The sequence below is a fragment of the Sycon ciliatum genome, chromosome 2, assembly GCF_964019385.1.
Source record: "Sycon ciliatum chromosome 2, ocSycCili1.1, whole genome shotgun sequence".
NCBI classification, from domain to species: Eukaryota; Metazoa; Porifera; class Calcarea; order Leucosolenida; family Sycettidae; genus Sycon; species Sycon ciliatum.
Window position 1 is genome coordinate 9,597,484 of NC_088644.1, and position 71,038 is coordinate 9,668,521.

The window sequence follows — 71,038 nt, forward strand, 5'->3', positions numbered from 1 at the left end:
TACTTGCAGTTAGGTCACTGTTTCCGAACACGGTGTCCTCCACCTTGTTTCATGCTGTCAAACCAACAACAAGTTATGTACATGACGTACTCCGTGTATTCTAAGTAGAATTCTTCAGTCATTGTCTTGCCACTTCAAACGACGTGCTGGTATTTGTTCTAATCAATTCCCTGCTTGCAATCAAATCGAATCTGTGACTGTAGCAGACTGCATGCACATCGCGCTCTGTCCAAGACAAAAGACGAGAAAGGTTCATTTGGAACGAACGCTAGTACCAGTAGTGGGTTGTGAACAGCATGCACATCTTCTGCAGAAGGTTGTTCATATCTTTTTTATTTTTTTTTATTTATTTTTTTATTGGGAACACAGCCCTACAAAGAGACATGTGGAGACAAACACAAGACAAGACACAGGGGATGTAGGGACGACGTGCCGATGTACAGGGAGCAACTCGGCCGACCAGGGGTCTCGGCGTTAGCGTTGCAACCTGGCATCGAAAAAAGGGGGGGTTGCATGGTCAGGTAGCAAAAATAATAATTTGGTGCGAGAAAGGGGCGCTAGTATTGCACCAAATAATATAAATACGTGTAATGACTAAACCAGAAGGGAAAATGAAGAAAGAGAACAATAATCATAACAAGCAAGTAGTAGTAGAGAGGTGAATACTAAATGGGTCTCAAATCTCAATATCATCGTCACAGGTACTGTGTGGACCACAGCCATCTCTTTCGGATTAGATCCTTACATACGTTGACCTTGAAGGTTTGGAGGCGTCTTGAATGAGGCTCGTGAAGCAGGAGGTCCGCAGGCAGGTTGTTCCAGGGTGTGATGGCGAAGAAGGGGAAGGATCGCAGGAGGTAGTCAGGGGCTGTGCGAGGGGGTGTCCACTTCAGCTGAAAGGCATGGTGCGTCTGACGTTTTTGCCGTGTGCACATGCTAGCTACGGCAGGGGGCTTGGTTGGTGGCAGCATGGCCTTTACCTGGGGAGGCCCTGGAATGTAGTGCAGCTTGAACAAGTATGACAGGGCTGCCACCATCCGACGAAGCTGAAGACTTTGGAGGATGGTTCCAGGTCCCAGGAAATGCAGGGCACGTTGCTGAACCTTGTCCAGCTGGGCCATGTTAGTTGCGGCTGCGCTCGACCAGGCCAGTGGGGCATATTCAAGTAGGGGTCGCACGAATCCCTTGTAGACCGTCACTCGACCATGGTCGTCCAGGATGGGTGCTGCCTTTCGTAGGAAACCCAGCCTTTGGGAGGCGCGCAGTGCAACACTGCGAGTGTGCGCTCTGTAGGAGAGAGTAGGGTCGAGCATGACTCCCAGCAGCTTCAGGGTATCTGTCTCCTGGAGTGCTTCACCTCCAAAGGTGACTGGTGGAGTGCAGGGGGGAACGTGCTTGCGATGTAGAGTCATGCGCTGTGTCTTGGCTGGCTCAAAACAGATACGCCACCAGTGGCGTGTCCAGGATTTGGCTGAGGGGGGGTTGCGGCTGGGATCAAGGCGGGATGGGGTGGGGGTAGATGACATCATGCTACTGTCCCAGATCAGCCATTTTGAAAACCAATGTCAAGAAGCTCCTCCTGTAGCCCCTTCTTCGACAGTTATTCACCCGAACGGCCCCAGAGACTGTTCCGGAGGATCAGCGCACCACACGGGGACAAGTGTCGAACTTGCTTCAAGTTCCCTTTCTCCGTGGGACTGCCGCGTACGATCGAGCATGATGTTTTGGGGAAGCATTCTCTGGAACGCTCTCCCCTCTGATTTTAGGGTGATACGTGTCCCTGGTCCCTTCCGAAAAGCTCTTTCTGCCATTGATATACTTACTTTGTCCTCGTTAAACTTTTATTATCTGCCATAAATTCCAACCTTCTCATCTATCAATCATTTGTGCATGCATGTCTATAAAATCAACCACGTGTTCTTGACTCCATGAGATTGTCCTTCAATTCTTTGACTCCATGAAATTATTGTCTTTCTATTTCTGACTCCATGAAATTGTTCTTGATATAAATTTTTCCCTTTCTTCTTTTGGTCCTTTCTGTCTTATAAGTTATATTATTATTATTATCATTTCTTGTTTTCCCTTGCATATCATCCCTTCATCATTCTGTGAGAACCTGTCCTATGGGCAGGTGAGAAGGCATCTCTGCCTGTTCCGGCATTTGGTGAAGTAAAATAAACAACAACAACAACAACAACAACAACAACAACAACAACAACAACAACAACAACAACAACAACAACAACAACAACAACAACAACAACAACAACAACAACAACAACAACAACAACAACAACAACAACAACAACAACAACAACAACAACAACAACAACAACAACAACAACAACAACAACAACAACAACAACAACAACAACAACAACAACAACAACAACAACAACAACAACAACAACAACAACAACAACAACAACAACAACAACAACAACAACAACAACAACAACAACAACAACAACAACAACAACAACAACAACAACAACAACAACAACAACAACAACAACAACAACAACAACAACAACAACAACAACAACAACAACAACAAGCCGTAAATCTCACACACCACGAGCAGTATTTCTGTACACGCAGCAACAAAATGTACATTGTAAACTTCAAATTTGCGAGTCCAACAATTTCTCACCGCTCTCAAAGTATCCTTTACATAGGCAGCGGTACTTGTCACTGTGCGCTGTTCTTTATGTTCTGGCTGCTCGCTGACAACAGGTTCTTCCACGTCTGGCGGAGTTTGACTGTCAGTCCGCTCCGAAAGTTCAACTGGATTGTCTGGAATAACAGCGACTTCATCACTCCCACTGTTTTTCCTGTTGGAGCGGCAGCAGGAGTTGCGCCGCCACAGGAACGCTTTACAAAAATTCCAGGCTCTGCTGGCTAGAGCTTGGCCTTTTGGGATGTCCCTGAGACATCGAAGAAAAGCCTTCGAGTCAACCAAAACACGATTCGAACGAGGATGATCGCCTGAGCCCTCGGCATTCGAATCGTGTTTTGGTTGACTCGATCGAAGACTTTTCTTCGATGTTTGTACCGTTGAAGACGCGTCGAGCGCGTCCCAGCAGGGATCACACTGTACAACAGTACACAGTCAGGTCACCGTGTTTCTGTAGCCGTGCATGCTCACTGTACGTAGACTCTACTCTAGCTCTGTAGACTGTACAGTGTACTGTAGTCTGTAGTGTGTACAATCAACACCAGCTCGAGCACCGCACCGTGCAACCGCTTTTGGACAATCGTTTCAGGCCGCGCGCGCCCCGAGCCTAGTCTAGCTCGACCTGGCGCGCGCCCTGTATTATTTTTCGAAACCTAGGTCGAAATTTTTGAGGGGGGGGCGCGCGCCCCCCGCGCCCCCCCCTAAACCCGCCACTGGCCACTTGCGGCCCCACTCCTCAAGACTGTTGAGGGACCCTTGGAGGGAGGCGGTGGACTGTTGGAGATCGTCCGTTGGCTGTACTAAGCTGTAGAGTGTGGTGTCGTCTGCAAAGCTGCTCAGCTGCGTTCCTGGAGTTAAACATTGTTCAATGTCACAGGTGTATAGAAGGAAGAGGCTGGGTCCTAGGATGCTGCCTTGGGGGACACCAGCCTGGATGGGTTGAGCATCTGACGTCTGGCCTCCAACCACAACGCGGATGTTTCGGTTGGTGAGGTAGTCCTGTAGCCATACAAGCAGGCGTCCGTCGACGCCGGCCTGCTTTGCTTTGTACAGCACTCCTGTGTGCGATACCCGGTCAAACGCACCGGCAATATCCACGGCGAGGACCTGGACACAACCGCCAGTACTTATGGTGTGGACCCATTCATGTTGGAGAGCCGTTAAGATATCTGCGGTTCCTCTACCACGTCGGAATCCAAACTGGCTGTTTGGCAACACCTCATGCTTCTCTAGGTAGTTAACCAGTTGCGTGTTTACAATGCCCTCCATGACTTTCGACATGATCGTTAGCAGTGATATTGGTCGGTAGTTAGATGCCAAAGATCTGGAGGACCGTTTATGAACTGGGACTACATGGGCAAGTTTCCATGCCCCAGGTTGCACACCGGCTAAGAAGCAGAGGGCGAAGAGCTTTGCCAGTGGGTCTGCAAGTTCAGATGAGCACATCTTGAGCACACGAGCAGAGATGCCATCCTCTTCCAAGTGCAGGTACACGAGTGTACTTGTCACATGCACAAGTAGTTCTACCATTTGACATAACATTACATAACAGAACAAGCAGTACTGTTCCAACTTTCCAATGACAGAGACAAGTGGCATACGGGACGCATTTTCGCATTTTCACACTTACTGTGCATAGTATGTACACAATATAGGAAAAACGAATAGCCAGCTAGCAATTGACCTATGCTGCCAATACTTTTTACAATAATTTCACCTTGATGTCCACACTTGGAAGAGTGCCAAAGAGATGACTGTAGTACCGCGCTGATTCATGGGAAACATGAAATGGCACCCTGTGAGCGAATCATGGAGAAGGCAACAGCATTGAAAGGGTGGCATCTGCAAATGCGCCCCAGGTCTCCCCTGAGGGGAGATGATGCAGTCGCCTGTTCTCTGTCTGAGACGGTCATGCCTGCACTAGTAATGTTGCCTGCGCTACGAATTGGGAGCTGATTTAGTATCTCGATTTGTATGTACTTGTACAATCATGAAGGTTGTTTTCATCGGTGATACCCTGACTCAGACGTACTCTTTTATGAACCATTGTCCTCGCTGATTTACTTAATGTTGAATTGAAATACCATGTCGTGTGATGAGGATGGTACGTGTATGCACGTAGGCCTGGAGAAAATACACTCAGACTTCATACCATACAATGTGATTAACAGCATTGTACATAATTCGTACGGACAGGTTGGCACAAAGATCCAACAGTAAAGCATTATTTGCATCCGGTGATGTGAAGCGACATCACCCCTAGGCCCTATGCCTACTAGTACTACTACCAGCGGCACGTGAACTCTTTCATTGATTATGATGTTAAAATAATTAAAAGAACTCGAAACAATAGGCTGGCACCATCACTGGCACTGGAATGCGGCCGGATACATGATTGTGTATATGAGCGACAAAGAGATCGAAATGCCGCAGCCGGATTACTAGTATCGCAGTAGGGCTTGTGGCGTGGAGCGTGTATGATTGTCATGCCGGGAGTTCATCAGTAACAACATCAGAACATAGCACATGTATTATGCACTCAGGACGTATTTTGTTGGGTCCAGGTTGCACGCGATGGCTAAGACACGCAAAGGACACCGAGCTCTTCACGTCTGTTGGCCACGGAGGCCCGGACACCATCAACCATCACCAACCAAAGACCATCGGCAAACGGTTCGGTCGGCTTTATATTCAACTGTTCGTAATCTTCGCGCTAAGTGAATCTCCGAAAGCGGAGCCATGCGCTTTGAGCAAGAGAGCTGGTGATAGATGTTTCCATATACACCGTTAGTGCCGTCTTCGCCAAATTTTCAGCCATGAGGTTGGCTTTGACATTAACTGCAATACTGGTGGCTGTCTGTGTTCTGGAAGCTGCTCGTGCTCATCCGGGGCCAAAATCTCCAGGCGGTGGACCAGGCCGCGGACCAGGTCGTGACCCTAAACCGACTCGTCGTCCGGTACGTATTTTGCTTGGCGTAAAGTTAAGAGTCTGTAGTATACACATTAGAAATGTTAGTATGTTATGTCCTCTTTTTCAATTATTATTGAACGTCAGTGCAAAGCCGTGGACATTATGCTCAGGACAATTAGAAGAACTCTTATGGGACATACAATGTACATGTACATGTATTCCCATTACCTGGTCTTGGGTGCCAGGAAAGTGTACTTAGCATCCGAGATACTTCTTATCCGAGCATACTTGTGCTTCAGTATACATGTACATGTACATGTAGATAAATACACCCGTGCTCGAGGTAATGCCTGTAGATCTACTAAAGCTTGAATACTAGTAACGCCTGCTCAGCGTCATTCGGATCAACTGCATGTTCTCATTGAGATTATACAACGTATCCTATCCAACCTGTGTTTCACACAAACACGGTAGTACACGATAGTGTGATGCAATATGACAGGTACATGTACATGTAAGTCATGGGAATAGAAACAGCTAGCGGGTAGGTAGAATAGGCACTACATGTATGTGGTGTGTGCACTATGCAGCCATAATGCTGTTACCACCAATAGAATAAAATCAACAAAAACATGGCAGTCGTGAGTCAGTCAAGTGAGAATTAAGTCGGCAGGAAAACCGCGACGTCCCATGTAGGGAGCAACACACTCTTCCCCTACTATCGCCGAAGTCGCACCAACCTCTTCTTCAACAAAAACAGTTCGCGATAAAGTAATTACTTATCTCCCTGGGAGTTTACTTTCTCTTGTCACTCGTCTGCTACAGTCTTAAAACTGCAAACTAACTTTAAGCTCCGAGCCACTAGTTTTAGTACTCAAGAATTCCGCAAAGCAGGTTTCGAGCTTTTACCTCAAGTGACGTAAGCTAGAACCAATGCAACCTGCTACTTATAAGTACTTGAATTACTAAACTGCCACATCATATACGTCATGTACATGTACAAACGCTATGGTGATAAGAAGAAACAGAATCAACTCAAGCCTCCAGAGGCAAGCCGTTTTTAATGCCGGTAATTAATTTGAGGTCAATGAGCCACTTCCGCGTTGTAATGCTTCACAGTTGCGGACTCAGCGGAGCCCAGCCGCGGTAGCGCAGGTGGATGATTGGGCTCTTGATGTGGAACGTGTGTTCCAACTAAAGTATTGATGATCCCAGTAGTCATTCATTTTTGTCTTCAGCAAGACGAGTGCCGCACACAAAGACAACTAAGTTACATGAATTGAAAATACTGAAGTACATTGTACTATTTTTGAAGGCAGTACACATTGATCTGGGGTCACAGGGCACCAGCCAACTGTAATTCAAAAGTGTTTACAACTTTACATGGTACATCAGGAGTGGAATTCGCAATGGATGGGACAGAAGCGGAACGCATTGTTGTGCTCACATACATGTAATTGTATCACAACGCGTGCTGTGGTATTATGATCAGTAGCAGTTAGTAGTAGTAGAGCAGTAGAGTATATAATGTTTTTAAATAAAAAAAATGTAGAGCATATCACAATTTCTCCGTCATTCGACCACAAACCAGTATTTTGTGGAACGGTTAGAAACCTTTTTCATAAGCTCTCATCGTCTACATGTGATCGGACTGGACCTTGGCTCAGAATCTGAGCTCATTCTAATATGCTTTTTAAAACGTTTAACTGTTTTTTTTTGCTCAACACTCACACTTTCGCACGGAAGATTTGCAATTGACCTATTGCATTTTTGACTGCTCTCGTTGTGCAGGGATTCGGGCCGCTCAGAAGAGTCAAGAGAGCCAAAAAGTACTTCGGCAAGCTGTGTCAGTCTGAGAACGACTGCAGGCGTCGCCATTGCTGTGTGCGAGACGTGAACGTGGCTAGGGATGGCAGTGTGGCTTTCAGCAAGAAAGGTGAATGCGTGCCCGTACGCCTGCTGACAAACAGGAGGAGGTTCAGACTGAAAGTACTGGATCTCGGGGCCAGGTTCAAACCTGACTTCGCCCTGGAAAGAGCTGTATCCAGGCCGCCCGGGGCCGACCTCCTATTTATCTGTCCAGCATTTTCACTAGAAGAATTCCGATGGCGACCGCGCCCTCCTCCAAAGAAAAGGGGCCTGAAGTATGGCAGGAGAGGCGTCAGTGCTTATTCTTTGCTTCCTGATGTGCTGGGACCGGATGTAGCCATTGCCCGAATTCGGAGACGCCGTCGACCTTGTTTCAGCCCTGGACCAAGAGCAGGCCCAGGTTCTGGCGACCAACCGGACTCTGGCTTAGGATCTGGCGGCTCTGGCTTCGGTTCTGGTTCTGGCTTCGGATCTGGCTTCGGCAATGGACCGTTTCCTGGGTCAGGACCTGGACCTTGTCGCAGCCCTGGGCGTGGACCTGGAGGTGGACCCGGGCCAGGACGTGGGCCAGGACGTGGACCTGGCGGTGGACCTGGACGTGGTCCCGGATTCGGCCCTGGGCCTGGATTCGGCCCTGGATTTGGATCTGGGTTAGGATCCGGATCTGGTGAGGGGCCTGGACCTGGACGTGGACCAGGATATGGACCAGGACGTGGACGTGGCCCTGGACCTGGATTCGACCATGGACCTGGATTCGGCCATGGACCTGGATTCGGCCCTGGCGCTGGGTTGGGATCTGGATCTGGTGCAGGACCTGGACCTGGTGCAGGATATGGGCCGGGACCAGGTCGTGGGCCGGGTCGAGGACCGGGAGGTGGACAGGGAGGCGGACCAGGACGTGGACCGGGAAGTGGACCTGGAGGTGGACAGGGAGGTGGACAGGGAGGTGGACCGGGACGTGGACCTGGAGGTGGACCTGGCCCTGGCCCTGGAGCTGGACCTGGGTCTGGAGCTGCTGGATCTGGGTCTGGCCCCGGACCAGGCCTTGGAGCGGGTTCCGGCTCAGGTGCTGGTCAAACACCATCCGGTTAATTAAACGTATGGCCCAAAATTGTGATTGTCGCTTCCAGTAGGACTTTGATGAATCAGGCGGATAAGACTGATGAACTATAGTGAATAGTGATGGTGTCCTGGCATTGTGAACTATTGTGATCACGTTTTGTATCTATTGAGAACATACACATACATGTAATTTTAAACTCTTCAAGTAAGTTCCTTGCAAGTCCGGCCACAAGATTGCACATGGAGCTGTGCTTGCTGGAGTTCTTTGAAAGCATAATTTTTTATGCTCGTGGCCTTTACACATCCCTGCTGCCGGACTCATTAGGTGCATGCACGCAGAGAAGCACTGCACAAAGCCCAACCATGTTTCCTACCAACTTATATAATGTACTTGTAATAATGTAATGCAGATTGAGTAATAATGCAATTACTATTCTATTATGGTGTAATAGACTCCAGTGCCCTGTTTCCAAGACCCCCAATTCTCATACCCCACCCGTTTTACGCCAGGGACGTCAATGTACGCGACATGTATTTCAACTATACTAGTTAGATGTACAATGTACATTGTAAATCGCGTACAGTGTATCTACATGTACCTTCACCCTTTACACTGCTCGCTTCTCGCCTACTTGAAAGCGTGATATCATGTTAGACCACACGACTGGTCTAAGATAGTCATGTTCTGTCACGAGTTTTTCTTTGTTTGGTTGTAGCTGGAGAATGACGGTGAGAAGGCCAGTGCTCTGAGTGAATTCAAGAAAGGATTACAGCATAATGCCAGTAACATTCTGTTAGTATCGCATTGGATTTACTTGGGCCTTCCCAGGAGACCCTAAGGTCTTCTCACATGGTACCTAAAGTACATGTATGCGCTGGGTCAATGGGAATTGGTGGTATGCAATATTTTTTTGTAGAGGGATGCCGAGAGATTTGGGAAGTTGTTGAGTAGAATTGAAAACAAATAACATGTACTTTTAACGGCTCGCTTGGGACTCGGACTGAGTTTTCAGCATCCGTAGGAACCCCACCACCATGCAAAGATCTAAGGCGCAGATGCAGTTACTAAAGCGGTGGGAGGTGAGTAGATCAGCCTACCAGCAAAGTGGGCAAAGACAGAAAACCTCAGTCGCTACGTCCATGCTTCCCTCGTGCCAGGCCACAAGTTAATTGTGGGTCGCAGCACAGTTGGAAAAAATCCTTCCGCTTCCAAGCAGAACTTGAGCCTGGCGCCGTCTGTTTCTCAATCGTGGCCTTAGACCATCCCACTATGCCTGCCTGCATGAGTATAACGTATGTCAGGAAGAGCAGGGAACCTAAAATGGAGCCCCAGGGCTCCATTTTAGGTCCCCTGCTCTTCCTCACATACGTTAATGGCCTCCCCTATGCAATACCCAATATTTCTTTGTTTGCAGATGATACCACTGTCCTTGCTTCCTCCCCATCTCACGCCACCCTGTACCCCAAAGTTCAGACCTGTATCAACGACATTGTTCACTGGATGAGCACTTGGTACCATAAGCCAAATGTGACCAAAACCGAGCTCCTCCTTTTTCCCCTTCCCACAGATCCAGTACCCATCGTCCACTTCCCCGATGATCCCGGTCACCCTATCTCTGTAGCGCCCCACCATAAACACCTTGGCATTGTCATAGATTCCGCCCTCTCCTGGTCTCACCATGCTGATCATGTGTCGTCCAAAGTGTGCCGATCTGTCGGCATAATGTCAAGTCACTTGTCCCATTTGCCCAAAAATTGCCGGCTAAATTTTTATAAATCATACATTCTCCCCCCCCCCCCTTCACGTACGGCTTCCCTGCCTGGTCCACCATTAACAAAACCCACATAGGTAAATTAGAAGTTCTCCATCGCCGTATACTGCGCATCATATTTCGTACTGATCGTTATATCTCAAATCTAGACTTGTATGCTGCTGCATCCACTACCACTCTGCAACACTACCTTGATGCTTCCAAGTGCACCCTGCTCATTTACAGTCCCTTAATTGGTTTTATCCAGGTGGCACCACCCGAAGCTGCGTTCGTCTCCCCTAGCTAGGTCTACCCAATTCGTAAATTCCCCTTTCTTTTCCTCCTACTCCACGTGGCTCCAATTGCCTCCCAGTGTTAGACAAGCTCCAGATATGCCCAAATTCCGTACCCTTGTCAGACAGCACTTCAGTATCTCCCAGTAAACAAAATCACAGTCACCGCTTCCGCTGCATAGCTCGCTGAGCATCCCATTGCTTTGTAAGTTGCTAATCCCTTCCCCCTTTGTGTACGTGCTCCTCGAAATTCTTTTTTCTCTTCTTAAGTGGTTGGTCTCACCCTCTCCTCAATTCAATTGGCTGTCTTGACATGCCACGAGGTGCAGAAATAAATAAATAAATAAAAAACATATGTCGTGCTCGAATTTACATTATTAAATGCTCTGTTACCTTTGGGCAGCAACTGACCTCTAACGTGCTCTAAAAGACAATAGAGAGGTCACGCTTAACGTTTTTTCAATTTCGGACGTGAGAAAAAACGTGGGTTGAAAACTTGAATAGCCTTTTTCAAATTGAGTTGTCCGTCTGTCGCGTTGAAATCTCACGCGTTGCAACGTGAGGAGCGCTATTTTGGCCGTGAGATCTCACGTTCTAATTTTTTTAACTGAAGCGTAAACTCTCAAATGTGCAAGCAACTAGTTACATGTACATGTACATGTAGGATTGGTACCGCAATCTGCATTCATAGCAAGGTTTCTCCTTCCACGTCCGAAGGCGCCTTTTCTTTTTTGATATAATGAAGCAACTCAGAAAAGATACTTTGAAAATATTATTATATTCAAAAAACGAGTGGATACGAAGGCAGTGAAGAACATGGAAGAAAGAAAAAATGTGATATGGAAGAAATGATGAACAAAAAATTGTAATGAAATGTCGGTTCAGCTCGTTCTGAAAATATTATGTTCACAAAGTATCTTCTCTGAGTTGCTTCACTAGTAGGGATAAGCGGATTATACCGGCATAATTTTTGGCATAATCAGATCCTTTTTTTAGAGGGAGCATAAAATTGCATCCGAAAAACAAGGGCAGATGCTCAATGAGGCTGTTGTAATCTTCTATTGAAGGACCATACATAGCGCTTCTTGGCGATTTGGAATAATATTATTTTAGCAGCCACTACAGGACATCTCCCAAAAGTTCAGCGTTTGCTTGTGAATTTGGTATTCCTCTTGCATATTATTGTCTTGTAACTTCCACGAAGCTCCCAGTTCATATAATGAGAATGGTCTGAGTCCTTTTTTCATTGCGATTATCTGTTCTTTGGTCTTTTTGGTGAAGCTTAATAGGCTATTTTCTCGAGCATCCGCTAGAGCATCCGCTAGAGCTTAATCTGGTCATTTCCCGAGCATAATCCGCTTACCCCTATTCACGAGGGCACTGAAGCGTACCGTTGGGCCCAGGGGTCTTTTGTACTAGAAACCGCATACCCATCAAATTCAGATTTACTTCGAAGTATATTATGTACTTCAGTTGCATGATGGTTGATTACGCTGCAGCGTGGTGACGAGGCAGAAGTGAATCCACCGACATTGAGGTCTTGGTTTCTTTGCCAATTCCGCTTTTGAACATCTGTTGTAAATGGCGGGGAGCAATTATGTACGTGTAAAGCTTTTAGTGGTTATTTATCCCGCTTTTGAACATCTGTTGTAAATGGCGGGGAGCAATTATGTACGTGTAAAGCTTTTAGTGGTTATTTATCTTGCCATTCAATTCTAATCTAGAGCCCACATGCGTACAGATCACGGGAACATTTCAAGTTGGCTTTCGGATGCGTGACGGGTTCAGGGATTCGTAATCAGACCACTCCCTGGTTCCGGTACATACAAAAGAAGTACATCTACCTGGCATGTGTACCTGGTACACTTCCAGAAATGCTTGCGAGCATGCAGATAACACGGTAGTGACATTACTATAACTGAAGTATAAGACAGTAACATTAGAACACAGTGGTACAATTCAAGCCATGCTGTCAGCTAGTTCGTGAATGACATTATCCGGAGGACCACTAAAATGCATTGGCAGGAGCAAACTGCTGCGGATCATAACCTGATATGGTAAACTCTGTGCGAGTGGGATGCGTGATCACCTCCGCCTTTTCAGTGCTCTACTTGACAGGCCAATGAAATATGCTGGTCTATGCTACTCAATGGGACAATGGAACTGGCAGATGGACCTAGCCCATGACAACTCTACTCCGAACTCGATCTTGGCTGACCCTTGTGCTGGAGTTCTAGACTAGAGACAGGATAACACGGATCCTTGGTCTAGACCTGAGTAGCCTACACGGCGAGGGCAACATGTTTGTTCTCGCCTTGTAGCCAGCTACAGAGTACCTCACAGGCGCGGTTTCGGGATGGCTGGTAAGTCACATGAGGTGAACACGGGACAAGCACGTTCGGACTATGCATAATATCATAGCGGGACAGCTGTCAAGCAGATAGCCACCTTATAATCAGCCGAGAATTTTTCTTCCATGATAGAGACCAAGAAGCTTCTTCCAGCGTCATTGAACGATTTGTGTGGAAGGCGCAGGAAGAGATATTCCTTTGTCAGCATAGCTCGCAGTATTCTGAACGTACAGAGAACGTACCTTGCGAGTTGAGTCTCCCGCAGTTGACCACCATGAAGGTTTCTCTGATATTTGCAGTTTTGTCCTTGGCACTCTGTGTCATCGATGCTGGAGCAAGGCCAATGAACCCGGTAAGCAGAAGGAACATTAGTCGTTTTGACCCCACGATCAATGCAGATACCTCGGTACATTCTCATTGTTAGGAATGTTACATTCACGGTTAGCTCAGCTAGCCCAGTGTTCATCGGAATGCCATTGCAGCGGTCAAATTATTCTTGCAGTTCACACATGTTTCGAATGACATCACCGTGACCGGACTGCATGCCTGACTGCTACTAATATATACTCCCCATAGTGTTGTGTGAATACTCCACACATTTTTTGCCACCGGCTTTGGCTTGCGACCCTGCCACCTAGAAATGCTAGTCCCTCGTGGACACCAGTATGCAAAGTGTTGTCCACACCACTACTTTTCGCCATTAGTAACCGCAGCTGAACACTTACATGTACATGATTGTAGTACCTGCGTTCACACTTCACAGCCCAGTCAGCAGTGTGATAACCCCCCCCCCCCCCCCTTGCCTTGCCACTTGAGTAGGTGCCCGCAATCCTCTGTGTGTTTTCCTCTTGCGCTTGCTGCAGTTCTGGGTATATTTTGCAGTGATCTGCATGCCCATGTCTCAGTCATTACATGTATGTTGCCTGACGACTGACTTAGACGGTCGTGAAACTCGGAGTGGCAACAGAGATTGTGTAATAATTGATGTGAGCCCTACTGGACTGTGTGTACATGTACATGATCGTTACGTTACATTGTACATCTGTATATCCCGGTACTCTACATACATGTACAATCTAGGGCACACAACCTGCCGGCCTGATCAGAGGGGATTTTTTCCCCGGGGCACAGCCGGGCGGGCATCAAGTGAAATACTGAGGCGGCAGTCAGAAAATAATTATCTTGATTGAATTTGTGCTATACATGTTCTTTGCTTTCTCATGGACTGATTCGCAGAAGCTAGCGCGCCTGCTCAACAGGGTGAACAAGGTTCGGTCATCGACCTGCAAGACGGAGAACGACTGCAATCCTCGCCAGTGCTGCGTCAGGCAAGTGACTGTTGGCGACGAGGGCGAGGTGACATTCAGCAAGAAGGGTAAATGCAAGCCCATCAAGCAGTTGACCGACACGACCAAGTTCACGCTCAGCATCCTGAAGCTTGCAGGCGAGGCCGAGCCCAGTGACGCTCTGACAAATGCTGCAGCGGGACCACCACCCGGAGATAAGCTTCTCATCTGCCCAGCCAACACACTGGAGCAGAGCCGTGAGCGTCGCGCTGCCAAGAAGGGAAAGAAAGGGAAGAAGGCGGCCAAGAAGGCGGCGAGGATGGCAGCCAGGAGGGGTATGGGTAGTGTTGATGCGATGGCAGTGCTCACCGATGTGCTCGCTCCAGATGTTGCCATTGCCACTACCGTAGCTGAGGAACTGACCACCGCTCCGACCGACTCTACTGACACAGACGCAACAGCTCAAGTGCCCGATTTCGGTGGTGCTGTTTCACAGTAGAGTTTTGTGCTGGCTCTTCATCTAATCTAGGTCCTAGGCTATAGTGACTTACATACTTTACCTTTCTGTGATATTGCTCATCATATCCATAAATTCCTACTCTTCTTTAACGTTCTTTCCAAGTACCACATCTTCTTCATAATCTCGCCTTTTTTTCGTGGCTCACACGGAAGCACATCTCATCAATGCCTTACCTAGACATGTCGTTTGCTGTCTACAGCACTAAGCATGTACATGTACATGTATAATTCTTCTCAGGTCTATTAAGTCTGGGTTCAGAGGGTCAAAAAACAAAGTTTCGATTTTCTGTATTTTTTCACTGGCAGCGTCTTGTGTATGGTCCAAAGGGTTTATCCTGAAAATTTGAGCGTAATCGGGTGCTTCCTTCCGGAGATATAGCCGCGCAAAGTCTGCACAATTGTTTTTGAAATACTGAAATATCAGCAAATTTCTACAAAATTTAGGTTTGCACACTATTCCGATTTTTACCGTCAATCTTTGAGCGATTTCATTAAAATTTTCTGGAGCGACTCCTGGTACTCCTCTGCGCTGCAGACTGACAGCCGCGCACGATCTTTGTCACCATGGCAACCAAGATAACTTTTGCGCATGCGCAAATTCAAAAAAATTCAAATTTCGACTCTCATGATCTCAGCTGATCGCTCTGCTGTTGAAACTAGTTACTTTTGGAGTAATTGTTTTGGAGTAATTGTTTCTTGGAGCTAACCCCTTCGTTGGCTACTATGGGGAAGTCTAGAGCCAAGGGAAAGCCCGGACGATCTAAGAAAAGGAAAAGAACGTTCTATTGAGTGTCTCAGGCGCCGAAGGCTCCCTCTGGTGAAATTTCGCCTGCAAAACAAATTCCTGACTTGCCACTGTCTGATGACGACCTTGAAGTGTCAGCTGAAGCCACGTCTTCAAACAGCGATAGTGATGGAAGTGGCGGTGAAGTCGACAGCAGTTCCTCCGACAGTGACTTGGATGAAGAGTGTGAGGAAGGGGCGCATGGATTTCGCCTGATTGATCTCGAGTGCCTTCAGCAGCTTTTGTCAGCTGCAGTTTGTTGCAGTGGCTGTAATGGCGCAGTCACGATCAGCGAATCGCAATGGGGAGGCCTTGCATCATGCCTGGAGCTTTCCTGTGTTAACTGCGGCGACATAGCAAGCGAATTTATGTCCAAGAAGTTCAATCGGGTCTGGGAGGTGAACAGACGAGCAGTATTCGGAATGCGACTGATTGGCCGTGGACGTCAATCAATGGTAAAGCTGGCGGGTGCACTGAATATGCCATCACCTATGAGTCGGTCGACATTTTACAGCCATGCTAAAGGCCTGCATTCCGCGTCCAAGAGCGTCGCTGAGCGTAGCATGACTGAGGCAGCTGAGAAAGCAGTGTCCGCAGCAGATGGGGGTAGCGATATCGCTGCTTCCTATGACGGTACCTGGATGCGCCGAGGATTCGCATCGCTCTTCGGAGCCTTCACTATAATTGCATATGATGTCGGCAAAGTGGTGGACTGCGAAGTGCTTTCAAAGTTTTGCCACAAGTGCACGCACTTGGCGTCTAGAAAAGAGAAGGGAGAGCTAACCAAAGATGACTATGATCGACAGATTGCCGAACACGATTGCTCAGTCAACACCACTGTATCAGCTCCTGCCATGGAGAGTGCAGCCGCCAAGACTCTGTGGGCCAGGTCCTTTGAGAGCCGCAAGCTGAGGTACACCACCTACATTGGTGATGGAGATACCAAGAGTTTTAAGGCTGTGCGTGACGCTTGTCCGTATGGGCCCGAGGTGCCTGTAGTCAAGGAGGAATGTGTCGGCCACGTTCAAAAACGCATCGGTACCAGCCTAAGAAAGCTGAAGAAAAACCTTGCGGGCAAGAAGCTTGCTGATGGGCGCACTATAGGCGGACGTGGTCGCCTCACGGATGCCATGATCGACAAGCTGCAAGCCTACTATGGCATGGCTGTGCGGAACAACAGCGGAGACTTGCAAGCCATGGCCAGGGCCATATGGGCATCCCTCATGCATCGTGCATCCAGCGACAGTAAACCTCAGCACCAGTATTGTCCGCCTGGAATTAACAGCTGGTGTAGATGGCAGCAGCAACAGGCAGGTGGTGATGTCTACGCCCACCACAATATCCTGCCAGAGGCAGTATGGAAGGAACTGAAGCCGGTCTACATTCGGTTGTCCGACCGGAGTTTGCTCGAGCGCTGCCAGAAGGGTGCTACGCAGAATCGCAACGAAGCGTTCAATGGACTCGTGTGGCAGTTGTGTCCAAAGACAGGCTTTGCATCCGCTCCCACTGTCCAGATGTGCGTCTACCTGGCCGTGGCCTGGTTCAATGATGGAGGTGTGGCAGTGAAACGCGTTCTGGACGAGATGGGCCTCCCTACTGGACACCATACGACACGTCTCATCAAGCTGCTAGACCGTGAGAGACAGGCACATGCTGCCAGAAAGAAGTCAGAAGAAGGGAAGAGGTCACGAAAGAAGCGAAGGAGGATCAGGAAAGGCATCCAGGATGAGCAGCAAGAGGAAGAAGGTTTGACATATGAAGCTGGTGGCTTCGACTAAGTTCTAGTAAGTTCTAGTTGGACAGACATACCTCCATCTGTACTTGCACAGAGCACTTTTTTTCTCCATTTTCCACTGAGTCCCGTACCTCTTAGACAGCGTAGCGAAGAACCTGTAAGTCACAGACCCCATAAACCATACATTTTTGGAAACTGTGAGCATTTATCAAGGTGCTAAGTGTCATGGATTTTTATATTTGTCTAGTAGCTTTGAGTAAAGTGCTACTGATCGAGGACCTAAATTTTGCGCGATTGCATGATTTTTGTTTGACAGCTTGAGTACTTTGTTCTGAATATGATTTCAAAATTCCGCTCCACTTAGCACCTAGGTATATGTGAAGGAAATCCTGTGGAGCACTCAGTTTCTACCCAGCTTCTTTCTGCGTTTGCATATTGCGTCTAAGGTATTGGTGGTACGGCATAATCGCAGATTTGACTATTGTGTCTGCGGATTCCCATGTGTGAGCTTGATTTATACTTCATTGGACTTAGTGAAATACACTGGGTATGTGGTCAAGATTTGAGCAAAATTCATCAATTATTATGGAAGTTACGGCTGTGTTCATGCGGTCGGGCCGCGAACCCAGACTGCCACCTTAAGTGAGTTGGATTAAAAGGCGCTATCTTCTCACTTCGAGCTGTCGTCAGTGTCGAGTACTTCTGTTCTTCAAACATGCGACCTCAACCTCGTGTACTGAAGTAGAGAAGTCGAGAACTGGCTGAATGTGTGCTTTTCCATACTGTGTGTAGGAAAATACCCTTGGGGGTTCATGCCGGTAGACAACACCTGTAGCATATTGTACTTTTCGATTTCACCATTTCAGGCATGTCTGTTATATCGACAAAGAAGGAGAGAAGAATTCGCAGTGTTGCCTACCATCAGCGTCGTGTGGTTCTGCCAATTATGTCACTTTTTTCGCGCAGAATTTGTCAATTTTCGAGCATTATCCTTCAAACCTGGTAAGTAACACACGGCCAGGACAGGTGAACATTTGCTTGAACAGTATACTTTCAGTATACAGCACATTGGATACAACATACTTTTGACTTTACTTCGGATAATCAGTAAGTCTTGATTCGAAGACCTAGCACATCCTTTCCCAGTCACCTTGGATATACGAGAACATTGTCCATGTAGAGCCTAAAGGAGCTTGGCTTCGAGGCACTGATTTTTACGTCCCTAGAATGTTAGAATGTGCAGTACACTGACGTTTTACTTTAGGCGTAGTGGGCAGTAATACAAGACTCCACTGCTAATCGTGCTTTTTATGTTTATGACTACAAATACACCCCCCCCCCCCCACCCCACCCCACCCCCCCCCCCCCCCCCACACACACACACATGCACACAAGGTCCAGTGGAATTCGTCTCTACACGCAGTTTCTTGCTCTAGCCAATCATCAGGACTCGGGAGACAATGAGAACTCTGACCGACCTTCAAGGATCATCCTGTAACTGTGACATTATTTTCATTTTAATGAAAAATTCACTGCAGGAGGCGAAAAGTAGTACGGTCAATACCGAAATGAACGTAGCCTTCCCAACGTCCATGTCAGAGAACACTGACCGTCTGCGTGCAGGCTTCTACCGCTGTACCAACTACTACAGTTTATGACTGTAATATACGTACTGTGCACCAGGGTATTTTAGTACTCCCTCGTTACAACTCATGTACATGTAGTATAAAAAATCAATTAGTAGTCATCTATCTGTCTACTATGCCATGCATAATGGGCTACGGTATACGGCCTGCCTCTCCTACCGTCTCAAGCTGCCATATGCCATGTAGATTCTACAATGAACGTGCACATTCAAAATTAAATTATTTGTGGGCGTGCTCCTTACCTGCACGTGCACGGAGTCCGTGTGCAGCAGCCCCTGACTCGGACTTGGAATGGCAAAGACTTCAGACGTCTACTAGCTGGCAGAATGCATACCGTGTCGCTCCAACAGGCATCTCAGCTTGGCGACGTCAGTACGGAATGGGTGGTCTTGAAGGTCGTATCTGGCACATGTAAGGTCTACAACTGTCGGGATCTCATGCCAAGGGTTGTGGAGCGCTCTTCCTCTGAATGAAACTATTTTTTGAAACGCTCCGTGTAGCGATGTTGGTTCTAGGTGTATTGCCAATTATAAATTTCAATGCTTCTGAAGAGATCAGTAGAAGCTGCCTGGAAATAGTCACAACTGGGCTATATCTACTAAGTATGACTCGATCTTCGACAGTAGAACAAGGATTAGCAATGTTGTGAAAAGCCAACGTGAGCTCAAACCAAGAAAACATAGTGGTCTCCTCAAATCGAGCAAACATGGAGAGGCTGATGGTTCTTGCAGCAGCAGCAGCGCTAGTGGTTGCGTGCAGCATAGCGGACGGTCAGTTAGCTTGCTCTGCCCCAGTCCTAACGGAGTGCACGTGTGAAAGCTCTTACAATCGCAGTCGGGTCTACAGTTCAGCCCAGCCGGCAGTGATCTGCAACGGTTCGACGACAAATACTTTGCAAGACGTCCTGGGTGCACTGAGCAAGACAAGTGGTCAGCCTGCGACGATATTCACACTGTAAGTATAACTGAGGAGAGTGGTGTGTGCTGTATTCGTGTGGTGGTAAAATATACACTGACTGTACATGTCACACTGCGTATCACACTGCACACCATTGCATGATCTCAGCTCATGGACATAATAATGGATGCTCACCATGCTCCATAATTACTACAAGGATCAGGTGGTAAGGTGCAAACTTGAGGAGGAAAAATACTAGGTCTAAGGTGAAAGTCACCACCTTTTCCAGAGGTGATACAGTGGTCCGTGACGTCAACTACAGAGTACATACACGCAATCGTACAGAATGCCCAAAGCTAGCTCTTGAGGGGTGGTACGGCTTCACGTTGGCTACAGGGCCAATCACTGCCCATTGCCCAATTTCAGTATCATAATGAATGCAAGTCAATAATTATAGTGAATATGAGCCTCTAACGTTAGCTCTGTGCATGATGCCGGGACATTTTTGCTACACCTGTCATATAACTGGCACGCTCATTCCCACAGAATAAGAAGAACAATTTGAGACGGGTATACTCTGTATCTGTGCACATTCACATGTCTGAAGGTTGGTGGTTTTCAATAAAAGAAATATAGAAATTAAATAACTCTAGTGAGGAAAGTATGTTGATAATCCTCTGTTCTTAGTACTTACACACATTGTTGGCTACACACGCTGGGACATTCCATGATCATTGAGATCTTAAAACCTTCAAGCATGGCCATGTCCATAATCACCATACCAGTGGCGCCGGTCGTCGCAGATGGCAGTAATGATGTTCATTTGATTCAGATTCATTGTCCTTCCGCCTCCATACCAGGGAGTGTAGCATTACTTCTAAAAGATATCATACACAGAGCAAGATCGTGTCCAAATTCCTCTGGAAACTGCTCTTGACGTTCCCTGAAATATCAGGTTTCCCGCCTGTTAACAGGGATATTAATTTTGTCTCCGGTCACGCATAAGCTTATGGCATGTCAGCTTCGTAGAATTTCCATGCGGAAGGCTATGAGAATATGTGATTAACGTAGACTAGGGTGCCAGGATTATACCGTAGTGACGCGCATATAAGCACATGTGCCTATACCAGGGCATAAGCACACCCTCACAAAAAAGCGCATGGGCTTATAGGTGAACCTAAATGCGGTCCATCCCGCGACAAACAGACACCACAAAAACACCGTATTCACATAGTTCAATGTGCAGTGCGGCATTGCACTATGTGCGTAATTATGCAAGGTACCGGTACACTAACAACTCAAGCGCATGCGCCTATGTGTGAGGCAAAACGACCGGCAAGAAAGAGCAAATAACTCAAAAACTCACTCATAAGCGCACGTACCTTTATGTCCGTCACTATGGTAGTAAAATTCCTGCCGATGTCGAGCCTGGTATCTTTGGTAATTCATTTCAGCTTGCTCATGTACATGTACCTGTTATAGTGTTTGTACTAATGACAGCTTTTTTACCTTCCCGTCACTGTAGAATTATCACCAAATACACGATGACCACTGAGATCCAGGAGAAGGCCTTCGATGAATACGCTCAGCTTCGCGAGCTGTAAGTAGAATCTGATTTAGCTAAGTTCAGGCATATGTATTATGTATGTTATGACAATGCTGAAAAGAGTATATTTTTCTTAGCAGCCCAGCTGGCATCATAACGACTACCCATGTCAGCCATAATTATGGTTATTTTCACATGACTGTTATTGCCTTTTAAAACTGTACACCTTGGGCCTCTGTCACGTAAACAATCAAATCTTAGTATTGAAATAAGTACAGCATAACTCCCTCTGTACATCCCTGAAAGCACCTTGCCCATAAAGGTAACCAACCATAAATGCTCATTGGACGTAAGCACAAGGATATGATAAAAACACATGCGGTATTTGTTTCTTTCTTCCATGTAGGGTCTTGTCAGACATGCGTGTGGCGACCATCCATCCGTCCGCGTTTAGTCAGCTCTCCAGACTGGTTTCAATGTAAGAATGCTGCTAGGCTGTTGTCATTAGTAGTTGGTGTGCACTGTACAAGTTCTCTGCTTGTGTCTTTTTTTTGTTTTTGTTTTTTTCTGTTCCTGTGGACTTACTGTGATCCCAAGTGCATGTGCACTGTACACAAAAAACAAAAAAACAAAAAAACTTCTATCCCAAGTATATGTACACTGATGTGGTTTAGGTTAGTATCTCTATTAAGTATTAACTGACTTCAAAGTAGGCTGTTATCTTGTTAACCCGACTGCTGCATGGACGATAAGTGCTGCGAATAGTGATCATGCGCCCTGGCCTGAGTAGCTCGCTTGGCTAATTGAAAGTCTGCCGACCTGGGCCACATTATGTCGCTAAGGCATGCACAACCCCAGTCACAGCGCGCAAGTTGGTTGAGTTTGGCCGTCAGGAGGCCAGAGCAAGGTATCCGGGGCGCGGGTCTGATTCCAGCGAGGGGCAATGTGGTACCCCGCAGCGCAAGGGTAGCGTGATACCCTAAGCCAGCGTGCGTGCTGCATGAGTAGCGTGATACTCGCTGAGCGCTTTTGCTGTTGCCTAGCAACGCGTTTCTGTCTTTCCTGGGCCCCCAACGCATGTTGGGTGGCCCTGCGCATGACTGCACGTTGTCATAGCAACCTTGGAAACCTCAAGCCGGTTACCAACAAGCTAGGAATCAGACCAAGCCGCCGAATGCCCCCGCCGGCCCCCGGCGCTTCATTGCAATTGAATTAATATTTGTCCAGAATAGTGAGCTAGGACACATCAAGAGGCGTGGGTGGGAGGGAGAAATTGCAAAACAGTTGGATGCACGCAGCAGCACAGCTAGCAAGAGAAAGAGCCGTGGATGGGTTTGTTCCTGTTTTTGATGGCCGTGGCCATCCGTTGGCCCAGCGGTCTCGTGTGAGTACGGTGTTTGTTCGTGCTGCCAGCTCGCGCCCGGCATTTGTTTGCGCTGGCAGCTCGGGCCCGGTGCGCGAGTGAAACCGAACCGTGACAAAGGCTTTCGCTCTTTAGTGCTATTGACTGGCTTTTCATACGATGCCTATTGATGTCTAGAGACATGCTGTCTAGCCTTCCCCTAGTACGCATTCACGGGGCTTTGTTGAAGTTCGTGCCGTGAACTGCCAAAGGGAACTGTTTGAATGGTGCTGGGGCGAGTGCGACATTACGGCGTCCCTGCAGCCGGCCTAATCGCGTTTGTCGCCACAACCGATTTTAACCCGACTGCTGCATGGACGATAAGTGCTGCGAATAGTGATCATGCGCCCTGGCCTGAGTAGCTCGCTTGGCTAATTGAAAGTCTGCCGACCTGGGCCACATTATGTCGCTAAGGCATGCACAACCCCAGTCACAGCGCGCAAGTTGGTTGAGTTTGGCCGTCAGGAGGCCAGCGCAAGGTATCCGGGGCGCGGGTCTGATTCCAGCGAGGGGCAATGTGGTACCCCGCAGCGCAAGGGTAGCGTGATACCCTAAGCCAGCGTGCGTGCTGCATGAGTAGCGTGATACTCGCTGAGCGCTTTTGCTGTTGCCTAGCAACGCGTTTCTGTCTTTCCTGGGCCCCCAACGCATGTTGGGTGGCCCTGCGCATGACTGCACGTTGTCATAGCAACCTTGGAAACCTCAAGCCGGTTACCAACAAGCTAGGAATCAGACCAAGCCGCCGAATGCCCCCAAATTCCGCGTTGGTCAGCCGAATGACCTTAGTGTGGTATTCAAGCGCTTCAGCTACATGTACGTAGTTCAAATGCGTGCCCTTCGCATGTTTGTTTTCCCTTAGTGACACCGAGAAGGGTTTGAATCGCATGTAGTCGGAGCGTGCGTGCACACATGGGGTGTCCCACACCGCCATGGCATGGGGTGTCCCACACCGCCATGGCATGGGGTGTCCCACACCGCCATGGCATGGGGTGTCCCACACCGCCATGGTCTGGGGTGTCCCACACCGCCATAGCATGGGGTGTCCCACACCGCTAGGTGGGAGCTATAGCACAGCAACAGAGTGGTGCAGATAACTTATCATAAGTATCAGAGGCGTGCGTGCACAGTCAGTGCTAGAACGTGAGTGCATACGTCCGCGAATGGGCGTACCAGCGTGTGCGTAGCGTGTGTACCTGCATGCATGCTTGTGCGGTGTCAGACTGTGGGTGCGTGTACGCGTGCATGCATGTGTGTGTGCATGCGTGGGTGTGTGTGCGTGCGTGTGTATGTGTCTGCGGGTGCGTGTATGTGGGTGTGGCTGTGCGCGCTTGCGCGCCTGCGGACGGCGAACAGTTACTTTCCACAGCGTACATAGTTCTTGTAGCAGGCACTTCGCCATCTGCCGAGTTTCATGATCTCGGATTCGGTGAAGCCGCTCATTGCTCCTGTGGTTGCGGCTCCGGCTCTGAGGCCGTGCAGTGAATACTGGATAGGTGGGTACCCTGCGCTGCTCAGGAGCTGACGGATTAGACGGGTGAGTCTTGGTGCAGTTAGGAACTTGCCACAGCTGTCAACGAACAGTGGTCTATTGGGCAGGTTGGGGCGTCTTGATAGATAGGTATGCATGGCTTTGACCGGGCAAACCGTTGAGTTGGTGGTTGTGAGCCGGACGGAGTGACCCTTGCCGAGTTGGTCGGTCTTGGACTTCTTGATTGTGACCTGTATTGCCTGCGGCGTGATGGAGAGGTCTTCTGTTCGGAGGCCACCGTCTGACATGGTCGTGGCGGTTGTGGAAGTGTACTCACTTGCCCGGAGACACGCAAAGAAGCCCAGGCAAATAGCTGCCCATACCATGGCTCGGTCGGTCGCGTTGAGGTTAGACCGTATCAGGGCCCTGCGCATAGCTGCCATGTGGGGCAGGAGGATTGGCTTACTGGCGTTTTTAGTTCGGTTGGCCTGTGCACGTGCCACTCCTTGAACTGCGAGGTCCACTCTTCGCGATGAGAGATCTTTGCCGTTTTCTTTGGCAATTGCCCGGATCGCCGACACATACAGGCGGACGGTTGACGCGGCATGTTGACGCGCCAGGTAGGCTACAAACGCCAGCATGATGGTGTCTGTAATCACCTTGGTGCCGACTAGTTGGCAGAATTGGTGCAGTCGTTTCCAGGCTGTCGCGTATGTGGCACGTGTGGACGCTGACAGGCCTAGCCACTGGTAGGCCTGACCCTCCAACATCAGAGGGAGTAGGTGCTCTCGGGCACCGGAGATGGTGTGTCTTCTGCTGTGGGTGCCAGTCGGCGAAATCGGGCCATCTGAAACCGAGACAGGGAGTCAGCAATCGCATTGTCAGTGCCGGGGATGTGGGAGACTATGACGTGAAAGTTGTGTCGGGCAGCAATGGCAAACAAAGTGCGTACCAGCGCCATTAAGTCGGGGCACTTTGTGCGTGAGCGGAGCCAGATGTCGCATACGCTACGGTTGTCGCAGTGGAAGCGGATGCGCTTCAGATGCAGCTGCGGTGCCCATGTGGATGCTGCGGCCACGATGGCAAAGAGCTCCATCCACGCGATGGATCTCTGGGATTGGTGCCTCTGCCACCGGTGTTGGAGCCACCGGCCGGCGAAGAAAGCACCATAGCCGATGGCTCTAGATGCGTCCGTGTAGAGGTCCATATCGGCGGCGGCTGACCACGTGGGTTCTAGGAAGAAGGCGACGCCATTCCAGGCAGGGAGGAAGTCAAGCCACCACTGGATGTCTGCTTTGGCGTCTTCTGTGATTCTGATGTAATCGTTTGGATGCGGGACCGTCGTGCTGAGATCAATGAGGCGGCGCAGAAACATGCGGCCCGCAGGGACCGCCTTGCAGGCAAAGCTGAGGTGACCTATCAGGGACAACAATTCAGACTTGCGGGCGGTAGGGCGGGTATGTTGCCAAGCCTTGAGGGCAATGAGAAGGTCTTCTAACTTGTCGGATGGGAGGCGGATTTCGAAGCGCTCTGTGTCCAGCATGACACCGAGGAATGTCAGGGTTGTACTAGGGCCTTCCACCTTTTTTGGATTGACCGGGAAGCCTAAGTCGTGGCAGGCTACCAGGGCACGGTCAAGCTGGTGCTGTGCGCCGATAGAGTCCGTCGCTCCACCAAGGTAGTCGTCTAAGTAGTGGATGACTGGGGCTACGTCGAAGTTGTGCGACATGACCCACTGGAGGGCGTCTGCGACTTTGTTAAACAGCGACGGTGATGAGCGAAGGCCGAAGGGTAGGCATTTGTCCACGTAATATTGCCCGCGCCAGAACAGGCATAATAGTTCCCAGTCCTCTTTCCGTACTGGACAAATGCGAAATGCGTCTTGGAGGTCGACCTTCCACAGATGGCAGCCACGGCCTAGGGACCGTGCGAGATTTACGCCGTCGTCGACCGAACAGTACTGTACAGAGAATTTGTCGACAGGGATACCATCGTTCACTGAGTGGCCCTGTGGTGCTGACAGATGCATAATCAAGCGCCATTTTTGCACCGACCGTGACTTTTTGGGAACCACACCCAAACCGGAGACCTGTGTAAGTGTGAAGGGGGGCTCTTGGTAGGGACCGGCCATGCGACCTGCGGCAATTTCACGACCGATGGCAGCATCGACAATGTCAGGGTGCTCAATCGCTGATTTGAGATTACGAGAGACTCGGAAGGTACGGGGACCAGCAAACCCAATATCGAACCCGTAAGACAAAGAATGTATTACGAATGAGGCAAAAGCCGGATCAGGATGCTGACACAAAGCGTCCTGCAGGTAAGAAACGTTAATGGGGGTTACAGGCGTGTGCAAATGGATTGGCTCGTGAGCGAGGGTGCGTGTAGGAGAGATGTGAGCAGCTGGGCAGAGTGTGTGAGTGCTATTGGCCTGGGTGAGTGTAGAGTTACCGGTGAGTGACTGGAGTGACCGAGTCTCCAAGCTGGGCAACTGCGAGCTATTGGTCGCGGCTGGCGGCGGCTGGCTTTCCTGGGCATGACTTCGCGGGGTGGCTGCCAAAGCATGTGCTGCACTGGTGGCCGTAGCGACAGGCTGCGCGTTGGCAGCGGCCTTGGTTGTAGTCGCGGCAGACAGCTGGGGCGTTTGGGTGAGCGGTAGCCCCTGACCGCTGTGCCGGAAAGGGGCGTTTGGCTGCTGGCCCGTCAGACAGTGAAGCTAGGCTACGGGCGCGGGGGCAGCGAACTGTTAAATGACCTTGCCGGTTGCAGTGACGGCAGGGAGGCAGGATGGAGTTTGTAAACCACTCCGACCAGAGTTCCGGATCTGACGTGGCAAGGCTAGATTTGCTGCGTGCAGCTCTTGCACGGAACGACATGTCGAAGCCAGACCACGCACCGAATGTATAGCGTGCGGCCGCTTTCACGATTGTGCTTTGGTACTTGAATAATTCCGGACCTCTGCCGGGGTCGTGGTGGAGGGCTACTTGGGCGAAGGCTGAGAACGCCTCCAACCACGATGTCAAGTCTACAACTTTCTTTAGACGGGATGACGACGACATGGCAGATGGCACAAGGGTGATGTGGTCCCCCGTCCCCTGCAGGGTGAACCCACTGTCCGGACCCATGCTCGTATCAAAAGCCAGCTCTCCCAGTACCCTACCAAAATCAACGTACTCACGTTTGATAATCTTGTCCGTGAGATGGTCGCTGAGGGCAGGTAATGGGATGGATGGTGGACGCTCTGGGGCGAGCAAATCGCCGTCCAGGAAGAGACTCTCCTGGTCTGGTCTTAGTGCTGAAGCCAGTGAAGGCTGGACATATTCAGGCTCAGAGTCAGGCACCACAACATCACCAGAGACTGGACCAGCCCGCTGTGCTGCTGTTGCTGCTGCTACAGTTGGCTGTGCATGTGGAGGTACCACCGGTAGACCCATCGAAGTTGTCAATGACGTCATGCAGGACGCCACTGCATCTTGCACGACCCGAGAGATCTCGGCAGATTGCTGCGACGTGAACGCGGGCGACGAGTCAGGCTGGGTCGCGGCCGCGGGGCTTTGAGTGGCCGGGACTGCAGGACTAGCCCGCCGACGCGTGGTCTTTTTTTTTTTCGACCTGGCTCGTAGACTTAGCTTTGTTTCTTGCCTGGGCCGACAAATGCTCATGCAGACGGCTCACCTGGGCTCTAAAATTGCCTGAGCAAGAAAGCCCCAGTTCTCGCAGTCGAGTTTCAACTCCGTCGACTTTGAGTTGGCGGAGATCGGAAAGTGATGGCACGGAGCTCATGGTGACGGCTCAGGATCTCCTGCGACTGCGGAACTTTAGAAATTTCAAATCTCGCCGAGTAATTGCAACAAGGAAGAAAGAAATTGCAAAACAGTTGGATGCACGCAGCAGCACAGCTAGCAAGAGAAAGAGCCGTGGATGGGTTTGTTCCTGTTTTTGATGGCCGTGGCCATCCGTTGGCCCGGCATTTGTTTGCGCTGGCAGCTCGGGCCCGGTGCGCGAGTGAAACCGAACCGTGACAAAGGCTTTCGCTCTTTAGTGCTATTGACTGGCTTTTCATACGATGCCTATTGATGTCTAGAGACATGCTGTCTAGCCTTCCCCTAGTACGCATTCACGGGGCTTTGTTGAAGTTCGTGCCGTGAACTGCCAAAGGGAACTGTTTGAATGGTGCTGGGGCGAGTGCGACATTACGGCGTCCCTGCAGCCGGCCTAATCGCGTTTGTCGCCACAACCGATTTTGTGGGCATCCCTAGCAGTACATCCATATGTGGCAAATATCATGCGTATCCCCGTACAGTACACTTGAGATCTTTGACGCATACGTCTCGGCAATTCGCATCCAACGCATCACGGAGTTTGCATGACGTACAGTGGAAGTAACTTAGAAAGTACATGTAGTGTCTGTGCTCTGATATAACATGCTCTTGCTTAGTGAGGACATTGGCTAGAGAACGGATGTATTGACCCACGCTGAAGATTGCAGGGATAGCAAGTTCCACTTTTCTGCTGCCCATGGAGATACGTCTAATAAGAGTTTGGCTGTATCGTTCCATGCACACGCAAACCTAGTAGTATTGTGCCATACACCGTGATCGTGTTCTTGGTGTGTGATCTCTTAGAACTCTGACAAAGCTGAGATCGCCACAGAAAGGCCTTGGCATCCTGGATTTCGCAACGTTGCTTCCCAATTCGCCAACCCTTCGGATCATGTACGTATTGACAGCTGTCTAGTAGGATGTTCTGCATCTAGAGTCACATGGACCTTTGATGTCATCATTGTCATGTATGATGCCACCCTTACATCATTTATTCCCTGTGTGTGATGGTCTGGATGTGTTAAGGACTGACTGCATTGTGGAAATGATACACGTTCTTTTTACTTTGATATGTTGTGCACAGTGATCTAACAGATAGCAGGGTGAGCGGAATAGCAAGGCATTCATTTGCCAACAAGGCAGTGCAAACATTGTAAGGATGACATTGAATGGCACTTAAATTATCCGACAAGTAACTTGTGATTATCAGGTAGCAATGCTACATTTACGTTCATATGATGCGCACATGTGTGTAGTCTTCCACCTAGATTCATTTTGGTTTCGTGAGTGCATGCAATGCATCTTTGCTGATATTGATCATGTATCGGGCCAAGTTGATGGTCTACCAAGAAGGCATCGGTGCCTGTTCTTCCGATGAAATAAAATAAAATACCATACCGAGGAATGTGTGTATTTGGTTGCTTGTGTGAACAAATGACATCTATAGGTGTGGGTTCTGCATTTTGTTGTTGTTCTCAGATTGGTAGGAGGCACCGACATTGCATCGCTTACAGAAGACCTGCTACAAAACATAAAACACATGTAAGCAGTGCCTGGAGAAAACCCTATTATCATGCTGGCTGCTAGTTGCCAAAAATCATTCCTTTGGGTTTTTTTCTTTGGAAATGTTTCTTGTGGTCATAAGGCTTGCTTCACTAGCTAATGCATAACGTCCGTGGGACATGCCATTGGATCACAGGTACACTATGGAATGCTCTCCAACTCTGCTACATGTACATGTATATGCAATGTGTATGCTTAGAAGAAGAAGTTTTAGCTTACATTACAAGTACTTCAGTCGACTTACCCTGGTTCAACCACAAGTCTGCAGTCCGCCAGCATTGTAGTCATCAATGTATAGAAACATAGAGAGCGCGCAAACAGCTCCTTGCCCCGTACTGCGTAAGCTAGACAGCCCAGAATTCCCGTAACGGCTTGGAACACTCAGTAACATAGTGCCATGTTAATCTTCTTTCTTCAGCTCTCTGGGAAGTATCAAATGGCAATGTACAGCTTGTGTGTGCCCACTGGTGAGAAGAGCTCTCAACCTCAGCATGGTGTGGGACGACAGGGCCACGTCTGTGTGCGACTCTCCACCCGCAATGAAAGGCAGGACTCTGGCATCCATGAACTCATGCGGTGAGGTTGATGGATGCGCATGTACGGATACTGGCTATTCCTTGAAACCCCCTTGATAGGCTTAATTTTCCAGACAATTCCAGGCTTCGAAATTCTGAAGGACATCTCCCGCAGATTCATTATACGTAATTTGTTTTCAGGCAACTTGCCTACACGCAAATGAGCACTGCATTTTCACACATAATCTAGTTAATTATATCCACTTTATCCAGGCTATGTTCCAGGTTTGTCTATACTATACCATAGTGAATCGACTTTTAAAAGAGAGAGGCTTGACATGTTTAGCCCTGTATGTTCATCCCCGTGATCGATAGCACCTCACAAACCCTTCCGCGTAGGACAATGTCTGTTTGTTTCGCGTCACTAGCATGCACAAGAACTGTTTTTTCAACTCCCCCCCCCCCCCAGGCCTGCCAGGCCCGGACAAATTCGATGAATGTCATTGATCAATAAATAATAATAATAATAATAATAATAATAATAATCTTGTTGCGGCTGTTATTGAATGTGTTCTCTCGTTCAGGATGCGCAACTCTGTCCTCCTCCACATCCCTCTGCAACGAACACGGTGACTTTGTTTGTTCGGCGCGGACCACCATCCCGTACTTAGACTGCAGCAACCCAGTGGGCTCCAACACAGTTTGTGGTACGCGCTGAGTGTGTGAGGTGCGATGTAACGGCGTTGCCTCTGAATCTTGAAATAGATGTGCTGGCAGTGTTGAGGAGTGTTGTCAGAGCTGCATTAGATGTGGCTTCCGGTTATCATAGACCATAATTACATGTGTATGCCTGGTATCGGCCAACGTGAAACACTTCCTTGACGGTATAGACTCTGCAGATCTGCGTACAGCACAGTTCGACCATGCAGTGCAGTTCGATCAGTTGGCGCCCGTCTGTCAGTGCAGATCTTGCAGGCTGGTCAGGTCTTGAAAGTGCCGTGCACAGTTCGAAGTGCGAGTGCGCACTGTACGTATCTTTGAAAAAACCGGAATATTCCAGGCGAAGTCATGGAGTTTTCAGGAAAATTGTGTATCACACGAAATTGTGACTTTTCCGGGAGTTTGCTTGAAATCCCCGGGCCCCGGGAGTAGTGTTGATTTCCCGGGATTTTCCCGGGGAAACCGTCAGGGTTTGCCAGTATCATTTGCCTCTGAGAGTTCTTTCATAAACATCCTTGCCTGTTTGTACTTGCTTCAAAGTATGGGTGGATACTGTAGCACACAAACTTTCACACCTGTCTGTTGGAAATCATGACCCAGCACTAATGACTCCTGGCTTAGAAAATCAGTTCTCCTTGTTTGTTTGTTTTTTCCAGTGCCGATGGTGCCAACGACTCCCCAGGCGACCACTAGAGCACCCCAACCGCCTCAAGCAACTGAGGATGGCTCTAGCTGGCAGAGCAAGGCGAGAGAGTTCCTGACGAGCACAGTTGGAATTGTAACTGCCTCCGCTTGCGCAGTGATAGTCATCGCAATGTGCATCGTTATTGCCTGCTGCTATAGACAAAATCAGCGGCAAATTCGTCAAGCGGACAGTGCTCAGCGATTAATCCACGAGTTGCGAGCTAGCTCAGTTCGCTCCCACAACTCCAGAGACGACGGGCAGGATGCATTTGCGTTCCCGGACTTTGGCCTTGGCCCGGATATATCTGGCTTGGACAGCGCACCAGACGGTAGTATTATGGCAGCCATTTGCAGCGGGCTAGGAGGGAATGTGGGATCACAGAAACCCCTGCCAAAACCAGGTGAAAAGTCAGACAAATCCCAAAAGACGGGAAAGCCTTCACCTGGACCGTCCCCACAAGCCACCCCTAACACTAGCCCACAGAGACCGCTGTCAGCAAGCAGACCAGGTTCAATGGTCAGCCGAACATCATTACGCCATCAGCCAATATACGAAGAAAACGAGGAAGGTGACCCCAGTGACGGATGAGAACAATGTCGCTTGCATTAGCACCACACTCCATCATATCTATGCATTTGAAATTTTAGAAGTTGTGCGGGCTCGAGGCACTAACTAACTAATGCAGTGATTGATAAATGTGACCAGTCCACTCAATGTTAACCTTTAAAACACCATTTACAGCCAGGATGGGTAGGCTTGAAACTGTATTTAAAAAATTCCATCTCCTGGCATCAATTTGTAGATGCTGGGGAATCACTGTTGTTTCGCGAAGCACCACACGCGGAGAGTACTATCTTACATGCTTTCCCCTGCTGAAAGTTGCTCTAGGGATACATATTCTAAATTTATTTTGTTGAGGAAGAATGAAAGGCAATTCTCCATCATAATTATTTAGATGCCTATGAGAATTCATAGCAGGATTGACTTTGATACAATTGAGCTGAATTGCATGATGTGCTGCAGCACTTGATATTATTATTATCTTTGGTATCACCATGATCCTTGAGAATGGCATCGCTGCCATGAACGTTAGTGTAGAATGTCCTGTAACATTCTACACCACCCACAGTAGGGTTGCCCACTATCCCATGATAAATGCTGATAAAACATCCAGTGCAAGAAATGTCAAGGAGTGTGTCTCTTCTGATAGATAAATTGTATTCACATTGTGACAATTCAAATTATACTTGTAGTAGGTCATCTGGTAGCAGCAATGCTTCGGTGTCCTAGAGCAATCTGTTCCACAGCTTGCAAAGATAATATATATGATGGGACATTTAGAATGGGGTTGACTCAGGTTCTTCTCATATTCTCTATGAAAGCAATAAAAATCTTATGAAACTCAAGTGAATCTGGAAATCCAGCAGATCATTCAGATATTCTTTCAAATTTTAGGTGCGATAAACCCATTGATGACAAAGTGGATTGATAATCTAGGGAGGTGCTTCATCCTGCATGTGCATGCCTGCACACACATACACGCACACACACATACACGCGCGTGCGAGCGCGCGTTCGTGCACACACACAAACACAATCATATGCCTATATGTGCGACCACATGATTGGGGAAAAATCACTATACAAGATGTGAATTTCTTCTCAAGACTACGCGCATTGAGACTACATCGCAGACCCATTGAATACTGCGTAGTTCCTGACCATTGATAATCTGTCAATATTAAGCTGATGCCTCTCTGTTACTTGTCTCTATCTACTCAGTAAGGAACACACCACCAGTCTGAGGCCTTGAATCTGGCCCAGCGCTGGCAGCTCTTCGCCGGCGGCTTAGCAGCATCTGTAGCTGCAGCTTGTTCATAAAGAACACCTTTTTCCAAGTGATCTCGGAGGCGAGCGCATGTAGGTCCTCACTTGCCCAGCCGTGATTCTGCAGGTAGATCTTTTCCCATAGCGCATTACACGAGCATACTTCGTTGAGGTAAGTGTTGCAGCAGCTGATTCTCTGGAGTGATGTCAAGTCCAGGTCACCCAATATCTTCACCAGGATGTCTTGGGGTAAGTTGCACAGAAGGTCGTTGATGCCGCGTGCCAGGCGAGAGACCTTCTCCTCCACATTTGCTCCCAGGTTGGACTTGACGTCATCTCGAGTGCGGCTGTCGTCCGCATAGTCAGCCAGTGGGATACGTTTCTCACCAGGTCTGGCATGCTGACCGAGATGAAAGGAGATTGGCCACCATCTCAGCGTCACAAAGTTCTCATCGACAAGCACCTGAACATCACACAAAATACCACCATAGACACAGCTATGTTCTAGACCACTGCTGCATGATCTCAGTGCTCCTTACGTACATGCACATGTGCCTCGTGCTAACATTTTCTAATTGTTCGGTAACTACAACGCAGCCAGGTCCGGAAATTTGGTGGAATATAAAGCGATTCGCAGTGAAGGGATAGTAATCAATGGTTGTGGAGTTGGAAAAGTGAAGAAATATCCGTGTGTAATAATGTTGATTCAAACACTATCGAGTGGTACATATGCATGTACACTGCATAATTATTCTATGTGATCTTTTCGAACTCTGTCATGTGGACCAAGTCAGTGAGAAGATGAATTGGCAACTCTAACCGATCAACTAGAATGCTCCATGGATTTCTATGAAGGTTAACCTGTTATTAACAGCAGTGTGCACCATTGCAAATTTTGACAAAGTGACCTAACACTTTCAATGGATTGCTCTCAATGGCCATTGCTGAACATTGCAAACTGTAACTTGTAACCACGACAGCATGACGTTTACACTATGTACGCAACTTTGTAACCCCAAGGATGCAAGCATTGGTGTCTGTGCTGTAGAAGTGCACTGTGTGTAGATTGATCATTCCAGTCTTAAAGAGAAACTGGCAACAAACATGGCAGGTGTGGTTTATTATCAGTTTGCAGCGCTCCTCATTTATTAACCCATCCTAACTGGTGCCTGGGAGCGGTTTTTCCAGCCGTGCTGCTACCCACAGTCAACTGGGAACTTGTGGCCAGGCACAAGGGGTACATGGATGCAGCTAATGGGGTCGTTTTCGCCACTTGTGCCAGTGGTTGTGAGGCTTACCCACTCACCCCCACCGTTAGGCGCTGCATCTGCCGCTAGGGTTTATCGGGTGTTAGCGGCCGTCGTGAGTTCCCTTTGGGAACGGATACGATAATTTACTTTTCTTTTTTTTTTTAACCGGTGTGCCCACTTCATTCCTGATGATGGTTATTAAATAACCATCATCAGGAATGAAGTGGGCACACCGGTTTTCATGACCGAAACGTTGAAATAAAATATTTTTCTGGTGAAAAGCAGTGATTGAGTGTGAGCCAGTGTTGCTCACAACCAATAATAAGCTGCGTGATGGGTCCTACAAGATTTTAAAACATGGAATTTGTTCATAAAACGTCCTGATTTTTCGGACACAGCTCAATACATTGTGTAAACGTAATAATCAGTACGAACCTGATAGTAATTCTTGCTTGGCGCTGGGGCCTGGCCAGATGCTTCATACAGGACTGTTTCCTTCTGCTTCGTCCTCTTCACGTCCGTCGTGGTGCTGGACGAATGACCGCCTGTCTTCATAACATTCGCCATAACTGAACAAGAAATTTACAAATTCGAGGCGAAGTCAAGTCCAATCTGAAAGAAGAACCGGAATGCTAAACGCTCGTCTGGCTCTCAACAGTGTAACAGATTACGCGCACAATCGCCGGCAGTATTGCAAAACAGAAGACGTCGCTCGTGATTCCTTCACAAAGTCACTAGAATAATTTTTGTCCAAAGCCAAAATTTGATACCGAGCTAGCTCTGTGGTGACGATCGTTTTTATACTGACTGTCACTGGCGAATGCAGAAGAATGGTTAGTTTTGTAGCCGGGGCTTCATCGCACGTGATGCTGCATTTCGTCTTCGCGAAGTAGGCATATCGCATTGTCATCGATCTGTTACTACTGCCAGCACTGTACTCTCTGTAGTACTGAGTCTGTAGTGTTAGACTGCGCACTACTACGGACCGTTAGCATGGTTAGACTCTCTACAAGACTTAGTGTTTAGTCCGTTTCCAGCAGGCTGAGGCAGTGAGGGAGTCGTACAAACCCGATTTTGTGCGACTCCCTGGTTTCTGGGGCATCAGTGTATGCTCGGAACCAGGGAGTAGTATTTTTACTACTCCTTGCTCGGAACCATGACAGTCGTACAATAATCTTTGCATGCTTTCAGTCGGATCATTGACACTGAGTCTGTTGACCTGTGTGGGTGCCATCACAGTCAGTGATCAGAAGAGTGGGCAAGCGCCGACACATCGATCAGGGTCATGACTACGGAGTATGGGCTTGAAGGTAACGCGTTGCAGATTTCTTCCTTTGACAGTTTGAGGAAACTAGATACTAGTACGGTCTGTATGGTGACTGTAGTGTGCAAATCTACAGTCAGTATACTGAGACTCGTAAAAATGTAGTCGGCGTCCAGATCAAACTCAAAGCACCAGTGACCCTTTTTTTATTTTTCACACGGCCAGGAACAGTCGGGATGCCAGAAGGACTCGTACTCGTACTCCTTTACCCCACATTGCATGATGTAATCTCGCAGTCGATCTACTTTCTGATGACTGTCAGTGAGTCACTACAATCATGATGACTGTGTCTTTGACCTCAGACTTGCCATAGTCGATTTGCCACAGTGCCATCGCGTACTGGTAATAGCAGTATTCTGCACTGTTGCGGCTAAGATGTACATGTACCTGCCCTCACATGGTAACCTGGTTCCAGAAGGTGGATACTAGATAGCGAGGACAGGAATAGCATTGCGCTATGCGGAGGCCTAGGACGTGGTTAAAGCCTTCGTCATTCCTAACTCTAACTACAGAAGAATGCAACGGAACAACTCACGTGCTTTCCCCCTTCGTCCTCTTTTCTCCCTTCACATCTTTCAATGCAGTATCACAGGTTAACACACCTCTTTGTTGGCAAAGATCCCGAACCTAGCTACTTATGATCAGGAAGAAACTGTATGAAGCGAAAATGCTTACTAAGGCCGACTTGATATAACAGTTCCGCAGTGACACAGCAAACAAATTGGAGCATAGCATTACACGCAGGTTACTAGTGCCTAACAGGACCACCTATTCCATTGCTCAGACAAATCTTTCGCCAAGTCTTGGTCGGAGGAGATATTGGGTTGAGGCACTAGGTTTAGCTGAATCACCTACGCTGTATCACAGCACTGGACTAGTACTGTACTTGGTTGTTTGTTGTTCTTCTACCGGAAGTATAGCATGACTGTGCTAAACTAAAGCTGACTGACTTGGGCAGATCCTTGTACAATCATACTACATGTTACTTGTGCACGTACATGTATGACGTGCACAAGTAGCATTGCATTGCTGCTCCATCTATTTGTTTTTCACATCTCTATTTCAATTTTCCTACTTCGTAATGAAGATTGTGTCAAATCGTCTAGTGAGTACACTATGAGCAATTCTACCGACAAATAGTACTAATAATGGGCAGAGTGTCGGCATGCATGTGAAGTACAGTAAACTTTGGGAATACCAGCCTCGGATACATCAGCAACAACTCGTGGATAACCTTGCGAATAACAGCACTTTTCTCATGACCGCGATCAAGGGCCTTTATAAGGCTTTATTCGCAAGGTTGCTTATACGTAGTCATGGACATTTGTACATCTCAACATCCCCACAGTTTGCTGCCTATTTTTCCTTGCACACACATGTATACCGTACCAGTACGATCAACACAACCCACCATATTGTCTGATGATAGCATTAAATTTTGTTTTTAAACAATGCAACACAATATTGTGGAACGGTCACAACACTAAGAGACAAGATCAAAAGGAAAGCTTTACAATAATAATAATAATAATAAAACGTAGCCTGTAAAATGTAAAGAGTCACCGAGTACAGTTTAATTCAATATCTATGTCCAGTATTTATAATAAAATAATTTGCTGCAATTTATAGATTCTCACATGCGAGCAACCTGGGCCTCAGCAACAACCAGCTCAGCAGACTCCGGATGCCGAACCGATCGCTCACGGAAAAGACCCCGTGAACCCCGCAAACACATGATGCATGATCGCAACAGGGCAAATGAGAGACGGCATCTGATGTAAGATATTACGTGGGAGTACTGCTCCTTCCTCCTTTCCGCTCTCAATAACGCGATTCGGCGATAGAGTGATGTCGCCGCTGTCCCCATGACAGCACAACAGGCATTAACGTCGCATGCTCCACCTTTCTCACTCTCTCTCTTCATAGCATCGTCGCTTTTCTTTTTCATGGCGCCGATAGACAGTGGTGTGTGTTGCAGATCGATTTGAGCGTGCATGAGGATTAAAAACCCGTATATCAAGTTACCCGTATTGCTGAACACCCTGCGCAAGGTCATTTCACTCGTTGTGCTCAAACGTATCACACCACGTGTGTCGCATTATCTTGGATCCACTTCGTCTGGTTTCAGGCCTGGCCGTGGCACTGCCGATGTGGTGTGGACACAGCGCTGGATTTCACCTAAAGCCACCCACTTCGTGTGGGATTGCCACGTCCTTGGCCTCGACATGTCGAAAGCATTCGACACCATTAGCCGCACAAAGCTCCTTGCTGTTATGTCAGAGATTACCGGACCTGAGGAGGCTTGCCTGATTCACCATTAATTTGCTGTATGGTACAACACTCTCTGTGAAAGTGGGTGCCACTTCAGCGGAGGCGTTTGTTAGCACGCTAGGTACACCACAGGGTGATGGGCTGAGCCCGGGTCTGTTTGTTTGCTACCTGGAAGCAGCACTGAGGGAGACTCGAAGCAAACTACCACCACGGCCAGACACTGATGCAGCAATACCACAGGAAACAGGATATGCCGATGACATTTCCTTCTATTCGACTGAGCGACAATGGCTTGCCAACTCCCTACCCTGATAGCTGACGGCCTGGGTGACTGGTCACTAACGTTAACAGCAGCAAAACTGAGTGGCTTCACATCTCTGCCTTCACCACCGAATGGCGAAGATCGAAGCAACTTGGCTCTCTCTCTTGCGGGTAGAGGAGGACTTGAGCCGACGAATGGACCAAGCATCAACATCGTATGGCCGCATGTATTCGCTCTGGATACGACGTCAACTTGTATCCGAGGAAACCAGGCTTCGTCTCTACAATGCCATCGTCCTACCAACACTGTTATACAACTGCGAAACCTGGGGACTGACAGAGGCTGCACTGGAGAAGCTGAACGCCTTCCATAGACGTCAACTACGGAAATTGTTCGGAACTACTGGTACTTAGTAGGAATCCCGCCATCATCTCCAACAAAGACCTATATTCCAGAGCACACACACACAGCCACTCTCGCACACCGTTGCTGTCCGCCGTTTCCGGATGTTGGGTCATGTTCTGAGGATGCCCTCAGATGCCCCACCACAGCAGGCAATGGACAACTACTTCCGTCGAGATGTCACCGGTGTGCGTGGACGCCCTAAATCGAACCTGGCCACGGCAGTCAAGGCAAGCACAGCTGCCAGAGACATGCCACTGAAGACCATGACTGATCTGAGTGGGCTCAGAATACGCGCTTTGGACAAGCAATCATGGAGGGAACTCTCAGCCTGAGCTGGTTTTGCTCGCGGCTACAACGCTCGGGGTAGTGAACCCAGGGCAGAAGCGGACCGGGCATCATGACTTTGCACATCTATCGTTATGCTGCTTCATTACGCGACCTGTTTTTTATTATTATTTATTATATCAAGTAAAGTACGCTCAAAACTACTGCCACACAAACCACTGACCGCTACATCAAGCCGCGCATGCTCCTCCACAATAGCAGACCTGTATCTCATTCTCTCTCCAGTGAGTGGCTGCAGCAGTGGCTCGATGGAGACATTGTGACAGGTCTCTTAAAGGAGAGAGGCTGTCACATCCCGGATCTCATTATGGCGGATAATGGTAAAACCACCAAGGGGACATGACAAGGCATGGTCAATACCATTGTCCCGTCCACAAGCTGAGCAATGAGTTGGTAACCTTGGCGGCATTCAGCCATAACGGAGGCACAAGCCGTCCATGAACTCAGCTTTGCTCAGTGAAAAGCCATACTTTTTCAATGGACGGCAAGTCAGCCAACTCGAGGCGCCAGGTTCACGGGCGAGGACAATGGTGTGTCGCAAGGCGTCCGACGCATCATTGCTGATACGCCGTGCCGACTCCGCCTGGCTTTGACATACATGTACTTCCTTCTTCCTCTTCGCCTTCTCCCGCTGGATGCCAAACAGAGAATTCCCAATATCAGAAACACGATCCACGATACGCCGGGAAAGAGATGCTGTGATGGCGACAGACGACTCATACTGGGAGCACAAAGTCATCGGGCTGACCAGGCCCAGGCCACCCAAACGACAGGGCATTGCGAGTACTTTCCTCAACACTGTGCCAGGCGGTGGCCGACCCGTCATTGCTGGTATACGCTTCGTGCTTATCACGTCCTCCAGTGGCTGGAACTGGGACGGAGAAACAGACTGAACGCGGCATAGGAAAGCCCAGCGACTTCTCAAGCCCGAGACATATGCATAATATGCTGCCTGATAGCATTAAATGCATGAAACTCTGAGTCCCATCGAACTAGCCTGGCTCCACAGTTCCCACCACCCTTTTGCTACATGTAGCCTGGCTCCACAGTTCCCACCACCCTTTTGCTCCTCGACTCTAACAAGATAATCCCATGGACACTAAGAACATTTCAAGTGGAGGTACATACATGTCCATGTACCATGCGTATTTGGAAGACTCAGGTATGGGTGACACTTCATGAGAGAAACAAAAAGGAGGCACCATTGTGGAACCTGTAGACCTGTTATGTACATGAACATGTACCCCATGATAAGATTATGAAACAGCAGTTAAGTTACAAAATAGTACCAGCGACGGGAGCGAGTAGTCAGTCGCACACTGACACGAGTCTGTCCCACTTCTCCCCGAGGCAGGTAAAGGGAATGGGTGACATGTAGCATATTGAACTCCACGCAGAATCAAGTTTGCCCAAAATTGGAAGGAAATGGTATGGGCCATGATTCCCATGAACCTACCTGTACGTGTGACTTTGCACTATTGGAGCACCCTGTATATGTACCTGTACACACAAGTCATGACTTGTATATTCCTGCGTAGCTTTGAGGTGTGCCACATGAATGGACAGTTTGTGCTCCGTCTAACAACATGTGCGGGTACATACCTGTGCTCTGTGCACCACACAACTGTATGTAGTCACTTGACAGTAAGAGAAGAGGTCATCTGGGCCAGCTGGGGGGGGGGGGGTCATAGCCCATGTTACTGTTCACGATGATTTGGGGGTGTTGACCCATGCCACTTCTCTTACACTTCGACATGGCCATGGCGAATAATGGCGTGGGATCCTCACACGTAACACAGGGCCACGCCAGGATGACTGTAACCTGGCTGGAACTTGACGCTGGTGCCGAGGTCAACCATATTATAATTATCAGCAGTACAATGTAGGCAATGCTCACGCCAGTAACAACAATATAGGCCATAATTATTATGTTATGTGCACGCAAGGGTGCGAGCTCCTGTCAAAATCTCCCTCGCTTCTGACCTCTGCTTGTAAATGTACTTAGTACGTATAAATGATCCACCCTCAGACTGAATGAGGACAAATCAAAGAAAGACCCAAAGGTACTAGTATTGCCTAGCCATTCTAAACTATAATTGTACATCCATGCTATGTATATGTAAACGCCAGGAGCAGTTTAGTTTGACATTCTAATGCCCCCCCCCCCCCCCCGGCCCGCCGCAAATAATACCACAATCTGGCGAAATATCATCTTGTACGAGTCTCAACGTAGTTACAGAGAAGTTACAAGCAGCAAACATGGATTGGAAATCAATGCGAAATCAAAATAATACACTTACATGTACATGGACCCGATTGGGAAGTGTATGGAGAAAAAGATATCCCTGGACGTATTAGCTATTTTGATTTCAGGAAGCAACGATACATGTAAGTCAAGTCATGACAAAATGCTTGGCCTGGAATGCGTTATTATGAAAATGTTCATAGAGCCAAAATTTGGCACACAAACCAAAGCTCTCAGGCAGGCTGCATTATCGTCAGCATGACGCATCTGCAGAAATGGTAGAAAACTAGCAACAAGGCCAGCCCTACAATGTTACAATGTAGATAAGCAGTGTGCCTATGCCATGTGCAATAGACCCTTCAATACAGACGAAACCATAGGCGATCATATTATGCAAGAGCACTGACTGTGGTTTGCACTAGTGCAGCTCAGCTCTAGCAGTCTGCCATCCAACTCTCCTGGGCAACTCATTCTTGGCACAAATTACAAGTATACAGGTATGTGTATCAGTGGAAAGAGCACCTAACTCTCTCTCGCAATTCCACAGCCACAGTTTAAGGGCTTACTTTGGCAGGAATAGTTCGTCTCTCTGATCTGGACGGAGAACAATCAGAGCGGGGCTAACACCAGGCTGCCGATAACGATTCCTCTGCACCGATGCTTTGAAGATATCGCTCTGGATTTCGATCAACTTCTTGCCGGGCTTTGCAAACTCGGTGAAGATGGAGACAAAGTCGGCGTCCCCGCCGAGACTAGTCCAGTCGCTCACATTCTCGGCCTCGGAACTAGCAAACACTGCCACAGAGAGAGACTCCGTGTCTCCCAACCTCTGGTCCGCTGTCAGCTGCCAACCATGGAGCATGCCACCACTGTTACACGCATGCAGGACTAGGTACATGTTCTGGCTGGGTTCGAGGTGAGCCGTGACGTCATACGTTAACTCATGATCAGCGTAGAGGTCATAGTACTCAACGTAGGGAAAGCTAGGCAAGGGTAGGTACAACGAATGCTGGATTTCCTTGACCGATTTCTCCCTCACCTCCATCAACTTGCTTGCCGCACCTTCTTGGCTACCCTTCTTACAAGGCTCCTTATCCACCACCTTGCCTGCCTTTATCTCGTGCTGTGCACCATGCCCAGCATAGAAAATGATCAAGTTTTCGCAGGAGCTCAGCTTTGTGAAATTCTTCACTGCGTCCCTTAACTGTGCAGTTGAACATGAGAAAGGGAAAAGTCAGAAGTCGAAAAGGAATAGTGAGCACATTTACTCATTCCCTGGGCACCGTAGTGCAAGTCACAACTCAGTTCACTGTATCATTATCAATGTTTCGGCAAATTGCAGGATACAGTATGAAGTGGAAGTCTGCCAAGGAGCAGTTATATACAATAATTGGGTGAAAAGCTTAAGAGTGAAGTATACCATTACCTGTAGCATTCGGGCTCAAATTAATTATTTACCAACTCTAATGTACACACCGCCACTCCAAAAACACTCACGGGCAGTACGTGGTCCGTGGGGCATACAGAAACTGTAGGCCATCCCAAAACTTAATTACTTCTTCCACCTGGATAGGTGAACATGTACATGTCCTGTGCTTTTGTTCTTGAAGCGGTGTTTTTTAATACTGACCTCTTTCTTAGTCTTAAAGACGTGCACCTTCGGCGGACAGCTCTGCATGAACGTCTTTGCCTTAGGGCTGAGTTGGAATCCCGTATCGTCCGATTTTGGCACCAGCGTATCGCTGTTGACAAAAATCGACGTGATAACGATAGGATGATCCAGGCTAGGCTGGGACTTGCTGTGCACAGACAGCGATGGAGTTCTTGAGGCCTTTTTAGCCATCTACAGATAGAGCAGCACAAGATAATGGATGTACAATATACATGTCATGTACAGTTATATACTCAATCTGTACAAAGATTAACTGTCTACTCAATCTGTACATCTATTTATAAAATTAATGGTACACCACGAGGTATTCGGCCTATTTCTAAATTAATACGGAATGCACGGAATGCTAGGTGTTAGTCAAAATGACCTATTTTCTCTTTTTTTCTAGAAAAGACAAAGGACAAGGAACTACAAGTTAGGCTATAATGTCCACTAACACCATCCATTACTAAACAATTATTGGCTCATGCGATAACATTGCACGACACGTTTTAGTTCAGTAGTAACTACTGACTGGTGGTGTTAGTGGACATTATAGCGTAACTTGTAGTTCCTTGGTCCTCTTTCTTTTCTATAAAATGTATCCTTGGCTCTCCATCCGAGTCCTTTCTCTTTTTCTTTTCCCATCAGATTTAAATACCCTCGCAGCAATGCAAAACCTTGTACTTGACATGTATGTAAACCCGTTTGAGAGATTCTGCGGCAAGGCAACGGAAAACTAACAATTCGCTTTATACCATTCTTTAGACGTTGGTATGCCACTGACAGTTTCACCGGAAACATTGTCTTCTTTTCTACCTTGACGCAGATATTTGATATGAAAACGGTGCCTCGCAATTATCGCCAAAGATCTCCTATCGCCTCTATTACTGGTATTCCAGTAGTGCAGAGGCTATGAATCAAGTTAACTTAATGAACAGGAGACACCGTCACACTTGGATGACATGGGCATGATGGGGTGGCGCGTCGCAAGAGTTGCAGACAGTAACACACTACCTACCAGTGTTCCTAACATTAATTACAAGCACGTATCTTCTGTAAGCATGCAACAAGGAAGAAGTAGTTTAATCCGCCACGTGCCCTTTTTACACTGTTAATAATAAGGGATTAACAGTCTCATTTCTCACATCACACGTGCTATGAGACACAGCAAGACCGACACCCAGAACCATCTCCATCGATTCAGCACGCCTACCTTTTTGGGAGGTTCGTCCTTCGCCCATTCAGCACAGAATTCAATCATCTTTCCCAAGTCGCTTTTAACTGAGTTATGTAGGCGCTTGAGCGTTTCGTCTACGCCAAGGCTGTCATTATCGGGCTCCTCCGCAGCACCGATAAGAAGACATTCCGTTCTACCGGGAGGAGGTGAGGGTGCCGCCGAGGCTGCTCCATCGGTCCCAAATTGCCACGACATTGGGCAGCTGAAGATGGTTGGTAAGGTGGCCCGGAGAGGTCAAGACAGCGCCTGAAATGTAAATTTGGGTGTGATGGTCTGATTGGAGAAGAAATATCTAAACGAGGCTTTCCTTCCCACAGATAGGCAAAACAAACTCGTGGGGAAAGCACACTAGGGAGGGTGTTCACTGCAGTATATTTCACTCCAGCTCCAACGCTACTCTGAAGCACAATGCGACTAATGTTTGACTGAATGAGGAAATCCCTAGTACTTATAACAACGCTGCACTAAGAAGGGGAAAATGCTAGTATGTGATGTCTCCTCTGATGACGCACCTGTACGCTGGAGGCACGGATGAGTCGGGGAGGGCGGAATGACATCATACGAAGGATTATTCACGTCGAGTTCACGTTTCTCAGCGGTGGCCTTGTGTACGTAATGAACTTGAACTGCATGTCTGAGAGGGTAAACAGATTGTATGGTGTGAGCAGGTAAGAGGGTTTGTCTTGACATCCCATCATGCTCCAGTCTCGTGCAAATATGTCTGGAATGGTGCATAGCTGTTCCTATTCCCAGGATAGGACCATATTGATCGACACAACCACACTGGAGATAGGCATATCCGCTCCATGACTCATCGTCCCTTTCTGTCAGATCGTCGCCTTGTGGCTTCAGCTCTAGGGACAGGTGGTGAGGAATTGTCCCTAGTTTGGTGGTAAACAGGACAGTTGACAAGAGCCATTCTACTCTTTGGCGCTTTAAGCCTTTCTGCGGTGGGTGTGGGATCGACAAAGCAACGAAACTGTTTCCATAAAACCCCCTTAAATTCCCCTTCAATGGCACCAAAAAGTCGCCATAACGTTAGCACTAAATGACCTCAGATTCTGAATCTATGACTAAGCAAGACGCATGCTCTAGTGCATATATGCAGTTCAATGGCAACGGTCGGACCCAGCAGAGCATGCATGTAATGCAGATCGATTTGCATGCTGGATCAGCGCACACTAAGCGTTCATTTGTGTTCACGAGTACGACAAGACACTGAAATCATTGAAATGTGAAAGAACACCGCTCCTGGGACAAAAAGGTTAGCAATGGCATACACTTCGAGAGGGTTTGTTCGGATTTTCAAGAGTATGATGGACATGAATGTATGCCAATGTACACTAACTCAAGCAGCATAACCAGTATGTGCAGCAGCAGTGTTCCACGTATACGTTGTACATTATTCTAGTTACAGACCTCCCAAAAGTCTAGTTAGAAAGGTATTGGCTAAACAAAGCAACGTTTCTTGAGAATGGTCTGATAGTGGGCGGATTGAAATTCATTTTAGAATAATCGGTAATAGATACCATGCAATTAACATTTTGCAACAACGGAACGAATACTAGCGATGAAACGAAACGAAGGCCTATCTTAGAATCGGCTTTGACAGGCGATTACAAAATCGATAGTCAAGCAATACCACCTCCCTGATCAACACGTAAACTTCCTATACTACCACGGCGTAATAGATTCTTGGAGTCAAATTCAAGAACTGATATATACACTAGTGATAATGTAGTTCCTCAATGATATACATGCGCCGCTTGGTGCGACACTGGCAGTGCACTGACTAGAAAATGCTCCTTGCTCTGCTCCGGGCGCAGGGTGATGAGCTGCGGAGTGGCGTTGGCGTCTGCAGACACAGAAGCACGGAATATATCCGCCTGGATGTCCACCAGAGAGCGACCTGGAGTAGCGTACTGCGTGAAGATTGAAACGAAATCGTTGCTGCCATCCAGACTAGTCCACTGGGTAGTATGCTCTGCATTAGCACTGGCAAATACAGCCACTGACAAATCCTTTAGGAGCTGTTTCTGAGGTAACGTTAGCTGCCAACCATGCAGCATTCCGGCACTATGGCATGAGTGCAGAACAAGATAAACCTTCTTGTCGCCTGTGAGATTGTGCGTTACGTCAGTTGTCAGCTCCGTATCCGTATACTTGTCCATCACACGTTTACCGAAGACGTTGACGCAGGGAAGCTGAAAGGAATGTTCAATTGTTGATGTAGGAACCGACAACTCCTGGACAGTGGGTGCTATTGGGCTCGCCTGTGTGTAATCAGGCTCGACTGTTGATGTTACCACGGCTTCCTCCGAATCGAGCCGTACTACGACATGTTGCGACCCGTGTCCAGCAAAGAATATGATGATGTTGTCGTCCGGTGTTTTTCTGCCAATCAAGTTTTTGATCTCTTCACGGACCTGCACAGTGCCATGTAGAAGCAAAACACCACACATTCACATGGCAAAATCAATGTGCTGTTGAGTAACGTTCAAATGCGTGACTTGAGATACTCGATATTATACTATTCACACTAGCGCAAGTACATGTACAAAGTGTTGGAGAGCGATTATCTCAATATCTGTGTCCTTACCTCATCCTTAGACTTGAAGGTGGTGACTGGAGCGGTTTCCATGAGCTTTTGAGCTCCGGGTGTGAGCGCCGAGTTTTCTTTACTTGGTTGGAGGCCGTCATCACTCAACACCAAAGAAACAAGAATGGGAGATTTCCATTTCGGTTTTGGCGATCCGCGGGATTGTTTCTGAGTGACATAACGCAAGCAAAAGGTAAACAAGAGTGCACACAGACTCATGTATACCCTGTAGTCTTTTTAACCGAAGGTAATCTTCAGCGATCGTGGAACACAATAGGACAGAATCATGAGTGTTCGCAGTAAGTCGTTGGTGCTTCGTAGAAGGAACCATACTCACCATTTGGCCCAGCTGAGGCACATCCTTGACCCATTGACCGCAGAAATTCGCCATTTTGGCGAGATCGCTCCGTATGCTGTTGAAGACCGGCTTCAGATCTTCGTCAAAATAGTGAACCTTGTCCCCATCAACATTGGTTCCGATCTTTTGCGGATTTTCCGCTGCTCCGATCAGGAGGCAGTGTGTGTTCCCCGGGCTTTTCATCTTGGTGCTAACACCATCACTACTGGTAAGACGAGACATGGTACCAAATTAATTGCAGTCTCTCCTAACTCCTGAGTGAGAAATTGTTTCCTCGAGTCGTCCTCTTATACTTTGGAATGCAGCGTACCACTGCCTGTTTGGCAACTGGACACCAATCGCACATTTGAGGAACCTTGTCGCGATGGTTATCTCAGTCGAAGGTCAGCTAGGATGGTATAAGCATTCCTCATAAATGAGTGTATCACGGATCAGTGGCGCCCTTTTCTATGACGCATGACTGCTGCCCTCGGGCGACTTGATCATAAGGGAAATTTTCCTCAACTCCTGGAGGCGCAGCGTAATGTGTCACTGAAATTCAGCAGCGCGGTAGATCGTTGAAGCACCGGTACCATAGACTACGGAATTATTGCATGCGCCCTTCTCGTGCACACACCAGATCGTGGGCATTCATCACCCAGCTAGTGCTACCTACGGCTCGCATGTCGTCATTCGAACACAGCTTCATGATATCAGCAATATCTCGTAATTGATTTTGTACTTATTTATTTCCGGATTCCCCAGAGGCTGGAAGGCCTGTCGACGGGTCTCCATATCAGCAATAAAAACACATGATTGACGCATAATGGTGTAAAACGTACATGACGCACATAGAGAGGCGAGAGTGAAAGGAATACGTGAAACGGAGAAGATTTAGCATCGGATGACGGCGATGATGGCCCATGACTATCCTGTTTGAAATCTACTGTCGTGACAACATCGCATCACCACTGGACCTCGCTCTAGTCGAGTGGTACCAGACCTGAGCCCATTATTCGTCATAGTCATTGGTTTGGTGCACAGCACACAGCACAAGTAGTCCTAGCTTAGCTGAAAAATGTCACAAAATTCCCCCAAAACATGCGTACTCTCATCATTCACATACACGTAGACCATCTGCACGTACAGTTGCCTAGTGTAGTGGATCTCTGCTTGTCTGCATTACGTCAGAGTAGTTTGTCATGGTGGTTCCTGCCATGGTGGTGATGTTGGAGCAAACGCGTGTGAATCCAGTCAACTAGTGCTATGCACTCCAACTAATTACTTGTATTGGGTGCTGTCTCAACTGACAATACTGAATAGGTAGAAGTCATGATCTCATCAGAAATCATGTACATGCGCATGTAACAGTTTGCATGGGCGGTACTAGCATTGCGCAGTACATGTAGATCTATGCTTGTCATCGCCTGACAAGTGACTTGCTCCCGGCGCCATCCGCCATCGCATTGACAGGACTTATCACTTGTCAAAACAAGACCAAGACATGCTTAAATGGGTTGTCAATCAATCACTCAGTCAGGAGAATGGCTTTTCGCGTCATACATGTACTTCAAGTAGACTCAATCTGCGGACAGAACTGTTTCGTCCTTTGTGGACTCGTCAGCGCAGCACAGAGGAAATGAGGCCGAACCTGATAGCAATGGAAATAAAAATTTCCAATCAGGTCCGAACGTACCTTGCCAGAGTGCTCAAACTGACAAGTCAGTGAGCTCTGCATAACGCAAACAGCAAAGGCACTACCCCACGCATAAGTGCTCAACTGCTACAAGAGCAGGAGCGAAAGTATAATTATGTATGTTCGCTGGGTCCCTTTTCGATCTCAACCTTGCAAAGCCGTGAACCAAACACCACTGCTGTACATGTACGTCATCCACATATCAACAGGGAGCAGCAGGCTACATTTCGTTGTGTGAATTCTTGGTACCTGCCAGCCACACGCAACAAGTACAAACAATCACGTTAGCCCAGTGATACGGATGATGTTGCAACACCCTGCAAATACAATCGTAAGACAAGAATCAATCTGAGAAGAGTCTTTATTCTAATATTCGGCAAGAAGACAACAATTTTATTATTGCAATAAGGAGAACGAGCTGAAGTGAAATTGGATTACTTTATTAAACAATGTCAAGCGATGGAGACGATACGAAAACAATATAAATGGCAGCAACAACTGCAACGAATCCACAATACAAGGCAGCAAATGACAGACCACGCAGATCTACAGCAAACTACAACACATTGAACAGGACCTTATGAATTCACAGTAAACATACAACGGAAACAATCGGAGAGGTCGACGACCGACATGAAAGCAGCGGCATCTACGGCTTGCGTTGATGGTGATGGTGTGATGCAGGACGAAGTGAATGAGGAAGAGAGTCAAACCGATTCAGATGATGGAGAAAGTTGTGATTCGAGTAGTGAAGGAGAAGGTGAGCTGAGTGAGGAAGAGAGTGAGTATGAGGGTGTGTGTGGGAGTCGACACTTATGTTATGTGCGTGCGTTTCGTAATAGGAAATGTTCCGTGCACAATCATTATGTTGGTCTCTAGTACTGACTGTTGCTGTGCTTATTCTAATTCATGTTTTTTCTGTTTTGTGCCATGCTCGTCATGGTTATCTGTTGCTGTTAAACGCTTTGGAAGCTATTTTGTCAGCGTAATCTTAGGTCGAATATGTGTTTGTCAAGAAAGATTGTATTATTACCATAAAATTGTTCAAATAATGTTTGTTGTAGAGTGTGGCAAAGTGGTTGCTACTTGTGCCTAAATGTGTTTTGTCACCGTTTTTTTTAATTATTATCATAGGAATAATCTGCGAGGAATTAATATAGTCACGAATATGATGAAGGCCGCAGACATCACGGAACTACATGTACCGGTATGTGTATTTAATAACAATAATGTTGAAACCCAGAATCCATGTTCTCGTTCCAATCATTAGTGGGGAAAAATACGGAACTAAAGGATACCAACCAATGAAACTGAAGAATAGAAAGGTGTTAGAAATGCCACATAAAATCATGATACAGTAAATAGTGGATATAACGTGCCCCTTTGATTTTCGATAATTTATCACTATAACCGGTGCATCACTATAGCCGATTTGCATGTATGACTGACACATGGCACATGACTGTGCATGAAATGATGCGTACATGCTGGAAAAAGCATGAAAAGCAGCCATGTGTACATGTGGCTGCTTACAGCATACAGGGAAGAATTTTCTCTCAATCACGTCTGCTGCCAGATGCATCCAGGCAACACTGGATCAGTTTGGAAGAAACTAACTAAATTTGAAGAACAATTGTTTTGTGATCATCACTCTTGATCAGTATATACGATATTTTCCTGTGCATTTGATGTGGTTTGCTTCCTGAAGCCCATCACAATAAGCGATATATCGGTATAGCCGATAATAGTGTGTATAGTGATATTTTAGCTGTATTTTTTGTGATTTGATTTTGATTTTGGCGAGTTCGATCATTATAGCCGCTATATCGTTACACCCGGTCACTTTATAAACGATACTCACTGTACAAGTGCAATAAAATCACTGGAGGACACGCAAAATGGTAACAAGATTACGTAGCCAAAGGTGAGAAGGCACTGAACGAAGTGTCAACCTAAGAATACAACCTACTTCGAAGTAAGTGCAACAACGTGCTCTTTTAGCTTACACAAAACAGGCTGATGAATACGTATACAACGTATACAAACTGCCTCAAGGGCTTTCAACTGCTGGACATAATGCGCACGACACAGTACAGAAAAATGAGAGTCATCATACACACTAAGACAGTCAGGACGAGATAACAAGTGTAGATACACAGCCGACTTCTTACGAACAACACATTCATCCGCCTAACCTCGCTCTTTCCCATCCGACACCCCTGATCCATCTCATCGTCCTCTTCCTCGCTCCGCTCGTCATCCGCACGATCGTCATCACCACCTCGTCCTCTGTCTCTTCACCGACCGTTTCGTATTCCTCTTCCATCTTCTTCTCATCCTCCGTTTCTGTACAGACCACTTGTCTCCCATTTGCTAGCTGCTCATCCCGTGACCGGCATTGTTCCTCCAGATCCGCTTAACTCACTGACACGACATGATACTGCTCGACCCTCCTCCTGTTGGTACTATCCGCAACGCGCGGTCCTTGGCCGTTTCTGGCATAAATCCCTATGTATTAGTTTGCTGTTACCCTCCGAGGTCTCTGGATTAAGGGTGTAGGTTCCGTGAGATGTCTGCATTGCCTGTCTTGCTGAGTAGGTGTGCGTGCGCTAGGGACCGGCGGATTCTGCTCGAAAAGTTGGCAGATTCTGCTCGAAAAGCAGTAAAATTGGCAGAACCATTCAAACCTAATGGCGTGCAATTCCTCGAATTCTGCTCCATTTCTTTATCCACATACCAAACATGCATGAAACTTACCAGAAAAAGTACCGAATTCTGCCAATTTTTCTGCCGGCAGAATCCGCTGGACCCTAGCGTGCGCCGGGGTAATTTGTGTGAGAGTTGGTGATGCCAGCGTGGGTGTAGATGGGTCCACCCCAGCCCCCGCCACAAGAAGAGCCGGTGGCGGTTCCGGTGGTGGCAAGGGCAATGGTGATGCTGATGGGGTTGCCAACTTGGGCCTAGGTTTGGCCTAGCTCTCCCACACGGCACTGCATTTTGTGTGGGCTCAGTCTGGCCTAGCTCTCCCACACGGCACTGCATTTTGTGTGGGCTCAGTCTGGCCTAGCTCTCCCACACAGCACTGAATGTTGTGTTGGCTCAGTCTGTACCACTGGCAAAGGGGGTGGGTTCGTGCGCGGTCGACCACGTTTCGGCCGCTTGGATTTAGCTGCATCCGGCAGAATATGCAGCGGTACATGCTGTTTGATCCGTGCGGTCAGGTGTTGAAGGGTCCTACCAACGTACTGGCTACCACAATTCCGGCACTCAAATTGGTAAACCAAATGGCTCAAAAGCCTGAGCCGTACTCACTCCCAGCCGTGACAAAAGACGTTATCGGGTAACGGAAAAACGTTACAGAGCTCAAAATAACGGGCCGACGTTCGATATGGTAATTCTGCAAAAAAATGCAAAAACTTGACTTGTTTTGTTTCGTTTATCTCTCAACGGAAGTGTCCTTGCTGGTGTCTGTATGGTTCGGTTGAGAGCGAGTGGTTGTGAGGAGTTGGGAATGCAACGAGAGAGCTTGGAAGCTCAGGGCCCTACGCTATGCTTTTTTGCCTTGATGACCTAGACAAAAAAAGCATAGAGATGTTATTATTCTTATAATTTTCTCCTTTTTTTTAAGACATAACCTGGGATTCGAACCCGCACTATCGCCCTGCATGCATCCCCCGATACACTTCGCATACATACTAATTCTTCCAAGTTGCTTCACGTTATGATCCTGCATTTGAAAGCCCTATTTGAATATGCATTGTGGCCAGCCGTCTTTGATGGTACGGTACGGGACAGGTACGGTCGAGGGTAATACGACATCGTCAACCGCCTTGATGACCTAGGCAAAAAAAGCATAAGGATGTTACACACTGTACATTTTTCAAGTCTCCTTTTTTTTTCAGGCGTGACCTGGGATTCGAGCCCGCACTGTCGCCCTACATGCATTCCCCCATACACTTCGCATTCATACTCATTCCTCCAAGATGCTAACTGAAGTAACGTCTTCTGCATAGCTACGGGAATTAAAGCTGTGTGGACCCTGGCTAGCGCCAGACGTTACTGAAGTAACGTCTTCTGCATAGCTACGGGAATAAATAATTATATGGCCGAAAGCTCTGTCGCAATATTAATTTTAGTTTTGATGTTTTGTAACTGGGCGGGAGATAAAAACTTTTAAAAAGCACGTGCAGATCGAGATCAGAGTCGAAATTGCTTCCTCTTGTGACTTTTATCTTTTTTCGGCGAGTTTTAGCTTTCAGTTGACAATGTCTGCGTCCTCTGCTTCGTGCCTTCCACCCTCTATCCCATCTGGGAAACAAAGGACCGGTTCCGTGGCACTCCTGAGGAAGAAATTCATCGGCCTCTACCAGACGTGCTGGAGCTGGAGAACCCTTACACTTACAGTCGTCGGTGCGGCGTTTAGGAAAGGTTTTCCACGGACCTGGGCACAGCGAAAACTCATTTTCGCCGTGCCTTTGCCATTCCAGAGTGAAAGACCTCGCTAAGGTTTGAATTAGCAACTTGAAGCGGGCAAGAACCCAATAACATACATGAAAGCGAATGTGATGATGGCGACGGCCATAGGGAGAATAAGGATAAACTATTTATGTCTAACGAGGAGAATGAGAATGAGAGTTTGAAATGTTTCAGAGTAGAGAGATCGTGTGTGGCGGGGATCAACAGACATTTTGCTTTTCCACAGTTACAGTAGGGGCCGGGGATGATCTGCGTCCGGAACTGCTGGGCGTGATGAATGACACGGAGGTTACCAGGAAGTGAATTCCATAGCACTTGCACTCCTGCAAGCAAAGCGCCCCTGACCTGCTGCAGAACGGGAACTTGACTGGCACACACGTACACAGGCCAATGGCCGATTGTAGCCTAGCATGGCTAGGTGCAGCGGGAGTGAGCAGGGCTTGCAGTTCTGGACTTGCCTGCAGGGCATATCGACAGTGCCACACAAGGTATACATGTACGAGCTTCGGTTGGGTGAATACTTCTGCCACACGGAACACTTCCATGCACTCTAGCAGAGCGCGAGCGGAGCACCAGAGGGGTTGGCCGAACACCGCACGAACACCATTATTCTGGAGGACTTGAAGACGATCAAGGTACTTTTGTGGCAGGGACTCGAATACGAGTTGGAGGCATACATCAGGTCAGACATGATCAGTACTTCATGGTATTCGTTCGGAACGACAGCAAACTAATCCCTGGTTCAAAATTTTGAATTTCCCGCACTCGTTTCCAAGAAAATTCATATCGCCATGGTTGTCACAACTACAGGTACTACAACAATAGTGCTTCGTCTGAACTATAACGTACGTTGTGTAAGGGAAAAGTCAGCTTGAACGATCCGAAGTACGGTAAGGTTTCCGTTTACGCTAGCGTTTTTTAGCTAAGGATAGAGAGGTTAAGTTACACGTTTTTTGCCCTTTTTCAAAACGCGGTGCAAATCTCACGTTACGTGTAATTTTTAGAGGTTAAGTTACACGTGCGACGTGACGTGAAATTTTGCCTGGCAGGATTCGGGTTTAGTTCGCACAAATATCAAATCTTCCAACAAACTCGATAAAACTCGATAAAATTCCGGAAACTCGCACAAATTCGGTCGGGATAACCAAGCGCAACTTCCAAAAACTCACGTCATGAACTTACGTGCGGGACAGTCAACTCACGTAAAACACGTCAAATTTTACGTGAGTTTTTTCACTTTTTGACGTAAAAGTTCACGGACGTAAGACTTTTACGTGAAACTTAACCTCTCTGATATCTAATATACTGCCCGGTGAACGTGGGCTTTCTGTATACAGAGGTAATGATATCATCATTCGATATCTCAACCAATACGTCAAGAAACGAGAGTTTGTTGCCGTGCTCGTGCTCACATGTGTATTTTAGAGACGGATGTAAGCTATTCAGATGATGAAGGAAGTGGTGGCACTGCTCCGTGGAATCAAAATACGTAAACGAGTCGTCAACGAAACGGACATTATTATTATTATTATTATTTCTTATTTTAAATAGGCGTCGAGGCGACAATAGTTTTAGAATTGCGATCAACAGAACGAGCTGAACCGACATTTCACAAAGGCTTTTATTGTATTCAAAAAACTACTGCCGTAATGTCGCGTATAACGTTTCGTTTCTGACACGGTGTCTGAACACTGGTGTCTGTCCCTGTGGTGTTCAGAAACGCGTTCAGAAGACCAAGGCCTATCATTCCTTATCAATAGAGAGAGTATTTCTCATCACATTTTTTCTTTCTTCCATGTTCTTCACTGCCTTCGTATCCACTTGTTTTTTGAATACAATAAAAGCCTTTGTGAAATGTCGGTTCAGCTCGTTCTGTTGATCGCAATTCTAAAATTTCTTATTTTGTTAGGGATTTCCCAACAGGCAATGTTGCCTTTTTACTGGGAACCCTAAATGAGACTTTGTGTGAGCGCGAAACAAAGCAGGCGACTCGGCCAGGTGACAAGATGGAGGCAGCGCATTCCACCTGACATACAGCTCAGGCCACAGCGACACATCAACCAAGGACTCACAGTAACCAACAAAAATGTTTGCGAATATTGGACCAAGTGGAGAGCCCTTGGCTACTCCATCCACCTCTCCATGCATAACATCATCAAACGAAAACTCTACACCTGTCGTGACGGGGGACATGAGTTTACGACAGGACACTGTCAATAGTCTCTTCTAAAGGCACATTCGTGAACAAACCCACTACAACGAAGGAACACAAGCGCGCATTGGAAGTACTGTATCTATGTAAAAAGGCAGAAGAGAACAGAGACAACCGGCTAGTTCATTGTTGTAACGCTGCATTTCATGCACTTACCGTAAAGTTCCGTGTGTACGCCCACTCGAAATAACGCCCATGCCCGAAATAACGCCCATCGAATCGACACCCACACTCAAGGACCGTGAGTTCGCCCATGCCCAGGGTGATGCTGTACCTTTGTATGCGTATGTATGAAAACGCAAGCGATGCAATATGCACCTTGTATAGGCCCAGTCCTGAAATAACGCCCATGCCCAAGTATACGCCCAGTTATCAGACCCTTGTTCTGTATACTCCCGGGGCCTTTTTTACGGAACTTGACGGTAGCAAAGCTAAGGCAATCCTCAGACAGCATAGAGCACTATACGCAGCCTGGCCCTGAGGACCTTACACAATTCTCTATGTATGTGTTGAGTACGAATAGGACAAATACTCTCCAAACACAACAGACAACGGGAACAGGTAGGTGAACGACATATATTATGGGAGACGAAGAGACCAAGACCAACGGAACGACTACATTGTGGAAGAGAGAGACAAGAGAGAGAGTGAGAGATTGAGTGAGGGGCCTGAGGGCTGCAAGATAAAGGGCCTGCCAGGCTGGTTAGCTATGGCAAATATGGGTGCGCAAGTAGCTACCCAGGCCAACGGAACAAAAGGTGAGTACGACATAGTATGGGGTGCATGCAGGCCAGCTTGGATAAGGTTGTAGAACGTACGGGAGGAGGTACCTGACATACCTGCCCTGCGCAAAAAAAGAACCGCGATCTCGCGGGAAATAGTAAGATGATGAGAAAAATAGAGAAAAAATGACTGAGGAGGAAGAGAAACACACACACACACACACACACACACACACACACACACACACACACAACGCACGGATGTCACAAAAGTGTTATACAGTGTACCATAAAGAACCGTTGATCCGCCCCCTCTCTAATTCCCGCCCCTAGGCGCTGTCGATGTTCTACCTGTGAAGCGACTTCGGCGTGTACAACGAAATACGATGTTGAACCGACGCATGCACTGCTGTACACAATACGTGCCAGTGCAGAATGAAAACGTGCCCAAATCCAGCACATCGAGTCTGATCCTCCACGTTGTTGTATATCGTACTGCACTTGACAGCCTTGATTTAATTCCCGCCCCTGCCGAAAAACCAGCTGGGAAGCAACATAGCATGGGGGGGGGGGAGGATCAATGGTACTTTACCGTACTAGACAGTGTACAGATGCAGTCAACACCAAGCGACAGATGTGGCACCAGATGCCTTCCAACCCCGACAGTGCTGAGAAGAAAGCACACCACTGGACAGCTGCAGCATCTGCACGCAGTACCATCCAGCGAAACAGATAGCGGCATATTACCATGCTCCGGCAGAAACTCACCAATGGTAGCCTTCGGGACAAGGAATGGTGGTCCGCTATCAAGCGTGCGGGTGGCAAGGGCAGCAGTGCTGATATACCAACACTCCGATCTGCTGACAGAACTGAGTACACAACCACTCAGAAGAAGGCCAAGTGCCTTGGTCAGTACTTCGCCGATAAGTGCAGCCTCGGCCCACAGGACTTCAACGAGAAATCTCCCCCCCCCCCTTTCTCCAGCCTCGCGCCCAAAGCCATCTCCTAAGTATTCGCTTCCGCCCTGCTGAGGTCCGTAAATTGCTGAGGGCCCTTGATCCCTCGACACCGTCAGGCCCTGATGCAGTTCCGGGAAGAGTCCTCAAAGCCAACGCTGAGCACGTTGCAGTGCCACTATGCTTGCACTTCCGCCAGTGCATGACGTCGGGGACACAACCACAGTCTTCGAAAGTGGCAAGTGTCGTCCCAGTCCATAAGAAACGGTCAAAGTCAGCACCATCGAACTATCGGCCCATTTCCCTCCTGTCGCTCATCTCCAAGACAATGGAAGCAGTTGTTAACCGTGCTCTCACCAACTTTCTCGAAGGAAATAATAATACTGCTGATGTACGCCGCCGTCTAGCCAAGCTGAATACATCGAAGGCAACAGGACCTGACAATATTCCAGCAAGAGTCCTAGCTCAGTGTTCCAGTGAGCTTGCAGAACCAGTCACCAAACTGTTCTCACTCTGCTTTCGCCACGGTGTTCAACCTACCAAATGGAAGCTGCACATGTGGTTCCAGTCTTCAAGAAAAGCCCCCGCTCGGATCCCAAGAATTACCGGCCAGTTTCACTACTATCCATCCTGTCAAAAGTAATGGAGAGCATAGTAAACAAGCAGCTCGTGAATTATCTGGAGCGTTTCAATATTCTGCCCGACAGTCAATATGGCTTTCGGCAAGGAAGAGGCACGTGCGACATCCTCACTGCTTTGCACACTGAGTGGGTCAAGACTGTCAGCGATGGAGGGTACGCTCACATGGTGGCGGTGGACATAGCAGGAGCATTTGATCGGGTATCACACTCTGGACTGATTTTCAAAGCCAAGAATGTTGGCATTGGTGGCTGCCTACTGCACTGGCTGCAGGATTACCTCCTGAACCGCAAACTATCAGTCCTAGTCCACGGCGACTCATCCTCTCCGGCGCCCATAACAAGCAGGTGTGCCCCAAGGCAGTATCCTTGGCCCGACACTTTTCCTCTTGTATGTGTCCGACCTGGATCAGTGCCTGTCTCCCGAGACGCGACTAAGTTCCTTTGCAGACGACACAACCCTCTACAGCCTCATCCGCACGCAGGACAATATGCATGACATGACTGCCGCCTTGCAATCCAGCCTCAAGCGTCTTGAAGAGTGGGGAGAACGCTGGCGCATCAGATTCGAGTCCTCTAAATCGCAACAGCTGCTGATGACTACGAAAGCCACACACCCTGCTGTCCCTGACATCAAGTTTGGAGGTATCGCGGTTCCGGAAGCCAACACCATCAAGCTTCTTGGAGTGACATTTGACGCCAAGCTGTCATTCCGGGATCACTTGCACTCAATTGCGACACGTGGCTGCCAGAGACTGGGTGTTCTCCGTCGGGCTTGCCGGGTGTTAGATTACCATGGCCGGCTTTGTGCATACAAGGAATTTGTGCGACCCATCCTCGAGTATGCTCCCCTTGTGTGGATGGGAGCTGCATCCAGCCACCTCGCCCGACTCGACCGTGTACAGAAACGTGCAATGGCCATTATTGGCCCTGGTGCCCTTCTCCAAAGCCTGTGCCACCGCCGGATTGTATCTGGGCTTGTATACCTGTACAAGCTCCAGTGCATCCCAGGACCACCCCAGCTCACCGCCATGATCCCCCCTCCAGCCAACCATGTAGAAGCTCGGCGCACCCGGAGTCAACCTCCTCCTGGCCAGCAGCACCATGTGCAGCTGCAGCAAGTCCTGGACAGGAGAGCACCTGCCTATGCTTCTCGCTCCTTCCCGTTTTCTGTAGTCTCAGTATGGAACAGCTTGCCAAGCGAAATTGTAAGGGCTCCACTCAGCTTGAAGCGGCTCCACACGTTCAAAGAAGATGTCCATAAGTACCTCACGCACCAACACTGGCTGATGGCTACCGACTTCTACGGATGAACTTCTGACTGTGGCACGGGTCATGTTCCTTGGTTCGGCTCTGCTGATGATATTGGGCTTCATTTACCTTTTATTATTTAAAATTTTATTATTAATTTTTTATTTAGTTTGTTTTGTTTGTTATGATTTCTTGGTTTTCCACCCGGTTTAGTTATAATTTATATTATTATTTGGTGCAGCTTTAGCACTATGTGGTTTATTATTTCCTTTTTCTTAATTTCGTATTTAGCGCTTTTGGGCGTCATTATTTTCTTCTCATTATTTCGCACCAAGTTAATTATTATTTGTGGTATTCTCTAGCTTCTGTTTGTTTTGCAGTTGTTCTTGTGCACCCCCCCCCCCCCCACACACACACACTTTTTTCGATGCCTAGTTGCAACGCTGACGCCAAGACCTCTGGTCGGTTGAGTTGCTCCCAGCACATCAGCACGTCGTCCCTACATCCCCTATGTTTTGTCCTTTTCCTCGTTTCTTTTGTTCTTCACCTGTTTTCCAGTAGGGCTGTGTCAATAGTAAAAAAAAAAAAAAAAAAAAAAAAAAAAACTCTCAAACCACCAGTTCGGTTTCCGCCGAGGGTTAGGGACTGCTGACCTCCTGACCAGTCCGTGCGCCAAATTCAAAAAAGTCGTCTAGAAGTTGCACTTTTATTTGCAACCGCGGGAAATTTGAGAGGTCTGGAGAAGAAAATTCTCAATGGGACTCAAAATTGACAAACAAGACGACGACCAGCGCTCGAGCATAGTACCTTTTCGCCATTCCTTCGTGCACGATACCGATTCTAATTGATAAACACTACCCTCATGTTTCGTTTCATGCGCAACGGACGAAGCGAAGTGTCTTTTTTCGTCCACGAAAGAAAGGTAAGGAAATTGTCGTCTTCGCGACACCCTTCGGATTATTTAGTGGGGCATTGTGGGCCAAGGGTATTTTTTCTTTTTCTTTACAACTGTCCCCAGGTACTGAGACGGCGCTGATATCCTAGGAGTTCTGTTGGTGCAAAATGCCAGGTTACTGACTTATGGCGAGGTTTGTCCACCCAAAAATATGGGAGATTTCTTGGATAACATACACACATAATACACACATAATACAGTGAATGGTATTGCAGTGGGCATCCAAAACATTTGAACCAAACCAATATGGTATGATACCTAGAGGCTAGGCACACAAAAATCACTCAGGAATTGGACGCAAGTCCCGGGGCCTTGGTGCGTCATTACACCCGGACATTGAATGTTTGCCGGCGCACGGCTTTTGCTTCACCACTTCACACAAGTTTACGCACTCACTCAATTCGAAAGACTGGAACGAGACCAAACCGAATGTGACAACTAAGAGCGAGTTGTGCATTTGTTGGAACAACGTTCGGGCATTGCGAGAAGGATATCAGCAGGGTCCAACAATGGCAGCAACAGCACCAGGTGATGATGGAGTACCAAGGAGCGTGTATCATGCACATCACAGTGAGCAACAAGAGAAACCGTACTGTGGTACGTGAGATCAGAGCCTGGGCAGGATGATCGACAATGTACACTGTGCTACAGCGCCTCGTGCGAGAGAAAACAAACAGACCAGCAAGCACAGATCATGAACTGGTACACAACATTGACAAAGCACAAACCGCACAGCAAAGTTACAGGGCATAGCCGAGCGTTTTGTTGCCAATGAATTGCTTGAAAAGGGAGCAGTATTCCTTGTAACATTGCATGGAGTATACGAGAACGCAGAGTCAGAACCAGGCGTAACAAGGCAAGACGGCTACTGTACAGGGGACAGGCTTGACGATCACTTGCATACTCGCAATTTTGGTGCAACCAGGAAATTAGGCATCACGTCATACCGGAGTGGCTTCGACACGCTACATTGCATTCATAGCTGTACGGTGAACCTGTTACACGAGCTTCTGTGAAACAGATAGCATGCCAATGACCTGCAAGCACCAACAAACGCAGCCGGTAAAACAAACGCTAACTAACTGCCCAACATAAACTTGTACATGCTGATGAGAAGCAAGAATGCGCTTGATGTTGGAAGTTATGCTCGCATATTCAAAAACATGCATCGGAAAACATCAATGACATTGTTCACGAATACAACAGATACATCATACAGGGAGAGTAAGTAATCCTTCCTCCGTTTTGTATACGCGCACGCGCGCGCGTGTGGTAGATAAATCCGTTTGGCATGACTTTCGATCGAGGTAGCGTTCACTGTAGAGATAGGTGAACTCGAAGCCAACACCTCTCACTTTCGCTCTACTGCCCCTTTGGGGCCGATGCGATCCTTGTGCCAAGTTGTGGTAGTGGCTCAACAGAACAGGACTGGTGTGTGCGTGTGTGTGCGCGTGCGCGCGCATGTTTGTGTACGTGTGGTTTCTGAACTTTTCTCACAATCGTATAAGTTTCATTTTTTCGTGAAAACCCAGCTACACTGTGACCGGTACAATCGCATGTCGTTTATCTGGCGGTCAGTCACATTTATTGTATTGTATTGTATTGTATTGTATTGTATTTATTTAAAAGGATTCTCCAAAAGCAAATGGATGCTTATCACGGAAGTCTCCCACATAAATATCGCAAGAAAAATGGGGAAATGGGGGAGAGGAGAGTGGAAGATGAAGCATGGGAAGAAGGGAAACAAGTACCTAAATATCGAGGTATAAAAGCAGGAAAGAAATCGACGAGGGAAGAAATCACCTCAGCAGATAATAGCGGGACATTTAGATGAAAAAAAACCAGCAAGGATTAATTTCAAAGAAAAAAAAATTCTCAAACGGAAAAGTTCGGAATTCCAGTCAGAGAATATCTATGCTGTGAGTAATGAGCCTTTAGAGCAATGCGAAAATTGACAGAGGACTGAACGCAGCGGATGTGTTCTGGAAGTTTGTTCCATTCCACAGATAAACTGAAGAGAGGGGATTTAAGGAAATGGGCGCCAGAACGAGGTAAAACTATAGAGGACGGGTGACGACAACTAAGGGATACATTGAATTTGAAACGAATTAGCAAAGACGGAAACTGGTAAAAGACATGATGAAAATACAGCAAGGACAGAATCTGACGACGCCACTTCAGGGATGACCAGTCACAAGTACGATTAAGAATCTGCTTCGGGGTTTCCCACTCAGGAGGGTGCCGGGTCTTACAAAGCAGATATGAACGAGCAGCAACGGCTTGCAGTCGGTCTAACGTAAGCGAATCTGAATGGGATACGGCGAATGACCAGACAGGGACTGCGTATTCTAACAGTGGTCGTACGTAACACTTGTAGAGCAAATTCACGGTTGAAGCAGAAAGGAAATGGGCCATATGGCGCAACAGAAAAACACGACTGCGAAACTTATGGGTGATAGATTTTATATGGTCAGAAAAATTTAGTGAAGGAGTGATAGTCACGCCGAGATGACAGTGGCTATCACCTTTCTGAATAGGCACACCGTTCATTGTCAAGGGGGATGACGGGCCGGGGGCTAATGCATATTTTTGAAAGGGTAGGTGGACGCATTTACTGGTGTTAAACGTCATGGCAGTAGCTGATGACCATTGACAACACTTATCAATGTCAGTCTGGAGCAATGCATGATGGATAGGAAGTGAGGTGTTTGCTGGAGAAACAAGAATTAAATTAGAGTCATCAGCAAAAAGGGATAGGGTACTAGAAGCAGGGGCATCAGGAAAGGAGTTGATGCACAGGTTAAAAAGAAGCGGGCCGAGATGGGAACCTTGGGGTACGCCAGCGGTAATGGGCAAAGGGTCAGAAAGAGTTTGGCCAATGCGAACGCAAATACTACGATCACTGATGAAGTCCTTCACCCAAGAACAGGCAGAAAGAGAACACCAACCTGAAACAGATTGAATAACTAAATGATGACTAACTCTGTCAAAGGCCTTAGAAAAATCAAGGAACAGCTGGTCACAAGAAGACTTAGAGTCAAATGCACGCGAAACAATTGAGGTAAGCTGTACCAATTGGTCAACTGTTGACCTCTTTCGACAAAAGCCAAACTGGCTGGAACTGATAATTTTATGGCTCTCAACAAACGAGTAAAACTGACGGCTAATCATAGACTCATACAATTTGGCAACTGCATTTAACAGCGATATAGGACGGTAATTGACTGGGTGAGAAGGATTACCTTTTCCCTTGAACACAGGTACAACAACAGATTTCCACTCCCTGGGCTGAGTACTGGACAGCAAGCAGCGGTTGAAAAGGGCGGAAAGAGACTGTGACGTGACCTCAGCTGTTTCACGGAGGATGCGATTGTTCAGCAGTCCAGCGGTTTTACGTTGAATGGGAAGTCTGGATAGCGTGTCAAATACGGACTGCACAGAGAATGGTTGTATGGAGAACTTCACAGTGGACGTGGGTGTTAAAGTACCAGCTGAGTGCAGGTCAGGTGTTAGCAGTGGCGCCTGGCTGTAGCTCGCAAACACTTTGGCTAGGAGATTCGTCTTTTCCGTATTATTCGTGGCTGGGTATGCTTGGTTGTCATGGTAGAGGTCAGGGATAACCGGAGACGGGCGATTCACATTACAAAGGATCTTTGCTTTGCGCCACCATGTACGGGTTCCATGATGCTGAGCCATGTCTCTCGCCATCCTCTCGTGATAATGGCGTTTCGCCTTCCGGAGCAAGGAAGTAAGACAGTTACGTGAGAGTCTATACGCTATCCAACTATCTGTAGATCCGAGACGTTTGGCCTTGGCGAAGAGACGATCCCGAAGCCGCCTCTGACGATGGTGAACAGCAGAGTACCAAGGCTTGTTCGATGGAAATGTGCTTCTCCGGACAACGGGAACAAACAACGATACAGAGTCTTCCAGCGCTGTGCGCCACAATGACCAGGCCTCATCAACTGTTTGCGCATTTTGGACGGCATCTAGCAAGGGTAGTTGCCACACGTGGTTGTTAAATGCTTGCCAGTTCGTGTGGGCAAAGTCGAGCCAGGTGTTTTGTTCAGAAGATATTTGGGCTGTGGAGCCTGCTGATCGGTTGTGGACGACATCGAAAACTACAGGACAGTGATCAGATACCGGTGGGAGGATGGTGAGATGGGAGACTGCTATTGGAGCATTAGTGATAACTAGGTCGAGTAGTGATGAACTCTTACCACTTGCGGAGTAGCGGGTAGGCTGTTGATCCACAAGTTGCGATAAGCCCAGATCATCCAGGGTGTCATACATGCATGTACCAGCAGGTGTATCAGGATCGGATGCAAGCCATTTCGAGAGGCGAGCGTTAAAGTCGCCAATGACAAATATGGAAGCTTGAGGACAAGATATTGATTGAATGCAGGTCCGGAGTGCGCTGCAGAACTGATCAGGTGGCTGCCAAGGAGGACGGTAACAACAGAACACAAACGTGGAGTTGGGGCGATGCTCTAGTTCTATGCACACAATTTCAATGGTTGGATCAGCAGGCTGAAGATCTGGACGATGTTTGGTAGTATGGGAAATGGAAGGGTGGAGGAGGAATGCCACTCCACCTCCACGTCGCACGGTATTGTTGTGACGGTCATGCCGGATAATTTTGTATTCAGCTGACGGTGTTAATATTGAACTTGTGATATCAGGGGTCGACCAGGTTTCAGTTATGCCCAAGATATCTAGTTGAGATGTGCAGAATAAGTTTTTAATCTCATCAGCCCGCTTCAGCCAGCTGCATGCGTTAACTGTGCAGATCCTGATACTCGACGGAGACTTCATATCAGGAATACAAGGTGAAAAGTTGAAAGTCAAAGGGGACGGTTGGAATGGTGGAGCAAGAGGGTTCAGTGCGGTCACTTGCGATTGTCGGCCAGGAGAGAACGGGGCTGCATTTGGGTTAAGAGTAAAAGCGTGTGGTGATGTGGGAAAAAAGATGGGTGCGTGTGGATTCAACATCACAGTTTATGATTTCTTGGGGAGGGGTGGGTTCTTGAACTTCCATTCCCGTGCTGTTACATGCTCGGGCCAGAAATCGTTTTCCAGAACATTTCTTTCGTCATGCTCAGCAACTGTCAGATGTGCGTACAACGTGCCGTACACTGTTCTGGAGGGGATCAGTCTACAGCCAGTAACTTCCACATTCTTCTTTCTACAGTACGCAACAAGATCATCAGCACTGCAGTTGATATTGATGCCCCCAACGAATACAACTCTGCGTGCTATTTTCTTACCTCCACGCAGATCTGCGGGCTTCCTGTGGCGGTTGGCGGCTTCACGTACGATCGACCAGTCGTACTTGGTACTGACAGGCTTGTCAGTAGTACGACTGGCGTTGCTTGTTCGTGGTGTAGAGAGGGTACGACTAGCGTACGTCTCGCCCGGAGCTGCGGATTCAAGCCCTGTTGGTGCAGATGCGGGTACTGGTACACCCGTGGCGGGAATGTTTGTAGCTGCTCGGTACGAGTACTCATCCTGGAGGCTGTCGAGGGCGCGATTAGAGACATCGATGGGCTGGTGGTGTTGTGTCAGGGCGCGAAGCTCCTCCCTGAGTTCTGCAATGGCGGCATCTTTTCCTTTCTCCTTTTCGAGAGAGATTTTTCGTAGGTCGGAAACTTCTGCTACCAGGTTTCGGACCGTCTCCATCAGGTCAACCATCATCTTCGTTAGCGCAGTAGCATCAGTACTGGTACATTCACATCCTCCTGCCTGCTTTGTGACCCTGTGTGTGTCGATCTGATGGTCCAGTGGTTGCAACTTTCCCCTCAGGGCGCCTACCAATTGCACTCGGCTCAGGCCGGCCCATTTGACGTTATTGGCCTTTGCCAGTGACTCCAAGCCTTCACTATCCAAAATTCCGAAGTCAATGGACGCCATGCTCCCGGTTGGGGGAGCAAGACGTCAGACGTAAAAAACTCGCAACCACACTCGTCAACGAGTAAATGTAAGATGGCATGTCGGATATCCAACAGCACCGCACTGACAGCTTATAGACCTTATATTTAGTATTTATAGTCCTACTTCAAGTAAATGTAGACAGTCAGCATCATGAAAGTTGCCATTATGTTGAGTTATAATACAAGCCAGTCTCTAGAGATGAGCACGACTGTCTCAGGGTAATACTAGTGATAAAATACAGGTACTTCCAAGTACTGTCTTTTTGATCTGTTAACACAAGATGGCTTTGAAGCTTCAGTCGTCCAGAATATTCATTTTATTCCGCGGGTGCCGCATAATTGACACGCAACTGTACTTGTGCAAGTCTCCAAACGCTACGTAATTGGCCGACATTAATTACCGTAAAGTACCGTTGATCCGCCCCCACGCTATGTCGCTTCCGGGCTGGGTTTTCGGCAGGGGGGCGGGAATTAGATCAAGGCTGTCAAGTGCAGTACGATGTACAACAACGTAGAGGATCAGACTCAATGTGCTGGATTGTGCACATTTTGATCCTGGATTGGCGAATATTGTGTACAGCAGTGCATGCGTCGGTTCAACATCGTATTTCGTTGTATACGCCGAAGTCGCTTCACAAGGAGAAAATCGACAGGGGGCGGGAATTAGAGAGGGGGCGGATCAACGGTACTTTACGGTACTTGTCCACGGTGATGAGAAACACGGCTCCTAATTTTTAAATCATGAAAGGATTACATACACAGGTACATCCACACAATGTGCACTATCCTGAAGTCGTGCGCAAATATTCAAAATCATTCACCGAACACAGAGAGGCGCAAATACCGTAAAGTACCGCGAGAGCGCCCCACCTATATTTTGCCGCGACAGATTTTACAGCCAGGGAAAGGAAAATCGTATGGCAGAGTGCAACGAAGTTCGTACGGTGTGAGCAACTTAGTGTACTAAGGTCACACTAAGCAGGTTTTTGTGTGGAGCTCGTTTCCGCTCGAAGGTACGGATTGTCTGCAGAGCGTGCAATATGTGTACAAAGTTCGTGTCGTATAACCTACAGACAGGAGACGTGACCACGACCCCGAAAGGACGAGATGGTGGGGCACTCTGGCGGTACTTTACGGTACATGTAAATACGAAGGAACCACATGCGCAGCAAGGAGATTAGTCATTACTTTACTTATGAGTTGATGGATAGAAGTTTCCTTTCAGCTGACCATTACCATTCATGAAAGCAATAGTGAGTGCTGTTGTTCTGATTCACAGGTATATATTCGGCCCTTAGCGCAATGTGTTTTCGAAGCCAGGCACACGATTTGCATGAGGAAATCATGCAAAGATGTGACATAAGGCCCTACAAACATGACCTAGGTAAAGGGATGCCATTATTTGCATTTGCAGTACTTTGGCATAGGATAATTTGTGGATGATGGTGTTGATGAATTTCACATAATTTCACGACAGGTCATAGTTTATTTAGTGGGGCGTTGTGGGCCAAGGATCTACGACCATCTCTTTTGCATTTCGAACAAGTAGACACTTTCAACAATTCATACAAAAAATGCCTTCAGTGCAAAACATACCGTTCGGACACACCAGGCAGTCCTTTCCAGCCTTGATTTTCAAGTGCAGACGTATCCACGATGACCTTCGAGTGAACTGCGGCTTGGAACACTTTGAATACGAACCACACACTCAAACTAACTAGACCACCGCATAGCTAGTGTATTCACGGAGCCAAAGAAGTCTCCTTCTGCCCCCACAGGGTCTTGGTTAGTTCTCTAGAAGGGACGAGAGCCATACCTAAATTCAATAAATTCTCCAATTCCAAAAGCCTCAAATGAAGGCGTCTTGGTGACTTCGTTTCCCGCGGTTGCAAATAAAATCAACCCTTGAGTACCCCTTGGCGCACGGACTGTGACAGGACTGCACCACCAGTGGAGCAAGATAGTAGCTGCCGGCGGTGCTGTACGCATTGTTGCCGTAGACATTGCGGGGGCCTTCGACAAAGTCTCGCACACAGGTGTCCTTCACAAGGCAAAGGCTTACGGAGTATCCGGGGAACCTCCTCAAGTCGCTCCACAGCTACCTGGCGGATAGACGATTCCAGGCGGATGTGAGTGGCCAAACCTCACCTGAATTCCGAATCAGCTCAGGTGTGCCGCAAGGGAGCATATTGGGCTCCACTCTGTTGCTCCTTTAATAATTATGTCAATGACAATGACTCGTACCTGGACACACGTTCCCTACAGTGCCTCGTTGGAGGGCGGACGTCATCTAGGTATACGACCTCCGCTGGAGTCCCCCAGGGAAGCATCCTTGGACCAACGCTTTTCCTGGCCTACGTCAACGACGCGCCAGATGTTCTCGCTGACGGAGCCAGCTTGGAAGCCTATGCTGATGATACAACTTTGTACAGCTTAGTCACCTCCCAGCAGACCCCAACAGTCGCCGCGCAGTCACTGCAGGTGTCCGTTGACCGACTGCATGAGTGGGGTCGTACATGGAAAGTGATGTTTGAACCGACCAAATCCCAGGCCATGACAGCCACCCTCAGACGCACCGGCTTAGATCTCCCCCCACTCCTGTTTGGTGGCACACTGGTGCCCGAGACAACCACCATCACCCTCCTTGGTGTGAAGGTGGACGCCAAGTTGACCTTCAGCGATCACCTACGCTCCGTAGCCACCCGTGCACGCCAACGGCTTGGGGTCCTAAACAGAGCCGCCCACATACTCACCCCCGCCGGCCGGACGACCGTATACAAGGCGTTCGTACGACCAGTCATGGAGTATGCGCCTCTTGTATGGATGGGAGCTGCGCAGAGTCACCTCCAGCGTCTGAACAATGTTCAGCGCCGCGCGCTTCATGCTATCGGCCCTGGGACACACCTACCCAGCCTGGCCATCCGCCGCACTGTTGCCTCGCTTGCCTGCCTGTACAAGCTGCACTACTTGCCTGGTCCTCCGCAGCTGCTCTCTGTGTTGCCACCGCGCCACATCATCTCTACCAACCCCAGAACTCGCAGCGAGCACGGTGCTGTCAGTGGCCATGACCACCAGCTCCAACACCAGCTGCCTGCATCTGCCCCGCTGGCACTGAAGCGCTCGTTCCCACACTGCAGCATCAGCGATTGGACCTCCCTCCCTGCCGCTCTCCTATCCCAGCCTCCCCACAGCAAGAGAATGCAATCATTCAAAACGAATGTTTACCGCCATCTTCGCAGCACAAACTGGCTCTGGGCAGTCGATTCCCTTGAATAGTATGACGCTAAGACAGTTTCTCCCCCACAATCGCTCGTGTTAAGCCTTGGGTTTTTGCATCTTTCTTACCTGTACAGCTCTATCTTCTTCTTTTTTCATTGTTTTTGGTGCGTGTTTTTGGCCGTGACGCCGAGACCTCAGGTCGGCAGAGTCATCAATGCCCCACCATCACTGCTGCGTCTCGGTGCAGCGCCTGCTCATTAATTGTCACGTTAATAATTCTAATGATACACGAGTCACAGAGTAGCACGCGTCTGGATTGTTGTAACTAATAGTTTCATGCCAGATGACAATCTTGACTTCAGACAAGTTAGACAACAGAGTGTGTGTAAATGTACATGACGTAATGGGAACGGTGACTTCAAGTACTACGTTGAGCCGAATTCTGATCTTGGGGCTCATAATATGGCCGAATTTGAACATTCTCTTAACCGATCGAAAAGCCGATTAGGCATGCTCTGTATGGGCAACTTGTCAATCAGTGCACATCTACGATGTGCGAATAAAACGAATGCAAGGAACGTGAACTTGTTTGCTGCACATCTACGAAGTGCGAATCAGGGAGTAGTATAATGACACGTGTACTAGTCCGCCTTGTGTTGCACTGCGTAATTTCCACACGCAGAGCTACTGAAGGCCGCACGCTCCGCCTGCGTATGCGCGCATGCGCAATATGCCATTCATTGCATGCAATGCACATCTACGATGTGCGAATCAGGGAATAGTACGTATTTTACTACTCCCTGGTGCGAATGCACCGAACGTGCACAAGTGCACGTTCGCCACCTATGGCGAAGAGAACCTTAAGGAGGCTCCCACCGCTAAAGCAGTAAAAATAAAAGGTCCATGGACACCCTGTTTTTTGATGCATAGAATAGTGGAGTGATGTCTCTTCTGTAGTATCCCTGCCCGACCAATACGGAAGCAGTACGGAACTAATACGGAGCTTTGCCTGATGTATATTTAGTGTATCTCCGTATGTAAGCGTACGGCGTCTGCTGCATAAAAGCGGCTGCGCATTTCTGTTTTGATGAAGATGAGATTTTGATAATAACGAGTTATTCAACATCCAGGTGTGCACCGGAGAGAAAGTCAGTTATTTTGCCGCTTCTTCTTTCACTAATAATTATATCTCAGGTGTGTACCTGAAAGAAGTAGAATAAAAGTAATCCTTGTTGATTTCACCGCGCCTACCACTCGGCGACCCATTACATTGGTGGCAGCGGTGTAGTTTTAAATAAAACAACGTGATTCGACCCCAGACCCCCATGGCTCAACCCGCTGCAGCTCCCTGCGACGAATCAACATGAGAATCATGGTTCTTGCCTTCCTGGGCTTGGCCCTGCTTGTTAGCCTGCAGCACAGTCAGGGTGCTAGCGTGGATCACCCTTCTCTCCGCACGGCACACACTGGAGACTCCGATGGCGATTCCAAGCGACCCGCTACCTACATGTATACTACCGGTGGTGATGGCGAAGCTGATGAGGACGGTGACCAAGACAAGGAGGGTATTCCCCAAGACCAGCAGCGTTTGATTTTCGCCGGCACGCAGTCGGAAGCAGGAGCCCATTTTTCACTTGGTACTTCGTCTCCGTGGTGGGATCCAGATTTTCGTCATCACTCTTCCTGGCTAGACCATCACTCTTTACGTCGCGCAAAGCGATGCTGT

The 71,038-nt window shown here is 48.0% G+C and overlaps 5 protein-coding genes across 5 annotated transcripts; 3 read left to right on the forward strand and 2 right to left on the reverse strand.

The window, feature by feature from the left end:
• The first annotated feature begins 5,289 nt into the window (after positions 1-5,289).
• Positions 5,290-9,130, forward strand: LOC135808566 (putative surface protein SACOL0050). Its single transcript, XM_065321780.1, has 2 exons — positions 5,290-5,634; positions 7,380-9,130. The coding sequence occupies exon 2, from the start codon at positions 8,158-8,160 to the stop codon at positions 8,551-8,553; it is 396 nt and encodes a 131-aa protein (XP_065177852.1). The 5' UTR covers positions 5,290-5,634; positions 7,380-8,157; the 3' UTR covers positions 8,554-9,130.
• A 3,898-nt stretch (positions 9,131-13,028) lies between these two features.
• On the forward strand, positions 13,029-15,010 carry LOC135808565 (uncharacterized). Its single transcript, XM_065321779.1, has 2 exons — positions 13,029-13,266; positions 14,151-15,010. The coding sequence occupies exons 1-2, from the start codon at positions 13,189-13,191 to the stop codon at positions 14,697-14,699; spliced, it is 627 nt and encodes a 208-aa protein (XP_065177851.1). The 5' UTR covers positions 13,029-13,188; the 3' UTR covers positions 14,700-15,010.
• A 3,674-nt stretch (positions 15,011-18,684) lies between these two features.
• On the forward strand, positions 18,685-32,590 carry LOC135808568 (uncharacterized). The gene is made up of 9 exons (XM_065321781.1): positions 18,685-19,838; positions 21,307-21,381; positions 21,734-21,805; positions 28,823-28,912; positions 29,103-29,171; positions 29,498-29,560; positions 30,000-30,157; positions 30,681-30,803; positions 31,473-32,590. The coding sequence occupies exons 1-9, from the start codon at positions 19,591-19,593 to the stop codon at positions 32,087-32,089; spliced, it is 1,515 nt and encodes a 504-aa protein (XP_065177853.1). The 5' UTR covers positions 18,685-19,590; the 3' UTR covers positions 32,090-32,590.
• A 96-nt stretch (positions 32,591-32,686) lies between these two features.
• On the reverse strand, positions 32,687-35,416 carry LOC135808569 (F-box only protein 36-like). The gene is made up of 2 exons (XM_065321782.1): positions 35,014-35,416; positions 32,687-33,791 (listed from the first exon to the last, which is right to left on the reverse strand). Exons 1-2 carry the CDS (start codon positions 35,143-35,145, stop codon positions 33,276-33,278), a joined length of 648 nt encoding a protein of 215 aa, XP_065177854.1. The 5' UTR covers positions 35,146-35,416; the 3' UTR covers positions 32,687-33,275.
• A 5,977-nt stretch (positions 35,417-41,393) lies between these two features.
• Positions 41,394-47,642, reverse strand: LOC135808570 (uncharacterized). Its single transcript, XM_065321783.1, has 5 exons — positions 47,258-47,642; positions 46,921-47,088; positions 44,298-46,747; positions 43,061-43,273; positions 41,394-42,634 (listed from the first exon to the last, which is right to left on the reverse strand). Exons 1-3 carry the CDS (start codon positions 47,498-47,500, stop codon positions 46,067-46,069), a joined length of 1,092 nt encoding a protein of 363 aa, XP_065177855.1. The 5' UTR covers positions 47,501-47,642; the 3' UTR covers positions 41,394-42,634; positions 43,061-43,273; positions 44,298-46,066.
• Between the last annotated feature and the right edge of the window lie 23,396 nt (positions 47,643-71,038).

What these genes read in the sequence shown, in the direction of transcription:
- LOC135808569 (XM_065321782.1), bottom strand. Translation starts at nt 35,145, where the DNA reads ATGGCGAATGTTATGAAGACAGGCGGTCATTCGTCCAGCACCACGACG. An exon ending in CAAGCAAGAATTACTATCAG is followed by an intron (nt 33,792 to 35,013) that starts GTTCGTACTGAT and finishes TGTGATGTTCAG; the next exon opens with GTGCTTGTCGATGAGAACTT.
- LOC135808568 (XM_065321781.1), top strand. Translation starts at nt 19,591, where the DNA reads ATGGAGAGGCTGATGGTTCTTGCAGCAGCAGCAGCGCTAGTGGTTGCG. An exon ending in AACAAGGCAGTGCAAACATT is followed by an intron (nt 29,172 to 29,497) that starts GTAAGGATGACA and finishes TGTTGTTCTCAG; the next exon opens with ATTGGTAGGAGGCACCGACA. An exon ending in GGGCTCCAACACAGTTTGTG is followed by an intron (nt 30,804 to 31,472) that starts GTACGCGCTGAG and finishes TGTTTTTTCCAG; the next exon opens with TGCCGATGGTGCCAACGACT.
- LOC135808566 (XM_065321780.1), top strand. Translation starts at nt 8,158, where the DNA reads ATGGACCAGGACGTGGACGTGGCCCTGGACCTGGATTCGACCATGGAC.
- LOC135808565 (XM_065321779.1), top strand. Translation starts at nt 13,189, where the DNA reads ATGAAGGTTTCTCTGATATTTGCAGTTTTGTCCTTGGCACTCTGTGTC. An exon ending in GAGCAAGGCCAATGAACCCG is followed by an intron (nt 13,267 to 14,150) that starts GTAAGCAGAAGG and finishes ACTGATTCGCAG; the next exon opens with AAGCTAGCGCGCCTGCTCAA.
- LOC135808570 (XM_065321783.1), bottom strand. Translation starts at nt 47,500, where the DNA reads ATGTCTCGTCTTACCAGTAGTGATGGTGTTAGCACCAAGATGAAAAGC. An exon ending in TGCCTCAGCTGGGCCAAATG is followed by an intron (nt 47,089 to 47,257) that starts GTGAGTATGGTT and finishes TATGTCACTCAG; the next exon opens with AAACAATCCCGCGGATCGCC. An exon ending in CCTTCAAGTCTAAGGATGAG is followed by an intron (nt 46,748 to 46,920) that starts GTAAGGACACAG and finishes GGCACTGTGCAG; the next exon opens with GTCCGTGAAGAGATCAAAAA.